This window comes from Triticum urartu, chromosome 7 (assembly GCF_003073215.2).
Source record: "Triticum urartu cultivar G1812 chromosome 7, Tu2.1, whole genome shotgun sequence".
NCBI lineage: Eukaryota > Viridiplantae > Streptophyta > Magnoliopsida > Poales > Poaceae > Triticum > Triticum urartu.
The window spans coordinates 145990849-146062937 of NC_053028.1; the positions used below are offsets into that span (position 1 = coordinate 145990849).

Sequence of the window (72089 nt, forward strand, 5' to 3'; positions counted from 1 at the left end):
AGGATTTTAGGACATACACCCCCACCTCATATTGGTTGCTTCATTCATATGGTTACAACCGTCCATAAGCATTTCTCCTTTAGATTCATCTGTACTAGTTTTCTTAGGGAATTTTTCATCCAATCAAACCTCTTGTGAAGAAGGCTACATGTTTCTAGATTGTAATCAAATTAATGCCCATGTTAATCATGACAGATCGAAGATGGCACGTTGGTGCATTTTACAAATCCTGCAAAGCAAATGGGCATGTAGCAGTGTTCAAAACTGCATGTAGGCACTAACACATTTTCTTCTTTTGCAGTGCATATTAGGCCCGGTGGAAGATGTTGATAACGACAATCACATTGAATGCCTGGATCTGCATCTCCCAAATATTACTTTGAACTCCTACCGAGGGACCCTACAGGAGATTACACTTGCCATGTTCTTTCTTGCCACAGCAAAGGTGATGAGGTTACTGAGGTTGAACACACATTTAATTAGGGAAGATCAATGATATGATTATTAGAGGCGGCTGGTACTGCGGAATGGAAGTGCCTCCAAAAATGTCAAACTTCGTATTGGAAGAGCATATGGCAAAGCAATTGGAAGTTATTGTGTCAAACCCATACATGACTTGTCAGCGGCTGATCCCTTTTCAGAAATGACGCAGCTTGCAATGTTTGAATTTGGGCGTTGTAATCTTTGAACTTGAACCTTGCAATATTTATGGTATTTGTTATATTGAACCATTTCTGTTCTCTTGTCTCAACGCAAACAGTTCATCCGGGTGAACCGCATGTTGTACATCGCACACACCTTGATCTGGCTGACTGTTTCTTTTGTGTTGCCTAATCACAAGCAGTTCATCCGAGTGTACTGTATGCTGTACATCGCACACACCTTGATCTGGCTGACCGTTTCTTTTGTGTTGCCTAATCACAAACAGTTCATCCGAGTGAACCGTATGTTGTACATCGCACACGCCTTCATCAGGCTGCCCGTTTCTTTTGTTCCGCCTCATCGCAAACATTTCATTGGACTGAACCGTATGCCCTGGATCGCACACGCAACTAAAATCTGAACCATGTTTGATGCATCCTCCATAGCAAACGTTTTGCACCTTTTTTTGACGGGTTTTTTACATCCCTGTTTGTGATTAATGCATCACACACAGTTTCGTGAAAGGGTCTCTGATCGTAGTGTCGCATTAGCAGCATCCTGCAGTAGTGTGTTGTACCTTACCTGCTTATCCCAAACTTCTTAGTATAGGTTGGTTAGTGATCCATCAGTGACCCCCACCTTGTCCTTGTTGCCCCTGCTTCATCATCGACGACTCGATCAACGTGATCGATGACCAGAGCCCGACACCTCACATCACATCACACCCCTTTTTTTCTCGACTCTGTAGAGCTACTATCGAGTGCCGAGGGTGATACCTCATAACGCACTCCTGATGATAATTCTGTAGTGTAGCTATTCGGTCGTGGTCATTGAGGGTGATTCCTCCTTGACCACTCTTGATACGACTCTATCATGCAACCCCTCAAGTGTGAACCTCGAGGGTGGTTCCTCTTACGTTCACCTTGATGATTACATCGAGTGGAATCCACTGAGGGTGATTCCTCGGGTTTTCCCCTTGATGTTTGGACACACGGTTACTCGGACTTTACTTGAGACCATTGTTTAAGTCGGGTCGGCCCTGAGGGGTACCCGCGAGTTGATGTGGAAGTCGGGTGGGCCCGTAGAGCACCCGCGAGTTCTCTACGTGGCACGGCCGGGCATTCTGGGCCCTTGTCGTAAGTCCATGAGTCGGGGCGACAGGGTCACATTATCATGAGTCTCTGCTCGTCTCCGCGAGCCCCCAATGCACTAACAGGTTTGGGTATTTGTTCTGAGTTGGCCTTTGGCCTTTACGCACTAACCACCATGTGAGAATAGTTATGGGCCTCGACGTTGCAGTATCAGTTGAAGCTTTGCAAGACGTCTAGTTCAGCATGGCGGCATGGTCAGATCGTGCTGGCCATCCGAGGTGGCGCTGGTATTCACCCTGTGCGCAATGACCCGGAGTGCAACGGGCGATGGGCCCAAGACCCCGGAGCGCTTAGGATGTAGACCGGCGGGGACCTCTCTGCTGAGCCTAGGTAGGGCTACGACATGTTGATCTTCCGAGGCCAGGCATTGACCCCAAAAAGGTGTGTCCGGCCAGAGTAATCAAGCGTGTTGGGTAATGTGGTGCACCCCTGCAGGGAAGTTATCTATTCGAATGTCGTGTCCATGGTAATGGATGTTCAGACTTTTATCCTGATCTATTATAACTAGAAATGATTACTTGAGACATGTGATGGATATGTGGCTCCGAGATTGCTTTCTCGTAGGGAGTCGAGGAAGGATCTCTGGGCGTTAATGCTAAAACATGCTTGTTAATTAAAATGCTATTCTTTACTCTTCTAGGTGCTGCAAGATGCTTGGAGCTACTTGAAGATGCTAGTCTTCGATAGGCTAGGCATTCCCCTCTATTCTGGCATTCTGCAGTTCAGTCCACAGAACAACCCTTCCTTTTGATACCAATGCATACTTAGTATAGATCTGATGCTTGCGATTACTTTGGATGAGTACTCACGGTTGCTTTGCTACCCCCTTTCCCCCTTCTTTCTTCTTTCTGGTTGTTGCAACCAGTTGGTGGATCCCTGGAGCCAGATGCCACCGCCGATGGATTCTACTACATGGAGACCGCCGATGACCAGGAGTAGTTAGGAGGTCCCAGGCAGGAGGCCTTGCCTCTTCGATCGTTGTTGCTTTTGTGTTTGCCTTCTTAAGGCAGTCTTGTTTAACTTATGTCTGTACTCAGATATTGTTGCTTCCGCTGACGCTTGTGTATCGAGCTTGTATTCGAGCCCTCGAGGCCCCTGGCTTGTAATATGAAGCTTGTATTATTTTATTTGTGTCTAGAGTTGTGTTGTGATATCTTCCCGTGAGTCCCTGATCTTGACCGTACACATTTGTGTGTATGATTAGTGTACGATTGAATCGAGGGCGTCACAAACGTTCACATTTTGAACTGAATCGGCCTCACCGAGTTCATACATTCGGTCTGACCGAGTTGGCTCTTTTGTGTGTAACGGTTAGATTTTGTGTGGAGGCTATATATACCCCTCCACCCTCCTCTCCATTAGTGGGAGAGCCATAAGAACGTGCCTACACTTCCACTACTCATTTTCTGAGAGAGAACCACCTACTCATGTGTTGAGACCAAGACATTCCAACCCAACCACTTGAATCTTGTTCTCTAGCCTTCCCAAGTTGCTTTCCACTCAAATCATCCTTCCACCATAGCCAAATCTGTGAGAGAGAGTTGAGTGTCGGGGAGACTATCATTTGAAGCACAAGAGCAAGGAGTTTATCATCAACACACCATCTATTACCTTTTGGAGAGTGGTGTCTCCTAGATTGGTTAGGTGTCACTTGGGAGCCTCCATCAAGATTGTGGAGTTGAACCAAGGAGTTTGTAAGGGCAAGGAGATCGCCTACTTCGTGAAGATCTACCCAAGTGAGGCAAGTCCTTCGCGGGTGATGGCCATGATGGGATAGACAAGGTTGATTCTTCGTGGACTAATACGTCTCCAACGTATCTACTTTTCCTAACGCGTTTCCTCTTGTTTTGGACTCTAATTTGCATGATTTGAATGAAACTAACCCCGGACTGGCGTTGTTTTCAGCAGAACTACCATGGTGTTGTTTTTGTGCAGAGATAAAAGTTCTCGAAATGGAACAAAACTTTGCGGGGAATTTTTATACAATGAACAAGAATTTCTTGAGCCAAGACCTACCGGAGAGGGGCACCTGGGTGGGCACAACCCACCAGGGCGCGCCCCCCTCTCCTGGCACGCCCAGGTGAGTTGTCCCCACCTGGTGGCCCCGCAGACCCTGAAACCGATACTATAAAATCCTATTTTTCTAGAAAAAAATCGGGGAGAAAGAATTATCACGATCCACGAGATGGAGCCATCGTCACCTCCTGTTCTTCATTGGGAGGCCACATCTGGAGTCCGTTTGGTGCTCCGGAGAGGGGGATCTCCGTTCTTCATCATCACCAACCCTTCTCCATCGCCAATTCCATGATGCTCCCCACCTGGAGTGAGTAATTCCTTCGTAGGCTCGCTGCTCGGTGAGGAGTTGGATGAGATTCATCATGTAATCGAGTTAGTTTTGTTAGGGCTTGATCCCTAGTATCCACTATGTTCTAAGATTGATGTTGCTATGACTTTTCCATGCTTAATGCTTGTCACTTTGGGCCCGGGTGCCATGATTTCAGATCTGAACCATTTATGTTATCACCATTATATCCATGTTCTGATCCGATCTTGCAAGTTATAGTCACCTACTACGTGTTATGATCCGGCAACCCCGGAGTGACAATAGTCGGGACCACTCCCGGTGATGATCGTAGTTTGAGAAGTTCATGTATTCACTATATGTTAATGCTTTGTTCCAGTTCTCTATTAAAAGGAGGACTTAATATCCCTTAGCTTCCAATAGGACCCCGCTGCCACGGAGGGTAGTACAAAAGTTTTCATGCAAGTTCTTTCCATAAGCACGTATGACTATTTACGGAATACATGCCTACATTATATTGATGAACTGGAGCTAGTGCCGTATCGCCCTAGGTTATAACTGTCTCATGATGAATATCATCCAACAAGTCACCGATCCAATGCCTACGAATTTATCTTATATTGTTCTTGCTAAGTTACTATTACTATCGTTACTGTTGCACTTGTTACAAAACTATTGCTATCACTGTTACCGTTACCATTGTTACTGCTACTATTATCAAAACTATCATACTACTTTGCTACTGATCACTTTGCTGTAGATAATTAATCTCCAGGTGTGGTCGAAATGACAACTCAGCTGCTAATACCTTCAAATATTCTTTGGCTCCCCGTGTGTCAAATCTATAAATTTGGGTTGAATACTCTACCCTCGAAAACTATTGCAATCCACTATACTTGTGGGTTATCATGGACCCTTCATGGATGGAGCCCTCCGTGGACTCGCGCAACCTTTACCCTTCGTGGGTTGAAGTCTCCATCAACATGGATGTACGATAGCAACACCTATCGGAACCATGCCAAAAATCTTCGTGTCTACATTGTGTTTGCCTTTCCAAACCCCTCTCTTTACCTTCATATGCAATGATTTACATTCCACTGCTATACTCTTAGAATTGCATGTGTAGGTTGATTGCTTGACTTGTGCTAAGTTGTTAAAATCTGCCAAGACTTAAAATTGGGAAAATGATAGATTTTAATTTGGTCAAGTAGTCTAATCACCCACCCTCTGGACCTACTTTCGATCCTACACTTTTGTTCTTGAGGACATGGAAGAAGTCTTGTTATAAGTAATCATGTGAAGTTGGTATTCGTTCGATATTTTGATTATATGTATGTTGTTCTTCGTGTAGTGGTGTCATGTGAATGTCGACTACATGACACTTCACCATACTTGGGCCTAAGGAAAGGCATTGGGGAGTAATAAGTAGATGATGGGCTGCGAGAGTGACAGAAGTTTAAACCCTAGTTTATGTGTTATTCCGTAAGGGGCTAATTTGGATCCATAAGTTTCATCTATGGTAAGATTATCTTTTTTATTTTGTAGTTGCAGATGATTGCGAGAGAATGTAATCATAAGAGGGTTGCTTGTTTAAGTAAGAACAACACCCCTATCACCGGTCTACACACATATCAAATTATTAAAATAAAGAATGTGAATCAACTAAACATAATGAACGTGACTAGACAATAATTCTCATGTTTCCTCGAGAACGCTTTGCTTACTATAAGAAAACATTCAGGCTACCTTGCTGCACCTTCGTTACTCTTGCTACTTGCTACTTGCTACTTGTTACCAACTATCTTACTACAATACTATTTGTCACCGCTACTTTTAGTACTTGCAGAGAATACCTTGTTGAAAACCACTTGTCATTTCTTTTTGCTCCTCGTTGGGTTCGACACTCTTACTTATCGAGAGGACTACAATTGATCACCTATACTTGTGGGTCATCAAAACTCTTTTCTGACACCGTTGCCGGGGAGTGAAGCGTCTTTGGTAAGGAAACATTTTTGTACGCGCTGAAATTTACTGTCGCTTGTCACTATGGAAAATAATTCTTTCAGGGGTCTCTTCGAGATATCTCCACCTCGACCGGAAGCAATAAGAGTTGCCTCTCAACCCAGTGAAAATATTTAGTATGAAATTCCTTCGGGTATGTTAGAGAAACTGCTAGCTAATCATTATGCATGAGATGGAATAACACATCCTGATATACACTTAATCTATATAAATGAAATTTGTGGATTGTTTAAACTTACAAGTTTATCCGAGGATAGAGTTAAGAAGAAAATATTCCCTTTATGTTTGAGGGGAAAAACATTGACATGGTATAGGCTATTGGATGATACCAGAACATAGGACTGGAACCGGTTGAAGCTGGAATTCCATTAGAAGTTTTATCCTATGTATTTGGTTCATCATGTCGGAATAATACATATAATTTTTTCTTAACTCCATCCTTGCAGGTTTACCGAAACATGTTTAATGTTATGGTCAGTTTTATCTTAATTTTCTTTTGTAGTTGCGGATGCTTCGAGAGAGGGTAATTATAAGTAGGTTGTTTGTTCAACTAAGAACAAGACCTTAGCTCCGGTCCACCCACATAACAATTTATCAAAGCAATGAATGCCAGTCAATGAATCATGATGAAAGTAACTAGATAAAATTCTTATGTCTCTTGAAGAACGTCTTAATCACTATAAGAAGTACTTCCAGCTTGTCCTTAGCAATAATAAGGATTGGGCCACCTTGCTGCATCTTATTACTTTTGTTACTTGTCACTTGTGACCGATAATCTTGCTATCAAGTTATCTATCAAAACTATCTTCTACCATTTGCAGAGAATACTTTGCTGCAAACCGCTTATTTATTTCCTCTACATCTCATTGGGTCTGACACTCTTACTTATCAAAAGAATTATAATTGATCCTCTATACTTGTGGGTCATCAACTGCCTATAAATTGTGATGGTGGCGGTCTACTATACATAGGCATGTGAAAGACTACGCACGGTAGCAGTGGCGGAGTTACGGACGGTATGCTGGGCGGGCCAGATTTGGCTAAGCTAAAGGGAAGCCTCCAAACTTTACCTTGTTTGAGCTAATTTTGCCATGACACCTACTGATTTAACCATGTATTGGACGGGCCATAGCACAGTTTTGCCTGTGCATAGCTCTGCCACTGCACGGTAGGCTGCACCGGCATTCAATGCATGGTCAGGGACGTGGCCTCACGACTGATGCGAAAACTGCCTACATGCGAGGCACGTGCCCTTAAAAAATTATGGCGATAGATAATGGAATGATGATTTTGCTATAACAGTCTTTTCGATAAAAAGTGTTATAGTGACCATTATTACGGCAATCGGACGCTCCCCTAGAGTTGCTCTTTCCCACACTTTTAGAGTAAAACTATCCATAGTGGGAGTAACTTCGGCAGTAACATAGAGTCTAACTCAGCAAATTTGCTTATGTGACAATGAGTTAATGAAGATAGAGGTAGTTTGAGTAACTTAGCTAGTTACATGTCCCAATGCAATATGAGTCTATAACCTAATAAATGAAGATAGTAACATAATCTAGAGATATGTGTATGTTATTCTTCACTGTGGCTAGACTAAGAATGTTGAGACATTTCACCGTTTCTTGCAAATTTTCCACTAACTTCTGCTACCAAGCTGCTGTTAATCTTGCGCCGTCCATTCGGCGTTTTGCACGAACATCGGAGATCGGACGGCAAAAGACATCCTCCCTAGTCTCACGGGAAACGCCCGCACAGCTGGCCGCCACTCCACCCGCCGGTCACCAACGCAGCAGCCAAAACCAATCAGGAGACAGAGCCGCTCGCTGGCCTCGCCTCCTCCGCCGCATTCCTCCGCCGGCAGCGACAGCACAATCCGCTTATCCCCGCCGGCAGCGACTCCCCAACCCGTCGGTCGGTGCCGCTCGAGCCCGTAAGGCCGTACCGGCATCCACACCTGCATGGCTCTCCGCGCGGCGTCGCCGCCCTGCGCCGCGGGCCGCTGCCTCCCCTCCTCCCCGCCGCCTCGCGTCGGCGGCAGGCAATTCTTCCGACCCCTCCCCCCCGCCGCGCCTGCGCCGCTCCGGAAGTCAGCAGGTAGCCTACTGGATCCACGTGCTTCTATGCTTTCAGTTACGAGTGCACGATGCTCATACGGTTACAGGTAGTTGCTACCTGCCAATGATTGGGGTTAGTATTCAGGCGGATTTGATGACGTTATTTAGGCAGCTCCAGGATCTAAGCGATTGTAGGCGTTGGGGCACTGCTCACTACCATGTAGTTCTTCAAATCATCGAATGTGTTAGGTGTGGTGGACGCATGCTTTTTCCCTCGTGTGAATAAATTGACTGGCTAGGCATCAACTATAGTTCAAATCATCGAATGCCAGTTAGGTTTGATCGACACATGCTTTCTCCCCCTTGTGAATGGACTCCCCAGGCATAAACGCATGCGATTTGAACAGTTCTTTTGGTCTTACTGAAGGAGTAGCATACTAGTGTGGTACTAACCGTCTGAGGGACAAAACGGATGCAGACTCCGGTATGCCTAGCTGGCCTGAGACATGGATGACTGAACCTTCGATTCCTGTCATATATTTGGAAGTTGGTTGCATGTTGCGCTTAAGAATGGTGGGTGTGGGCATGGTTGAGAAGCATGCGTTGTGCTCTCGATAATTTTTTCTGTATCTGTGCTGTATGCGTGTTGTGTGCAAGTAGCTGGTAGTGTAGGCAGGAAAAAATCTTAAGATATGCGGATGGCAAACAGTTCCTGGTGTGGAAGACTGGAAATTAGGCTGGTTTATTGTATCTTAAAAATTTATACAGTCCAAATGGGTTTGGCATGCATATTCTGTTAACCAGGGTACTGGGGTAGCAAGTCTTTTGTTGTGGTGATGCTCCAGAAACATATATCATTAATTCATTCCTAAGTACTAACATCATGATCCTGTCATTTCTCAAAATAAAGTATCATGGTCCTGTTGGCCTGTATAGTGATCATTCAGGTGCTTTTTGTGGACCGAAATGAGTTTCAAGTGCAATGATTGGGGTGGGTTTCAACATTAAACTATTACTATTATTATTTTTGGATTGAAAGATGATTTGTTTCCTAGCTATGTTTTGTTATTTTATACGTGGTTCTGTCAAAGCCAAAGAATTTGATATCATTCCTGTTTGATTCAATTTTCAACCATAGTTTGTACCAAAGCAATTTCAAACAGTGATGGCACCCCTGGAACGAGCGATTCTCCACATGTGGTGTGTTTTGGGGAATTGCTGATCGACTTCGTCCCAACTGTTAGTGGGGTGTCACTGGCAGATGCACCAGCCTTCAAGAAGGCTCCAGGGGGTGCACCTGCCAACGTTGCAGTTGGAATAGCTCGTCTCGGTGGATCAGCAGCTTTCATTGGAAAGGTAATTTGTAACTTTCTTCCTATTTCTGCATGTTGTAATACAAGAGCGAGAAATTTCAAGGATGTGTAAATACAGTACAGCTGGAAAAAAGGAAAATACACGCAGATAAATTGTTGCCAATTTTTTGTTTTAATTTAAAGTTTTATGTGCACTGCATACACCCTGAAATATTATCAACTAAATTGCACTTTTCGTCCCACAAATTTCACTTCGGTGGGTCTCAGAAAAAGTTTCTCGTGAGGAAGTTCCTAAACTTCTAAAACTGTCAGAAATTCATCTACGTTCACATACTCATATAGTTCCGTGCAGCATTTTAGGCACTGCATGAGTAGAAACTGCATTCCAGTGCCCCGCATAAAGTTCTGTGCAGCATTTTAGGCACTGCATGAGTAGAAACATGTGCATATTCCTCCAGGCTCCTGCTCATTGTTGCAGACAGCTTGGCTGCTTGTATGGTTCTGACATCCTTACACATGTAACACATCTTGGTAGTATGCACCTTGAATCTTGCCTATGAGTACAGCATCACTTCTACCAAGATCGAGGAGAGTGGAACCAGAGCCAAGAAGTGGTTCCATGTTTGCAGATCTCGATACTTGATCTAGCTGATAGGTTTATGCCAGATAACTGCAAGTTTGGTGATCCTTGAGGAAGATTTCCATGTTTTAGAAACCTTTCAGGAAGATATTATAGTTTTTTTGTTTCGGAAAATGAGATCATTTTTATATTTAGAGACCTAAAGTGTGATGTGCTAAATATCATTAATTCCATGTTGTTTTCACCTCAAAGTGCATTCATTTGTGTACTTGGTGTTTTTTCAGCTCATGTATTTAACACTGAACACATTCAGGTTGGTGATGATGAATTTGGATACATGCTATCTGACATGCTGAAGGAGAATAACGTGAACAATCAAGGGTTGCTATTTGATACTCATGCTAGAACAGCTTTGGCATTTGTGACACTTCGAAGTGACGGTGAACGCGAATTCATGTTTTATCGTAATCCAAGTGCAGACATGCTGCTTGAAGAAAAAGAGCTTGACCTTGACCTTATCAGGAAGGTAGGAGAATTACATGGTTCTATAATATTATTGCAATATCTATGCTTCTCTACCACCACAGGTTTGTTTAATCATGTAATATATTTGTGACAAGCTGAACTTAACTTAATCATGGCAATCATGCTAGGCAAAAATCTTCCATCATGGATCAATAAGTCTGATAACCGAGCCATGTAAAACTGCACATATTGCAGCTTCCAAAGCTGCTAAAGATGCTGGGGTACTAATTTCATATGATCCGAATTTGAGGCTCCCACTGTGGACATCAGCTGATGATGCTAGAGATGGTATCCTGAGCATATGGGATACTGCTGATCTTATCAAGGTAACAACTAACAGGCAGCAGCCTGCAAATTATTTGTGTTCACCAAAGGCTTATTGTCTTGATCATGCATCTGCTTTGCAAATAGGTAAGTGCAGAGGAGATTTCCTTCTTGACAAATGGGGAGGATCCATATGATGATTCTGTTGTGAAGAAACTTATCCATCCGAACACGAAGTTGCTTCTTGTCACTGAAGGTCCAGATGGCTGTAGATATTATTCCAAGGTAATGTCTATCTGTGAACTGTATATCTGGTCATTTATTGGAAGTTTGCAGTAACTTCTGTTGGTAAATGGTAAGAGATTGCTGAGATGCAGCCGCACTTCTTTTAGTATCTCCTCGAACCTACTTGGTCATGTCGCAGAAGTCATACAGCATTTAAAATATTTTCCTGAATTATAGAAAAAACGTGGTGCAGAGCATAAGATGGATTTCCCTCTTGTAGTCGAAAGCAGGAGGAAAACCAGAGTTGTGTAGCCGAGTGGTGCTAGGTTGCTAGCCTATTATCCTTGGGAGACCTCTCTTTTCATCAAGTAGTATTAACTATGTATCTGTGTTTTTTTTTGCGGAAAGTAACTATTTATCTGTTATGAGCATATTCAGACCTGTAGGGTGGAGATCATGTCCTTCACTATTTCATGCAGTCACTTACTGGTCTTGTGTACAAAGTCTATATTAACAGTATGAATTATTGTTCCTTTTGTAAAACAACAGGAATTTAGTGGGAAAGTTGGTGGATTGAAGGTAACTGCTGTTGACACCACTGGTGCTGGGGATGCCTTTGTTGCTGGAATATTATCACAGCTAGCTGCGGATTTTTCACTCCTTCAGGTATGACCAGTACTGCCAGAATATGGAGTTTTCTTTTCCAGCCTCTTGAGTAGAGAGTGAGCTCGGTGAGGTATACAGAATTTTTCCTGCATATTGATTGTCGATGGAAGTAGGAAATGATTTCCAAATGATGAAGTGATATATTACTTTTGTTATCTGTAGAGTCCAATTTTTAAGTTTTGAACAACTATAGAGAAAGTTATGCACAGCATGCTGAATATTTTGGGCTCCTTTTGGGGTGCAGCATGAGGTGTGCGACTGGTGCTGCAGTTGTAGTCCAGTAAGGCAGACATGTTAGGAAGATCAAAAGGGAAGAGTTTAAGTAAGTAATGGAAGAAGAATTGAGTTAGGAAATAAATGAGTAATTCGGAAAGAGTCCAGGTCCAGTTTGTGATTTCTTTGAAGTCCTAGCCCAACTCTGTCCAGTTTGGGTCTTAGGCTTAGGATAATCCTCAGAGCACACACGAGGGCGAGCACAGGTTATCGTTTATTCGTTTTATCCTCCTGTGCGTTCACGTTCTGAAACCCACCATCTTCTCTGCTGACCACTTAAATTCCCACCACGCAAGCCTAGTCCATATTACTGAAGGCCGAGGCGCCAAGCAGCTGAAGTGCTGAGCAGGCAACCACAAAACTGATAGCTTAATTAATCTCGATATTATATATCTGTTATTATTAAAGATGTGCAATCCTGAAGCCATGAATGTGCTCCAACTGATTGAATGAGGAATGAATGTTTGTTCATACCTGATGCATCTATCTATATACATCAAACATTCTGTTCAATGTTAGCCGTGATGTTTTTCTTGAAAATTTTGTCCTGAGGATTTTAAACAGGTGTGGGTGGTTTGCTTTATGCCTTTATATATAAAGTGGGGTGGAAGCCTTTTTTGGTAACAACAGGTCCGGTCTAGAGAAACTGTACAGAATAAACAAACTACTCATTAGTGGCATACATGCAAATTAGAAATCTATAATAGAAATAACACAAACTGGAAATCTTGTTGTGTACGTGTTGGCTTCGATCACGGTCCGCGATTCAGAGTCACAACACAAGTGGACGCTTGGGACACAGTTATCACGGCGTGTCGACCCTGTAGGCATTGGCCAGGGACATCTTAAGCGGACGAATGACACTTTCATACTCGGCTTTGTGTGGAATAGAGCAATTTTCAAGCAATTAGCATTTTGTTTTCATTTGCTTTATGTCATATCTATCTTTGTGTTTGGCTAGGTAGCTTTGGTGGGGTTGCTGCAGAAATTTAGTAATGTCTGGAGATACCCTGTAGTTGGATGTACCACCTTGTTGCCGCGGCAAAAGAGCAATAAAATTTCTTCCTGTATCTAAAAAAAATCATCAAAAAATTATTCTTTTCTGTATCAAATTCTCTGGAATGGCGGAATCTTTTGCTACTCATAAAAAGAAACTGAAACTCTGGAATCACAGTGTCACTATGACCTTGGAGTTAATGCTGATTTGCTTTTCTTAGCAGGACAATCGGTAAAACTATACTAATCATTTCTGTAGGAACACATTCCCTTCATTTCAAAATATAAGGCATTAAGTTTTTGCAATTTTATTTCAAAAGCACGACCTGACAGACGTTTTTCCCTGCATTTATATCATTTCTTTCTCTCCAACATTTATGATTAAACATGCGTACTAAATTACTAACTATTCCTTTTTTATGGATGCTATGGTCATTTCTCTTAACTTCTTTTCGTTGGTTGTATGCCCTGTTTAATCCCCGTGCTTGATCAAAAACAGCTTATGGAGTGGATGGACACCTAGTTATTTTGTATACACATTAATCTGTAAGTATTTGGGCCATATGTATGTGTGGGCACTACCAATTGCACACATGCTAATTTGATAAATGAAGCTAGAAAACAAGTAACCATGTCCGGCAAGGGCAGCGCAGAATATGCCCTATTGGTAAGGCCCAAACATCAACCATGAAAGTGTTATGTTGGCGCAAATAAGCCATGCCCTGCGGTGGTGACCGACGTCGGCACGCCAGGTCTGGTCCGTGGCGTGCGTGGGCATTGTCTGGGCATAGTCCTACTAGTGTATGGGCATAGTCCCACTAGTGTCTGGCCAGTGTATGTCCAGGTCGAGCCCGTGGCGGGTGCGTGCGTGTGTGTGTTGGTGGGTCTGTTAGCGAGTGACGCGGCCCTGTGTAATCGTTGCCCAGTCGAGTTCGCGCTAGAGGAAAATTGCCGTTCGTGCGGCAGGCGTTCGTGTGCCGGAAATCTCCCTGTGTCCACCGTGTTCTCCCTCCTTCCTTGGTTCAAGCCAGAGAGCGTGCAACAGAGAGAGGGCGAGGGCGACTAGAGAAGGTGAGCCAGAGCTAGGGCTAGACCCTGACATATTATTATCTAAAGATCGTGGAAATATTCAGTTGGCACGACACATGTATCACAGCCCAAAATATACTCAAGTGAATTTGCATTTCTTGTCATTGCACCATTGCTTTTCAAGCCCACGTATTTTTCTTGTCTGCAATTTCGACATTAGTCTGAAGCAGGGGTTTTAGTGCTAGGCTTACCTAGCTGTTTGTGGCCTAAACAGGATGAAGCTCGGTTGAGAGAAGCCCTGAAGTTCGCGAATGTCTGCGGAGCTCTCACGGTGACAGAGAGAGGAGCTATTCCTGCACTGCCCACCCGACAGCAAGTGGCTGATGCCCTGACCAATGTCGTTGCTTAAGTCTGCCAGGCAGGTAGTTCTCATCTGGTTTGCTGTGTAATCTAACGCAACTAGCGTTGGCCTGTCGGGCATCGTGTTGTTAGAATAGTTCTAAGTTGGCCGTGTGATTTGGTTTACGCTGTTTGTTGCCTTGCTGGTGTACCCCAGGCTACCGGCCAACCAAATAAGATGCAAGATGCGAGTTGCGGTCCAATTTCACTTGTGGAATTTGTGTTTGGAGCCTCAGAGCTAGTAATTGCTGTGTAATATTTGTATATTTTTACCGCGGTTATCTGCTGGTGCTGTGAGGAAGTACATTCGGGCTAACCATGAAAGGAGAAATTGGCTAGAAAAAGTTCTATTGTGTCACTCAGTTTTTTCATTCGGTGAGAAATATGAATGAGGTGCTACTCATGATGATTTTTTTTCTTGATTTGTGGACAAAATCTATATGCTGTCTAATTTTCTGGGAGTACCTGGATTTTTTAGCAGCCTAACCATATTTTAGTAGCACGGTGGTACCTAAGGAGGGCGCAGCACTAAAACTACCTTGATGTGCGCCGGAAGAAAACCCTTGCTAAAAAATTGCCCAAGAATACATGAAACATATAACATGTTGCGAATCATTTACAAGTTGAACTCTTAGTTAGAGAAATAAACTTACAATTTGAGTTTGAATTGATTAATAGTAGCTGAAACGAGGTGGCACCTCACATGCGCTGTTACGGCTACAGATCAAGCTTGCAAGCAGGATAAGGTATATGAATCATCCCCCTAGTTTATACGTACACTACCTTGTCTGTACGCGCGGAAGCATGCATTCGGAAGCGATACATTCCTGAACCTGAGGGCGACATTTCTTCCTAACCATAGCTTCGAGTAGACGTGAATCCGCCGTGCGCCGAGGAATGTTGGCCGAGATCCCGCGATCCTGTCTGCCTAGCCTAGCCTAGCCTGTAGAGCCCGCCAACGCCTATGCCTTCTCCATTGGCTCCACTCGGAGCCCATGCACAATCCAGCGACTAGCAAACAGCGACCTATGCCATCCAAGTCGTGGGCACGAGAGCGACGATGGGAGTGCGCGGTGGACGCATCATGCACCGAAAGGAGCAGCGGGGAAGCTTTCCGACACGAGAATCGGCATCCAGTAAGCAATTCAAACTAATTCAAAAGAGAGAGAGAGAGAGAGAGAGAGAGAGAGAGAGAGAGAGAGAGAGAGAGAGAGAGAGAGAGAGAGAGAGAGAGAGAGAGAGAGAGAGGAAGCTTTCCGACACGAGAATCGCTCGGCATCCAGAAAGGAGGAGAGACCCAAGTCCAAGGCGCAGTAATTTAAAAACGAAAACGGCAGCGGCTGCTCGTGCTCGGACCCAATTCCAATTCCAACAGCACGATCTCCTCCACCTCACCCCGAATCCTGCAAATATACGCACGCACGCAGCCGACCTCCCTCCCTCCCTCCCAACCCCGGCAAGCGGATCGCATCACAGGCCGTTCCACAACACCGGCTCGCTCGCTCGCTCCTCGCTCTACCCGATCACTGAGCCCCGCCAACCATTTCACCCTGGTCCCAAGAACATTAGTCTGTGCTAGTATCATCAACACGCCGGGCAGCTGGCGTGGTGAAATGCGCGGGCTGATGAGTGGCGGCTGGGGTTTGACCGGTCAAAGCGGTCAAAGGGATGGGGTGGAGATCGAATGAGGATTTTCGCAGGGGAGCACGCACATGCCGTCGCCCATGGGGAACCTAAGAATGTCGTTTGATTAAGCGGATCGAGCTAGGAGGATAACGCCGCAAAATAATACTAATAAGCGGGGAGTAAACCTCGCGAGCGCGCGTGCATCCAAGCGGGGCGGGAGTACGTGCACTGTGCAATGTGTATGTGGACGGGCCAATCCGATTCCGATGGATGGGGTCGCCGTGTCGACAAGAGACTGGTAAACAGCAAGCCGATGAAGCTCCTGGTCCCATTTTTTTTTTTCTATTTAGGATTCCTGGTCCAGGATTTGATAGTACCGTGGCGCTATCGAGTTGCACTTTTTTTTTCCAGCACAGCCTGGTCGCTCTTCTCGGCGCGCCCAACCCAACGCGTTGATGGGCTCGTCGCAGCTCCGCTGGCCCATGCACTTCTCAAACCCGGGCCTCCTCCTCGATTTGATCGGCCAAATGCTAGTTTTTTAAATATATTGTGCATTTTCTGCTTTGGGGACGATCCATGCGGGCCTTGCAATTTTGTTTCCAATTGTATTTTACTTTGTCTGTCCCAAACATCTAGGCAGTACGTGTACATTGCACTGTATTTGTATTTTGGCCCGAGAGTGCGAGCATTAAGAAAGATCTTGCCAGCCAAAACTGATGCGTGCAAGAGAAGTATGCAGCTGATCAACTGAGGCAAGTGGCGCTGAAGTCGCACGAAGTCAAAGCCAGCGCGCGCTCGTGGGGTTGCATGCATGACACAGAAGCATTGCATTCCCGGATAAAAATGCTTGGATCGAAGGTATGGGAGTGCAGGAGGTTTTACGGTCAAGCAAAAACCCGAAGACCTCTACCTACGTGTAACACGATCGATCGGGAAACCCTAGTGGGCCAGCTAGTGGACAAGATAAAAAATGCTCCACTGATGCACACATGAATGGCATTCATGGGTTCCTTTTTTCCATGTCACGTGAACTGCCGCGTCCATGAGATGAGATGAGATGAGATGAGATGAGTTGAAAGCAAACTAGCAAAGAGTCACGGCGCCGAAAGCCCATGCCCGGGGAACCCTTCTCCTGAGCACCCGGCCATAACCTGCACCGGGATGGAGCAACGGTGCGACTACACATGAGAGCATGGGCTCGTGCCTGCCCCGATCCATACGCCCCCGTGCATGCATGGTTCCTTCCCGCCACATGCACCCGCCTCACCATCTCAAACTCCACTCTCCGTCAGACCTGCGTCATGCATGCACACACAAAAATACATCATCCATCATATATTAGTAGCCAAAGCCCCCGATGAAATAGCCTCTATGCCTATATATATACTCCTTTCATGTAGATGTAGGGATATGATGTAGCTTTCGGAAAGCAAATTTTGTTTTCCGACGAATTGAAAACAAATTGACTCCGGGAAACAGGCATTGGTTGGGCAATAGTGATCCCTTGCATTAGGCGCCAAATCCCTCCTTTCGTGGATCAGTTGGCGACCGATGCACCAAGAAGACCACTAGGCATTGCATGCATGGACAAAGGAGCATTAGCAGTACTGTTTAAGGAAAAGAGCGTGGCCTAATGATGTGTTGCCACCGTCAAGCTAGGCCATGGGGAGGACATTTGGAATCTTGATCGGTGTTTCTTTTCCCGGACATTCTCCTAAAAAGGCCTAATATAAGCTAGCTAGGCCAGCAAGGTCCAACGACGCACAACCTTTTCTCTCAGCCTATCACCCCGCTTCTCTTTTTCTTGCATTCTCTGCTTTTGTTGATAGTAATAGTATCTCCTAGAGGACCCACAGTGTCTAGTGCATTTTGCAAAGTGATACCCCAACTCACATTTGCAAGCAAACTCCTTCTCACGTATGTATGATTAAATTTGACTGACGTGCACATGCGACAAATACATGTTCTATACTAGCAATCACGCATGTCGAATTCATGCATTGACAAATGTAAATTAAGCCACACATGCACACACACATATTCCTTGTTTGTTGTAATGAAAGAATTGAACCTCGACCCGTGGCAGAGATCGAGCATAATTCAAGAAGGGGCCTTGACTTGAAGGAAAACAAAATTCACAAGGAGGAAGGGGCTAATCTTTAGTTTAACACTTGTTGGGCCTAAAGTACTAAAGCAACTATGCATATAGTACATCTCAGCACACACAAGCATCATTAGCTAGCAAATTTACGATTTCTTAGAAAAATAAAAACAACTAGCAAATTTAGTTTTGCAACAACAAATAGTTCACAAATCTATCCATGAAACGAATATCAAGCAAGATAAATTACGATGTAAACCTTCAAAGTGAACCCACTGAATCTTTTACTGGGCCGTGCAGTTTTGGGGGATTGGTAGCATGCCGGTAAGAGGATGAAAGAACACGTTGCGAGGTAGGGGTACTTTGCGGATTAACGCGTGTGATATGTAATGCGCATCTAGGAGGCGGGGATGGTCATGGAATAAAACATGAAGTTGAAACTTGGGTTGTTAATAAAAAACAATAATGCAATTACTATAGAAATTATTTCCAGATGGTTGAGATAGAAGGTATCCATCTCAACAATCTCACATTTTTTTATTGGTATAGGTTTGTTACTAGCTACCCCGTTTCCAGTTTGTTAGGCCCACATATATCCCTAAATGCCGAATTTTACAAGTGTAATGTAAGTTATATAGTATTACAAACAATATACAATTAGAAACTTCAAATGTTACGTTTTCTAAAGGTATCAATTCTTGTATATACAATTCATATTACACTTGTAAATGATGACCTAGAGTTACGTGCATAACCTATAAACCAAAAACAATAACCCTACACCTACGTACCCGTCTCCGTAAACTTATTTAAACTTCCTAATCTACTTCTCCCCCCCTCCCCCTCCCCCTGAATTTCATGGGTGCCCCCCCGGCCATTTCCCTTCCAATCAAATGACCCCAAACCAGTTTTCATGTAGCTTCACGTAGCATAATTACATAGGTATAGCAAAGCCCAACAGAAAATAATGAAGTACATAGTGAGATATTAATTCAGATTGTGACACTGTATTGTCCACCCCATCGAAGCGAGTTAGCATTGAATGGAGTGGACAATACAGTAAAATACTGTCAAATGTGATGACACAACATAACATTGAGGAGTTCAGTGGCAACGACGCTATTCACTTGCAACCGCACGCTCTGTAATCATGTGCTAAACATCAGAGGACGATGATGATCTTTAGGATCAGGATCGACAAGGCTAATGCTCGCTATGAGCATGTCGTGACCCGGCCGTGGCTTTATTCAACGCCATATTCTCATGCGTCAAGAGACACTGCAGAAAAGGTTTAGCGATGCGATTTATGGGGACAACACGCTCGCAAAAGCCTGCCACATGATGCTTACTTTCGTGGGTATATTCTTGACACTTTTTCGTGCTATCCCTACATGACCCTAGCATGAATTACAGAGATGAACAGTAGTAATAAATAACCTTAAAACCCCATAACAAACATGGCTACAACGGTAGGCACCGGCATGCGACTCCACTAGTACTAGTACCAAACAAGGTTCAAAGTCTTGCGTTTCTCTAAATTCTTATGATAACTGGAAAGAATCTGATGCAACTTATTGGTTACTCCCTCCGTGACGAAATGTAAGAGGTTTTGACATTTCGTCACAGAGATAGTATTTTTTTAGAACAGAGAATATATGTTTTGATTTGCTTCCAACGTTCGTCTAGATGCAGAATGTTTGTACTCGAGTAAAGTGCGAGCCTCCACATGCGATGCCCTTTTTTGACAGAGGAGTGTGCGCACAGTGCACATGCCTCTGTGGCCTAGCTTAAGCTTATAATCAGCAGGTCAGGTCGGGTCGGGTCAGGTCAGGTCAGATCGGCACCACCCGCCGGCCGATCGGCTCCGGTGAAACCACGACAAGTGGCAGCAGAGCAGTACTACAGCCCGTAGGGTTCTTCCCAACGGGTGTATGCATGCAGTAGCTGGCCAGATGTACACACGACTAATAGTACGACGGCGCCGGACCAGCAGCAGTAGAAGTAATCCTCTCCTTCCCTCTACGTGCCGTCGTAGCGCGGGGGCGGCGATGATGGCGGGGAGGCGCACGCCGGCCGGCCGGCACGGGCGCCAGGCGCGCAGGCGCGGCGAGCGAAGAAGAAGAGGGAAAGCGCAAAAAACTCGCCCGCTTTTGACACTTACCAGGCCTTGCTTTCGCCAACTTTTGGCTAATCAAATCACCGTTCCCGACCCTCGTGCTCCCTCCCTCCCCGGCGCCTCGTCGCCTTTTACCGCCCCCGTCGCGGCCCCCGACGACGCGCGGGGAGGGGAGGCAAAAGAGAGCAGTTTCGCTGGGCTGGCTGACGCCTTTGATTATTCATTCCGGGCCGGGCGCCCGCTTTGGAATTGTTTCGCAGCTTTTTGGTTGCCCTGTCGGCGTGGTGGCCGGCCTCCCTCGTGCGCGCGCCCGTGCCCGCGTTGGGCTGGGTTGAGGACGCCGTGCAAGGCTTGTGCTCCTCCTGTGCGGATTACTGCGCGGCGTATTAGCAGGGAATTACATTACATTAGATTTATTACTGCAAGCTGATCGCTGTCTGCTCTACGCTTTATCAACGGTCATCAGCGGAGCGGAGAGGCTCGGGGGAGATAGTTTGCAAATGGGGAAATTTTTGTGTGGTAGATGGGTTGTATTGATCCATGTATCATTAGGATTCCTTGCAGCTTTAGTGCTTTACTTGCTCGTGTTGTTTAATGTCGTGGATGGGATAGTTTAATGGGACGGTGTGAGGTATTAGAGGCTGACACGTACCACGTCAGGAGGCTCCTCCTCCTTCCCGATCCAAAATGTCTCTCAAACCTCAAGGCAACATTGCACTCTCCCTCTGCTTGTGTCGCGCTACAAAATTCTCTGATCAATTATTAAGTTTGTGTCGGAAATTATTGTCAAGGCATTTTAATTTGTTCAGTCACACGGTATAGTGAAGTTTGAAAACACCAAGCACAAAAATATGGCATCAAGAAGCAACCACGTACTCTTCACTAATTAAGAGACCATTTACGGTACATCAAAATTATATGAGCCGTCCATTTCAAGTCATTCAATGGACTAGATCCACTAATACTATTAGGAAAAATCAGTAGTATATTTTGTTTAAAGGGTAAAATTGGAAGGCTTACGAAGTAAATACCAAAACTCTACACCGTTGAGAAATCCGTGTGTTTTCTTGTGGGTTTATCCTGCTCCCACGGGACTGCAGGGACCGGTCCGTCCTAATACTTCCCGGCGGATCCTTGCCGGACGGTATTTTTGCCAAGGAAATCACCATGCACAAAAGTTGATTGATCAGTGTCCTGAGGCACTAGTACGTCGATGATTAGCTGATTGTTTTCCGGTGATCAAGCGGCGGCTGCGGCCGCTGCACGCAAGCGAAGCAGGCACAAGCAGCGAAGGCACCACTGATCAGGACGCTGCAGCGGCGGCTCCGTGGCCTGCTGGTTGATCCGATGCCCGGCCGGCGATGAGAGCGCCACTGATCAGGACGCTGCAGCGGCGGCTCCGCGGCCTGCTGGTTGATCCGATGCGCGGCCGGCGACTTGAATCTCCCACTTAATGGCACGGAGGCTAGCTCCTCTGATCGATTGTTGGGCACGCGCGTTGATGACCGGCGATGGCAACGACTGGGCCTCAGGAGGATGGTCACCGACACCGCGTGGGATTTTTCTAATTAAGAAAAAAAAGACAAAACTACCCCGCTAATCAATGGCTGAGATGATTCAATACTACTCGGTTCCATAGGTAGTATGATGCACCGTAAAAAATCTCCTAATTAAACCCTTGAAAAAACAACGGAGCTTAGGCAAAAAATGAAGTAAGTAGTGACTCTCTCTCTCTCTCAAAATAATGAAACATCTGCCCTTGTGAATGATAAAATGAAACTATTGTATCCAAGGTTATTGGCGCCATAATCTCTAAATGTTGATCAACCTAGAATCCATCTACACTCTGTGTATAGTGGATTCAAGTCCATTGGAAAGTGACCGGTTTATCCGAGGCCCTTCATGTTGCAACCCCTATACGCAGATCAACCTGGAATTCATGGGTCAACATTTTAAGATTGTGACTGGTAATTTCAACAAAGGATATAGGTTGATTACATTAAAATAACCCTCTGATTCATATTAATAATTGTCACTGATTTAACACGGGCCTCTTTTGGTTCATAGGATAGGATTATCATAGGAATAGGAATCTTGTAGGAAATGAGATGACATGTATCTCAAATCCTATGAGTAGGAATAGGAAACAAGATGTCATTTGGTTGACACCAAAGGAATTTTTCCATTGAGTCTAGCCTCTTTTTTATTTTCCTATGAAATGTGGAGGATAGGAACCAATCCTATGTAGGAATAGGAATCCGTTCCTATGAACCAAAGGGCTCTAAAGGAAAAAATCCTATAAGAATCCTATCCTCTAGAATTCCTATGAAATTCCTCTAAACCAAAGGAGGCCTAAACTAGCAACAATTAATATGGTTCGGAGGGGGTAACATATTTTGCTAGCCAAATCACATAAAATATAGATGCATTATTTATTGCAATGAATGTTCAAAACTTGTTGTCGGAATCTTGCAAAAGACTATGAGGTATTGAGGTCCAAACATTATATTTGTGTACGAGGAGTAATGCAAGTATTTTGAAAATATGGTAATTCCGCCGGAATGTAGCAATGTGTCACCATGATGATTCAGCTGGTTTTGATCAAGATCTTGAACTGAAATGGAGATCCTGTGACAGGTTGAATACATTTTTATATGAAAACCAAACATCCGTAGTTTCTACACCTGCTTGTAGTACCTAATAGTTGTCATAAAACCCGAAATGTTTTAACAACATTCTACTTTGAATCATGCAGTGTCATAAGATCTTCATGCAAACACCCAAACCGATATCCTAGCCAGCTTGATTACTATAAAACTAGGATAAAACTATACACTATAAAAAACATTGTCTCAACATCTAAAAAGGCTTTCTGTCAGAAGACAATGATTTCTCATAATGCAATTATATTAGTAATAATGTTTATATTGTTAGAGATACGACACGCAACATGAATGACAAAGAAGGAATCAACACAAAGGAGAGACAAGATTTAACGTGGAAAACCCCTCCAACACGAAGGAGAAAAACTTCGAATGCCCAACCAATGAAACTTCACTATATCAGGAGAGATTACAAATGCGGGAGATTTACAATGATTATCTTATCCCACGCGGAGGCTTACAAAGGATATATATTATGGAGGTGACCTAGGTCGATATTAAACCGCCGTTGGGGGGGGGGGGGGGCTACGGGCCCCGCATCCCCAGGCGTCATCTGCTAGAGGGGTGGTTGCGCCACGTAATCACCTATAGTTTGAAACCTATAACTTCCACCCCTACATCACAAATCCATGCAAAATATGAGAAATCTAGAAGCCATTCATGTGCAAGAATCACTGCGATGGCTGGACGGAAAGTGATGTTGTTGTAGATCGTGAACCTCGTGTCCCCTTCTTAGAAATTGGAGGTTTTTTTTTCTTCTTACTGTCACTCCGAGGACTGAATCTTACGTGTTGTTTGTGCTCTTTGTTTTTTTTGCCCTGTGTGGTTGTGAAGTTCTTGGATAGTAAAGTTGAAGTTTACTTGTAGTTTCAAAAAAACGTTTAGCCGTAATTTCTTTGGGATTTGCTTGTGGCCGGCTATACCACTTGTTGTGCTTTGGAGCCATGCCAAACTTTAGTTGTAGTCTCTTTGTGTTGTTGCTTTGGGATTTGCTTGTGGCCGGCTATACCACTTGTTGTGCTTTGGAGCCATGCCAAACTTTAGTTGTAGTCTCTTTGTGTTGTTGCTGGTGGGTGTCTATATCAATGGTTGTGCACTATAGGAAAAAATCGTTGCCTTGTGTTCAACCATAGATCCAATGCAGTTTATCGGCCACACAACTTATAGACGATGTACGCCGAGCGCAAACACTAAAACCATGTCAAAAGATTCGTTCTCAACGAATAAGCCTCCCGGCGACGGGCCTCCGCCCGCTTTGTCAGAAACTAGCCTTTATACTTTATATGAATTCGGATCACAACATAACATATATCCCCCTTTTTCATCAGGAATTAGTAAAATTATGGCCGGCAATTTTCCTTCACAACATTCTCTTTGTACTGCCTCCTTGATTTTCCGGTGAAACCAAACTAAAATACACCTTTTCATCAACATAAGGATCACATCCACAGGACTGCAGTTTTTTTGTTAGCGTATAATTAGAAAGTCAACTTAAATAGGAACAAGATAATGTGCCAACTAGAGAAAATATGCATGCATAAATTGTACATGGGGAGAGAAGATTAACCAACAATGGCATTGCATTCCTTTCCTACCAAGAGGTGTTATTTGATGACATATAGAAAAAAAGTTATGCTTTAGGATGGCTTCTACGGAGAGGTGAACTTCCCGTGAAAAAAATAGATAGGTGAACTTGGAAGCTTCCAATAAAAAATTGGGTCTTTGGTTTTATATCGAACAATTTTATGTTCAAATGAATTATTACCAATCTCACTTTTTTTATTAAAACATAAGTTTTTAATAATGCAAAATTTTAACTAGATTTCCATATTTCACACTCGCCATTTCCCCTTCACCCTTTCTTATATCTAGGAAGCAATTAAGACTTATTGCAGGCAGTTGATTATTTCCATTTCACAACATTCTCTTTTTATCACCCCTCTAATCCTTGCCCGAAAAGTCACATACAACATACCTCTTATTATCAGCAGAGGGAGTATAATATAGATACAAACAACGATATCTATGTTGGGAGAGAAGGATCAACCAACTTTAACAAAGATTACTAGTTAAACTTCAATAGCAATTGTTCTTTCATGCTAGATCTACACAAAAAAAGCTCTCTTTGAAACCCTAGCTACCACAAAGCCGTCATCCTCGCCGACTGATTCCTTTGGTCTCCATCTATGGCGATTGGTTTTGACATCAGGCGGAGAAGACAATGGATCTCTGTGCTTGTGGGGACTCCTGGTATATGTTTGTGATGTCCTCCTCTGTCATTCGTCTAGGCGACAAGAACGCATCGGAATAAGTATACCCAACCTCACCCACGTCATGGTGGTGCTGGTTATGGCGTCAGCGCGGAGCACATGAGGTTTTTTCTCTCCAAAATCCACCCGCGCGGTTATGGGGGAGAGTCGTCGACCACAATGCTCCCGCCTCAGTTCTTGATGGCATCAATGTCGTCGTCAATAAGATCCCATAACGATGTTTTTCCATCAACATGGGGTTGGGTCTCATAGTCTGTCCTTCTCCTCCTTCTCCAACGCGACAATTCGTGCTTTAGATCATCTTCATTCACATCTCATGTCACCGTCGGACAACTTCCCGGCCATAGGTACAACGACTCCCTCACACCGGCGACGCGGAGCGGATGTGGCTCTAAGCTAAACTCACGGTGCGCCATCGGTTTGTGCACGTCAGAGACATCGACTAATCCCTCTTCGATCCATTTGTACATTTTTTCTGAAGTATGTTCTTGTAAGGCTCAAAAATTGCATCCCCATTTTTCTGAAATTGTACTGCATTACACAATTTTAGTAGTGCAATTTGCAGGGGCATAAAAATTTGAGGTTGCTTTTTGGTATTTCCTCAATCCCCATTTCCGCTACCCCTTCCTCTCTCCTTCCCGGTGTGGGGCTGCGTGACCGTTCACTGTTGAACGCCCACATGATGTGTATAAATAATCCCCCGCACATATGCCCACTCCCCCTCCCCTCATTGGCTCCCCCGCCTGCCTCCCCCCGATCGCCACACTCGCCGACCCCGCCGCGCGGCCACCGCGCCCGCGCCATAAATCAAGCTAGCCAGCGCTGCTTCACTTGAACAACGCCGCACCTCACCTCACCGCCACCGCACACCTCCCCTGCCGCGCCGCCGTGACAGAGTAGGAAGGAAGGCGCAGCGGCGGCGGCCGGCACGGCAAGATGATCACGGGCACGGACTTCTACCACGTCATGACGGCGATGGTGCCGCTGTACGTGGCGATGATGCTCGCGTACGGCTCCGTCAAGTGGTGGCGCATCTTCACGCCGGACCAGTGCTCCGGGATCAACCGCTTCGTGGCGCTCTTCGCCGTGCCGCTGCTCTCCTTCCACTTCATCTCCACCAACAACCCCTACACCATGAACCTCCGCTTCATCGCCGCCGACACGCTGCAGAAGCTCATCGTGCTCGCGCTGCTCACCCTCTGGAGCCACCTCTCCCGCAACGGCTCCCTCGAGTGGACCATCACGCTCTTCTCCCTCTCCACGCTGCCCAACACCCTCGTCATGGGCATCCCGCTCCTCAAGGGCATGTACGGCGACGAGTCCGGCAGCCTGATGGTGCAGATCGTGGTGCTCCAGTGCATCATCTGGTACACGCTCATGCTCTTCATGTTCGAGTACCGCGGCGCCAGGATCCTCATCACCGAGCAGTTCCCCGACACCGCCGGCGCCATCGCCTCCATCGCCGTCGACCCCGACGTCATGTCGCTCGACGGCAGGAGGGACATGATCGAGACGGAGGCGGAGGTGAAGGAGGACGGCAAGATTCACGTCACCGTGCGCCGCTCCAACGCCTCCCGCTCCGACATCTACTCGCGCCGCTCCATGGGGTTCTCCAGCACCACGCCGCGCCCCAGCAACCTCACCAACGCCGAGATCTACTCGCTGCAGTCGTCGCGGAACCCCACGCCCCGGGGCTCCAGCTTCAACCACACCGACTTCTACTCCATGGTGGGCCGCAGCTCCAACTTCGCCGCCGGGGACGCGTTCGGCCCGGTGGTGCGCACCGGGGCCACGCCGCGCCCGTCCAACTACGAGGAGGACAAGGCCGGCAACAACAACAACAACAACAGCAAGTACGGGCAGTATCCGGCGCCCAACCCCGCGATGGCGGCGCCGCAGAAGCCGGCCAAGAAGGCGGCCAACGGGCAGGCCAAGGGAGAGGACGGCAAGGACCTGCACATGTTCGTGTGGAGCTCCAGCGCGTCGCCAGTCTCCGACGTGTTCGGCAACGGCACCGAGGCGTACAACGACGCCGCCGCCAAGGACGTCCGCGTGGCCGCCGCCTCGCCGCGCAAAGGTTCCATTCCATAATCCATTCGACTGTCCTAGCCATTCTCGGCAAGTTAATTAGTGCCCGCGCTGATAATCTGCTCTGTTATTGGTAACCGATCAATCAATCACAGCGGACGGCGTGGAGCGTGACGAGTTCAGCTTCGGGAACAAGGAGAGGGACGCGGAGGCCGGCGACGAGAAGGCCGCGGCGGAGCAGGGCACCGCGGGCCTGGTGGCGGCGCCCACGGTGATGCCGCCGACCAGCGTGATGACCCGCCTCATCCTCATCATGGTGTGGCGCAAGCTCATCCGCAACCCCAACACCTACTCCAGCCTCATCGGCCTCATCTGGTCCCTCGTCTGCTTCCGGTAATCACTCCCTGCTCCCTCCCTAAGTATCCGCCGCCGGCGAGGTTAGCTAGAGCATCCGTCAGTTACCGAGCAGTTAATTGACCCGTTACGCATGCATGCAGGTGGAACTTCGTGATGCCGGCGATCATCATGAAGTCCATCGCCATCCTGTCCGACGCCGGCCTCGGCATGGCCATGTTCAGCCTCGGTGCGCTCCTCTGCTCTGCATTCGCATGCATGCATGCCAACCATGGTTCATTTCATTCATATGCAGTAGAATGGTGCTGACATTTGCATGTGGCGCATGCATGCAGGGCTGTTCATGGCGCTGCAGCCGCGGATCATCGCGTGCGGGAACAAGCGGGCGACGTTCGCCATGGCCGTGCGGTTCCTGACGGGCCCGGCCGTCATGGCCGCCGCCTCCATCGCCGTCGGCCTCCGCGGCACCCTCCTCCACATCGCCATCGTGCAGGTACGACCAGAGACGACGCCCGACCAACCAAACCAACCGAGCCGAGCACACACACTAGTACAACACAGGCTTGCACACTGACAATAACCGCCTTTCGATGAAAAAAGAAAGGGGAACACCGGTCAAGTGGCCGGCCGGGCGGGCACGCCGATAGGACGCCATGAGCGCATGCACTCCGCCCTGCCCCCTGCGCCGGGAAAGCGCGGCAAGCGCCCGCTTTCGCTTTACGCTTTCGCACGCACGACGCACAGCTTGGTTCTTGTTTGTTTACTAAGCTGCTGGTTCGTTCTCTTTTCGCAGGCAGCGCTGCCCCAGGGCATTGTCCCCTTCGTCTTCGCCAAGGAGTACAGCGTGCACCCCGACATCCTCAGCACGGCGTAAGTGCATGCGGCCAGCCCGCGTCCTACCACTAGTTAAAACCATGAAATCTGGCGGCGGGCGTGGGCGGAGATGCTCTCCACGCCTGCGCGCATTTTCGCTCTTGTCTCACCTGCCGCTCTCTTGTGCGTGCATGCAGTGTCATCTTCGGCATGCTCATCGCGCTGCCCATCACGCTCGTCTACTACATCCTGCTGGGGCTGTGAGCTAGCGGGGACACGGCCGGGCCGCAACCATGCATGCCGGCGTGGCGTAGGAGACAGACGGACAGAGGAGGGGACATGGGGGGCTGCAGCGGCTCCACGCGCCTGCCGGGGACATGATGCGTGCTTGTGCATGCCGGAGGCTAATTACTAGGATTCTTAATTAGGTGTAGGGATCAGATGGGGTGAGGGGAGGAATGTTTAGGGCAAGAGTTTCAGCTGTTGGTAAATTATAAAGGACTGCCAAAATCAAAGGAGGATCAATCCGGTTTGGGGTTTTTAGAAGATGTATGTACTCCATGGGTGTGTTGGGAGAGGTTTCTTTCCCTCCTGGAGGGAGGATGGCTTGGCTGGGTTGGGTTGGCCTTGTAAAATGGATGTCAATTTGATGAAATTAATGCTAGAGCTCTTGTTCACCTTATTACTTCTTTCTCCATCAATCTATATATTACTTGTACTTGGCATTTCAGCGTCTTTTAGGAGAAGATGATAATACATCATGAGCAGAACATCCTTCTCAATGTGTTGGCTATTGATGATGTTCCTAGCTCGGACCAATTTGGTACCAAAGGTTCACGCATCAACATCTTGCTAACCGAAATATCAATCGCTCAATAATTAAGTTCATTGTCTCTAAACATAATTTGGACTTACTCAATTGAATCTGGATATTTATTTCTTCTGTGGTAGAGTACCTAAATCTCCAGCCGCTTAAATGTTTAAAGGGGAATATATTATGTTTAAATTCCACATTATTGTAATAAGGAGGTGTAGATGGAACTTCTTGAATGTTTGTCTAATGTGGTCGTTCTGACACCTTAATTAGATTCCTGTTGGATTATATATTATATTATGTAAACTAAATTAGTTGAAAAATATACTCCCTCCATTCCACAATGTAGTGCTTCCTCTATCCACGTGATTCAACTTTGATCGTAAATTTAACTATCAAAACCGATTGCGGCGGGGGCAAAAGTTATATCAGTGAATTCGTATTCGAAAGAAGTTTTTAATTATGTAACTTTTTCTCCCGCCGCAGTCGGTCTCGTTCGTTAAATTTATGGTCAAAGTTCAACCTCGGGAAGCGTGGGCGCACTATATTTTGGAATGGAGGGAGTATCATCCAGCTAGTCACTACCTTATTTTAGGATTGCATTACATTCACCTCATGATTGCTCAGACGCATTTAGATTCATGCACAAGAAATGACCGACATACATATCCATATAATTGTAAAAGAATGTGGCCATAAAACATTGGGTGGAAAAAACAATTATTTTGCCGAAAAATGGTCATACCATCCTCAACCACGGTTTTCTCAAAACATTAACACACATTGTCTAAACTGGCATGCTAAGGGCCTCTCTGATACAGAGCTTCTTTGGATTGAAGGAATTTCATAGGAATCTGAAGGATTCCATTCCATAGGATTTTTACATAGGGAAGCCCTTTGGATCATAGGATTGAGATCACCAAATTCCTATGAAACCCATTGTTGTGCTACTCATTCCATAGGAATCTAAAACCTCATTCTAATTTTCCTTTGAGAAGTTCAATGCACTTAGTACACTCTATCTCTGATGACCCACAATTATAGGGGATCTATCGTAGTCCTTTCGATAAGTAAGAGTGTGGAACTCAACGAGGAGCAGAAGGAATGACAAGCGGTTTTCAGCAAGGTATTCTTTGCAAGCACTGAAATTATCGGTAACAGATAGTTGTGTGATAAGATAATTCGTAACGGGTAACAAGTAACAATTGTAACTAAGATGCAGCAAGGTGGCCCAATCCTTTTTGTAGCAAAGGACAAGCCTGTACGAGCTCTTATATAAAGCAAAGCGCTCCCGAGGACACATGCGAATAATTGTCAAGTTAGTTTTCATCATGCTCATATGATTCGCGTTCGTTACTTTGATAATTAGATATGTGGGTGGACCGGTGCTTGGGTGTTGTCCTTACTTGGACAAGCCTCCCACTTATGATTAACCCCTCTCGCAAGCATCCGCAACTACAAAAGAAGAATTAAGATAAGTATAACCATAGCATGAAACATGTGGATCCAAATCAACCCTTATGAAGCAACACATAAACTGGGGTTTAAACTTCTGTCACTCTAGCAACCCATCATCTACTTATTACTTTACAATGTCTTCACCTAGGCCCAAATCATGGTGAAGTGTCATGTAGTTGACGTTCACATAACACCACTAGAGGAGAGACAACACACATCTCATCAAAATATGGAACAAATACCAAATTCACATGATTGCTTATAACAAGACTTCTCCCATGTCCTCAGGAACAAACATAAATACTCACAAAGCATATTCATGTTCATAATCAGAGGGGTAATAAATATTATTAAGAATTTGAACATATGATCTTCCACTGAATAAACCAACTAGCATCAACTACAGCGAGTAATCAACACTACTAGCAACCCACAGGTACCAATATGAGGTTTTGAGACAAAGATCAGATACAAGAGATGAACTAGGGTTTGAGAGGAGATGGTGCTAGTGGAGATGTTGATGGATATTGACCCCCTCTCGATGAGAGGATCATTGGTGATGACGATGGTTTCGATTTCCCCTTCCAGGAGAGAAGTTTCCCTGGTAGAATAGCTCCGCTAGAGCCCTATATTGCTTTTGTTGGGAAACGTAGAATGAAATTTTGATAACCCACAAGTATAGGGGATCGCAACAGTTTTCGAGGGTAGAGTATTCAACCCAAATTTATTGATTCAACACAAGGGGAGCCAAACAATATTCTCAAGTATTAACAGTTGAGTTGTCAATTCAACCGCACCTGAAAGACTTAATATCTGCAGCAAAGTATTTAGTAGGAAAGTAATATAGAAGTAACGGTAATAGTGGCAAAAGTAATAGTATTGTTTGTAGTGACTGTAATAGTGGCAACGGTAAAGTAACTAAGCAAAGGTCAATATATGAAAAGCTCGTAGGCAATGGATCAGTGATGGATAATTATGTCGGATGTGGTTCCTCATGCAACAGTTATAACATAGGGTGACACAGAACTAGCTCCAGTTCATCAATGCAATGTAGGCATGTATTCCGAATATAGTCATACGTGCTTACGGAAACGAACTTGCATGACATCGTTTGTCCTACCCTCCCGTGGCAGTGGGGCCCTATTGGAAACTAAGGGATATTAAGGCCTCCTTTTATTAGAGTACCGAACCAAAGCATTAACACTTAGTGAATACATGAACTCCTCATACTACGGTCATCACCGGTAAGTATCCCGATTATTGTCACTTCAGGGTTAACGGATCATAACTTAATAGGTGACTATAGACTTGCAGGATAGGATCAAGAACTCACATATATTCATGGAAACATAATAGGTTCAGATCTGAAATCAGGGCACTCGGGCCCTAGTGACAAGCATTAAGCATAGCAAATTCATAGCAACATCAATCTCAGAACATAATGGATACTAGGGATCAAACCCTAACAAAACTAACTCGATTACATGATAAATCTCATCCAACCCATCACCGTCCAGCAAGCCTACGATGGAATTGCTCACGCACGGCGGCGAGCATCATGAAATTGGTGATGGAGGAAGGTTGATGATGATGATTGCTACCTCTTAAGCACTGCGTTGGTTTTCCCTTGAAGAGGAAAGGGTGATGCAGCAAAGCAGCATAAGTATTTCCCTCAGTTTTTGAGAAACAAGGTATCAATCCAGTAGGATACCACGCGCAAATCACCTCCTACCTACACAAACAAATAAGAACCTCGCAACCAACATGATAAAGGGGTTGTCAATCCCTTCACGGCCACTTGCAAGAGTGAGATCTGATAGAGATAATAATAATAAGATAAATATTTTTGGTATTTTTATGATATAGATTGAAAGTAAAGATTGAAAAAAATAGATTGGAAACTTGTATGATGGAAGATAGACCCGGGGGCCATAGGTTTCACTAGTGGCTTCTCTCAAGATAGCATAAGTATTACGGTGGGTGAACAAATTACTGTCGAGCAATTGATAGAAAAGCGAATAATTATGAGAATATCTAGGTATGATCATGTATATAAGCATCACATCTGTGACAAGTAGACCGACTCCTGCCTGCATCTACTACTATTACTCCACACATCGACCACTATCCAGCATGCATCTAGAGTGTTAAGTTCATAAGAACAGAGTAAAGCTTTAAGCAAGATGACATGATGTAGAGGGATAAGCTCATGCAATATGATATAAACCCCATCTTTTTATCCTCGATGGCGACAATACAATACGTGTCGTTTCCCTTTTTGTCACTGGGATCGAGCACCGCAAGATTGAACCCAAAGCTAAGCACTTCTCCCATTGCAAGAAAGATCAATCTAGTAGGCCAAACTAAACTGATAATTCGAAGAGACTTGCAAAGATAACCAATCATACATAAAAGAATTCAGAGAAGATTCAAATATTGTTCATAGATAATCTTGATCATAAACCCACAATTCATCGGATCTCGACAAACACACCGCAAAAGAAGATTACATCGAATAGATCTCCAAGAGAATCGAGGAGAACTTTGTATTGAGATCCAAAGAGAGAGAGGAAGCCATCTAGCTAATAACTATGGACCCGAAGGTCTGAGATAAACTACTCACACATCATCGGAGGGGCCATGGAGTTGATGTAGAGGCCCTCCGTGATCAATGCCCCCTCCGACAGAGCTCCGAAAAGGCCCCAAGATGGGATCTCTTGGGTATAGAAGGCTGCAGCGGTGGAAATAGGGTTTTGTGGTTCTCTCCGATGTTTTCAGGGTACGTAGGTATATATAGGAGGAAGAAGTAGGTCGGTGGAGCCACGAGGGGCCCACGAGGGTGGAGGGCACGCCCAGGGGGTAGGCGTGCCCCCTACCTCGTGGCCTCCTCGTTGATTGCTTGACGTCCACTCCAAGTCCTCTGGATCACGTTTGTTCCAAAAAATCACGCTCCCGAAGGTTTCATTCCGTTTGGACTCCGTTTGATATTCTTTTTCTGCGAAACACTAAAATAGGCAAAAAACAGCAATTTGGGCCGGGCCTCCGGTTAATAGGTTAGTCCCAAAAATAATATAAAAGTGTATAAATAAGCCCATTAAACATCCAAAACAGAATATATAATAGCATGGAACAATCTAAAATTGTAGATACGTTGGAGACATATCAAGCATCCCCAAGCTTAATTCCTGCTCGTCCTCGAGTAGGTAAATGATAAAAACAGAATTTTTGATGTGGAATGCTTCCTAACATATTTCTCAATGTAATTTTCTTTATTGTGGCATGAATGTTCAGATCCGAAAGATTCAAGATAAAAGTTTAATATTGACATAAAAATAATAATACTTCAAGCAGACTAACTAAGCAATCATGTCTTCTCAAAATAACATGGCCAAAGAAGGTTCATCCCTACAAAATCATATAGTTTGGTCATGCTCCATTTTCGTCACACAAGAATGCTCTCATCATGCACAACTCCGATGACAAGCCAAGCAATTGTTTCATACTTTAGTAATGTCAAACTTTTTTCAACTTTCACGCAATACATGAGCGTGAGCCATGGATATCACACTATGGGTGGACTAGAATATGATGGTGGGGGTTATGTGGAGAAGACAAAAAAGGAGAAAGTCTCACATCGACGCGGCTAATCAATGGGCTAGGGAGATTCCCATCAATTGATGTCAATGCAAGGAGTAGGGATTGCCATGCAACGGATGCATTAGAGCTATAAATGTATGAAAGCTCAACAAAAGAAACTAAGTGGGTGTGCATCCAACTTGCTTGCTCACAAAGACCTAGGGCACTTGAGGAGGCCCATTGTTGGAATATACAAGCCAAGTTCTATAATGAAAAATTCCCACTAGTATATGAAAATGACAAAACAAGAGACTCTCTATCATAAAGATCATGGTGCTAGTTTGTAGCACACGTGTGGAAAAAGGATAGTAGCATTGCCCCTTTTTTTGGCCTTCTTTTTTTATTTGGCCTTTCTCTTTTTTTGGGACAATGCTCTATTAATGATGATCATCACACTTCTATTTATTTACAACTCAATGATTACAACTCGATACTAGAATAAGATATGACTCTATATGAATGCCTCCGGCGGTGTACCGGGATGTGCAATGACTCATGAGTGACATGTATGAAAGAATTATGAACGGTGGCTTTGCCACAAATACGATGTCAACTACATGATCATGCAAGGCAATATGACAATGATGATGCGTGTCATAATAAATGGAACGGTGGAAAGTTGCATGGCAATATATCTCGGAATGGCTATGGAAATGCCATAATAGGTAGGTATGGTGGCTGTTTTGAGGAAGATATAGGGAGGTTTATGTGTGATAGAGCGTATTGTATCACGGGATTTGGATGCACCGGCGAAGTTTGCACCAACTCTCAAGGTGAGAAAGGGCAATGCACGGTACCGAAGAGGCTAGCAATGATGGAAGGGTGAGAGTGCGTATAATCCATGGACTCAACATTAGTCATAAAGAACTCACATACTTATTGCAAAAATCTACAATTAATCAAAAACCAAGTATTACGCGCATGCTCCTAGGGGGATAGATTGGTAGGAAAAGACCATCGCTCGTCCCCGACCGCCACTCATAAGGAAGACAATCAAATAACACCTCATGTTTCAAATTTGTTACACAACGTTTACCATACATGCATGCTACGGGACTTGCAAACTTCGACACAAGTATTTCTCAAATTCACAACTACTCAACTAGCATAACCTTAATATCACTATCTCCATATCTCAAAACAATCATCAAGTATCAAACTTCTCTTAGTATTCAATGCACTTGTATGAAAGTTTTTTATTATTCCTATAAGTGAAGCATGAGAGATCAATTATTTCAATAAAATGAAACCACCACCATGCTCTAAAAGATATAAGTGAAGCACTAGAGCAAAAACTATATGGCTCAAAAAGATATAAGTGAAGCATATAGAGTATTCTAACAAATTCCAATTCATGTGTGTCTCTCTCAAAAGGTGTGTACAACAAGGATGATTGTGGTAAACTAAAAAGAAAATACTCAAATCATACAAGACGCTCCAAGCAAAACACATATTATGTGGCGAATAAAAATATAGCTCCAAGTAAAGTTACCGATGAACGAAGACAAAAGAGGGGATGCCTTCCGGGGCATCTGTCGGTGTCAAAACCGACGGATCTCGGGTAGGGGGTCCCAAGCTGTGCATCATGTATCAATGGGTAACAGGAAACAGGGGACATGATGTTTACCCAGGTTCGGGCCCTCTTGATGGAGATAAAAACCCTATGTCCTGCTCTTGTTTATATTGATGGAGTATCAAGTACAGAGTTGATCTACCTCGAGATCATATGTTGTGGTGTAAAACCTGAGGGTATGATGAATAATGTCATAATCATCTATTGACTAGCCTGGCCTCGGCTTATATAACATACCAGAGGCCTAGGATAACAAGAGTCCTAGTCGAATACGTCGGTGGAGAGGAGTCCTTGTCTTGATCACCAAGTCTTGTGGAATCTTCATCGTATATGTCTTCGGCTGTCCAAACTGGCCCATGAGTAAATGACCATGGGGGTCCTCGGCCCAATCCAACTGATCGGGAGACGATGTGGTGAGTACCCCCTAGTCCAGGACACCGTCAGTAGCCCCCTGAACCAGTCTTCAAGTTGGGGACGCTCCTTGGTTCTTCCGAACTATTCTTCGCCTTCGGTCGTCGGTCTTGAAAATTGGTTCAACAAATCTTCACATCTTCTATCTTGAGGATTGCCGAGCTAAATCTGAAGATCCCACACGTCGGGTATCCGAGGAGCCCTTTAAGTCTTCGGCCTTTATCAATGCCTTGTTATTTTTATGCCACAACTTGGGTTTGAAGTTGTTCCAGGGCGGCAATGTCCTCTTGCGTCCGAGCTCCAACGCCGTACTATATTCGAGGTATCGTCTGCAGACGAGCACCAACGTCGGACCGCTTCCGAGCTCCAACGCCGGAATGTATCCGAGATCCAACGTCGGACTATGTCCAAGCTCCAATGCCGGACTATGTCCAAGCTCCAACGCCGGACTATATCCGAGGTGTCATAGATCACCTTGGTTCAAAAAAGTAGAAAGAGTTTAGCCAAGCTTAATGCCGGAAATGCTCTCTATGGGGCCAGCCACTCGCGCCCGAGCTTTATGCCAGACTGCTTCCGAGGTGGTGCACCACCCCAACTATGGGCCTATTTTTTGTCAATATTTTTGATTGGTGCAATTTATTCTCTACCGAGATATATAGCCAGTAGCCCTCAAGGCGTGTATCGGTCTAAAACCCGAGATGCACCTGAAGGATGACATAAGACCGCTGATCCCGGTAGCCGCTGAGACTCAGGTTGATTTGCAAAATCAGTCTGAGGATCAACTCCTAGCTCGGCAGAATACTCCGGGACACAAAAAGCGGTGTGCAGAGTCCTCGAGACTCAAGTTGGATGCGGCTGACCAACCTAAGGATCATAATCTCCTCAAAAACTATATTGCACTTAAATTTACTGCACTGGATTGCCAATGCAGTAGCCCCCGAGACACTGGTCGGGTGGCAACACCAGATCAGGGGATCGATGTGCCCCTTTAATATTAGTAAATGATAAGCCCGAAGCCCAGTAGCCCCCGAGTCTTAATGCGGGCACGGGTGGACGAATTAAGGATCGATATCCAGAGTAAAATCACAAATTATGTGTAATGATTCTATGTATCCAAGTACTTTACATCATTAATGCTCGGATCCCCATTGTACAAAACTTTGTTGGCCGACCATCGGCTTCCACCTCCTCGGTTAGTAGCCGAGGAGTGTTTGTCCTACTTTATAAAGCCTTTATGAGGGCAAAGATTTATGACAAACAAGGCAATCTGGCCATACAATTTTATAAACAAAGGTATGCAGAGAGATATGTTATATTACTGTTTAACATAAGAAATGTCTTCCAAAGAAAATAGTTCCGCTATCGGTTCCTTTCTTTGGGTTGTCATGCTAAGCATGGTCATGAAACCTCAGCTCTAATGTAAGAGCAAAATATTGAGGATTTAGTTTGGGAGGCCAGCTACTAGCCCCCGGTAGTGTTCCATGACAGTCGAGGTCAAGCCGTAAACACTTCGGCCAATGTTATGAATGGCCCGTAATTTAACACGGGGTGACCTATATCGATCTTATAGTTTAACACAGTCATCAGGTCACTGACCAGTTTGCGCTTATTGTGACAGTCAGTTTTCGACTTTCTCCACTGAGGCGGTTAACCATGCTAGCTGGAAGCACAATCGTAGTGGTTCTCCCTTTGCGCACCTAGCCGAACAAAGCGGAACGTAGGAGGCAAGCACAGGAGCTGGCAAACCCAACTATTGACCGAAGACACAATTCGAAAAAGATACATATATAGCAATATCCGAGAATGTTTTTGCCGAATCTCTAAAGGTGTCCGGCGTTGCACTGCGAGACTTATGCTGGAAACACACAAATAGTTTAAAAGTGCCATAAGCCTGGAAAACCAAAAAAATGTCAGTAAAAACTTGATGTCCGAATAAGATCAAGTGTTCGGTGCCAATCCGAAAATTGGAAAAAATTGTGCTTCTGTCGTGCTTTAACATGACACACCCGGTCTCAAGACTTCACGCGGGTCAGCCTGCGGCTTCAAGCTCATTATCCCAAAGGCGGAGTAATTCTCCGAGGTCAGTTTATCAAATTAAACTCGAGCGGCTTTTAGAGAGAAGACAGGCCATCCGGCTATTGACCATATACTCGAGTCAAAAAAGGAGCAGTAGAAAAAGACTTTGCAACGACCAATAAGAAAACACATTTACTATAAAACAACTCATATAAATTTTAAAAGCCCCCAAGTGACTTGGGTAAAATAATTTTATGTATAATGATTGTATGTACCGAAGTACTTATATCATATCTGTGTTCACCCGAACTTTAAACGCGTCTTAACCGACCATCGGCTTCTCCCTCTTCGGCCAAGGGCCGAAAAGTGTCATGTACTCCACCTGTCGAGAGTATCGATGGTGTTTCCGATGGCCAGGCAATCAGGCCATAAGGTTGTAACAAACAAAGCGCGCTCAGGGAACTTATGCTATATTACTAACGAAGTGTAAGAAGCATCTTCGTAGAAAATAGTACCTCCACCGATACCTTTGTTCGGTTGCTCATTGTTACTATGCGACTTGTGCAATAGATTTTTTGTATTCATGAGTTCCGTTGTGTGCCGACCATAATTGAAAACAATAAGAGCGCTAGCTTTCGGCTTCACCCAGTCTGAGGTACTAACTCGGATGACCCGGTAGTAACAATCGCAGAGGTGCTCCTTTTACTCCCTAGCCGAACAATCAGAAACGTAGGGGTAAGCACAGGAGCCAGGCAACCCAGCTTGCGAAACACTTAAGTCAACATGGTGCATATTGTGGTGTAATACACGGACAAGGAACAAAGCCATACAAGTATAATCATATGCAAGAGGAAGGCTTCATAAAGGAAGCCCCTAAATAAACGGGGTATTTGAATTTGCTTGCAACAAACAAGGTTTTGACAAACAAAGTTTTTCGCAAATGACTATTTGTCAAAAAAGCATAATGCTTGGTCGAACCGAACGAAATCTAAAACTAAAAGTTTTTAAGCATGGAAGCGACTTAGCTGGTTAATGTGCTCGGTGTCGATGCACGACTCGAGCTTACGGCGGGACAAGGTCCCAACCCCCAAGCTGGTCCTGAGGTGGCGGAGCGAAGAGCTCGGCACTCCGGAGTGGCGACATAGCACGTCCAATGCAGGCCGACAGTGTGACGCTGAAGTCCCCGGCGTGGCTTAATGAAGTAATGACGAAGCCCTCGGTCCAGCCGAGGTGACGTGGTACGTCGGTACGCCGAGGTGACAGCGCTGCCCGACCCGAATCCTTTACCCATGCACAGAAAATAGTGCAAGACGGAGATAATAGGAATAAAAAAACTGTTGTATAATTAATAATTTATGCAAAGTGAGTAATAAAAGAAATATGGCCCGTGTGCCGAACACTCAATGAGGTAGAGCTCTCTCAGCGATGCCGAAGTCCCCGAGGCAACCGAACATGTCGGTATGGCGATTCGACCAACAAGATGATCACGCGAGCCGATTGGGACAATGACGTCGGCTTGCCAAAGTGACCGCGTGACGCAGTCGAAGTCGATCACCTGCACACATAAAATAGTGTGGTCCAAAAAGGATAATTTCTTTTTGCAAAAATAATTTATTGAAAGAGATGTGGCCTGGCGCCGAAGTCAATGTCGATGCAGGGCATCGGCGTGACGCGGTGAAGGCGTGGCAAAGCCTGACTTCACAGGCCGGTTCGAGTTCCGGATGCGGCATTCGCCGAACTGTATACGGAAACTGACCGAACCATCACGCGACTATTGTTAATGCGGCCACCATTTGATAGACCTGTGTACATATGATGAAACAAACCAGAGTAACAATTCCTTGGAAAAAATAAGCCCAAGCAAGAAAATATACTAGGATTAATAGCACCTGGTTTATCTGTTGTAGCAATCTGAAGAAAGGTTACTCTCAAAATTGGGACTCGATCCGCACACTCATTGCCTGATGGGCGATAAAGCGACGGCATGGCGATGCTGGCAATGGTGGGCTTGCCGAGGCAAAGCCCCTGGTCCAGCTAATCGTGACGAAGCTGGTCGGCTGGTGATGCCGAAGTCACCGGAATATATTGATGAAGAAATAGCAAAGTCCCCGGTCTAGCCGAGATGACAGAGCAGGTCAGTAAGGAGACGTTGCAGCTGCCATGTCAGCCGAGGTGTTGAAGCAGTTCGGCGTGATGGACATCGACTTGAAAAAAGCAACAGTGCGTCCATCCCGATGCTGGTCATAACTTGTGACGCGGTCAATGCCGGATTGATGAAGTGACCGAGCGGCGATGTCGGCGCGCCTGACCCGTGCAATCCGTGGGGCGATGGTGTTGGTGATGATTTATCCTTCGCGATGCTGAACTCTTGTTCGGCTTGCCGAGCTGATGATCCGATAAGGTTAGGCTCGGCTCGATGAAGCGACGATCTATCTAGCGCCGGTCGGGAGACGTGGAGCAATGTTACCGGACTGGTGTGACACCAGCGCGATGATGAAGAGTGCCTCAAAAAAGGCTTAAAATTTTATGGGCACATGTTAAAAACAACGCACAATACCATAGAAGAAAATTTCTTTAAAAATGTTGTCCTATATCACGTTCATAAAGAAACATGAATTCTGGTCGGATCCGTATTCGTGCAGAAAACAGATCCGAAAAGTGATACACTATTTGAAAGGTCCCGGAGTTTGGACGGTCGGATTGAGCTGAAATTTTGAGGGGTGGTAGATATAGGAATTCCGCAGCCGATCAACGGTTGGATCTTTCAAAGGATGTCCGAGCTAGGTGCTGGAGACCACGCCCTCAACTCATCCAGATTCCCGTCCAGATTTGACAGGGCTCCGGTATATCGTAGAATACCGGAGATGCCTCCATCGGAACTCGACGAAATTTTCCATGGTTATTGTATACTCAATTCCGCACAATTCCACCAAAAGAATCATCAAAACGATGCTCGAGGAGGTGGTGTCAGCAGATACAAGTTCTCTGTTCGGAAAAACAGCATGGTCGCCCGAAGGCAATGTTGACGTTGAGCCCCTGAGCTCCATGGATGATTCCTCTATGATCTTGATAGAGATCGGAGTTGATGTTGATGAAGGCCGTCGTCCGAACATGACGATCAGAGATGGAGCGCGGTCGTCGGTCGAGCCAAGGTGACCAGTCGAGATGGCGACGAAGATGCCGGCATCGCACTTGATTTGCGGGCCATTGATCCTTTGCCGATCGCACAGCGGAACTCTCAATGAAAGCACCATTGTCGGTGTCAAAACCGATGGATCTCGGGTAGGGGGTCCCAAGCTGTGTATCATGGATCGATGGGTAACAGGAAACAGGGGACACGATGTTTACCCATGTTCGGACCCTCTTGATGGAGGTAAAAACCCCACGTCCTGCTCTTGTTTATATTGATGGAGTATCAAGTACAGAGTTGATCTACCTCGAGATCATATGTTGTGGTGTAAAACCTGAGGGTATGATGAATAATGTCATAATCATCTATTGACTAGCCTGGCCTCGGCTTATATAACATACCAGAGGTCTGGGATAACAAGAGTCCTAGTCGAATACGTCGGTGGAGAGGAGTCCTTGTCTTGATCACCAAGTCTTGTGGAATCTTCCTCGTATATGTCTTTGGCTGTCCGAACTGGCCCATGAGTAAACGGCCATGGGGGTCCTCGGCCCAATCCAACTGATCGGGAGACGATGTGGTGAGTACCCCTAGTCCAGGACACCGTCAGCATCCCCAAGCTTAGATTTTTTGGTGTCCTTGGATTTTATCTTGGGGTGCCTTGGGCATCACCAAGCTTAGGCTCTTGCCACTCCTTGTTCCACAATCCATCAAATCTTTATCCAAAACTTGAAAACTTCACAACATAAAATTTAACAAGGAAATCTCGTGAGCTCCGTTAGCGAAAGAAGGCAAAACACCACTTCAAGGCACTGTAATGAACTCATTATTTATTTATATTGGTGTTAAGCTTACTGTATTCCAACTTCTCTATGGTTTATAAACTTCATTACTAGCCATAGATTCATCAAAATAAGCAAACAACACACGAAAAACAGAATCTGTCAAAAACAGAACAGTCTGTAGTAATCTGTAACTAACGCAAACTTCTGGAACCCCAAAAATTCTAAAATAAATTGGTGGGCGTGAGGAATTTATCTATTAATCATCTGAAAAAAGAATTAACTAAATTGCACTCTCCAATGAAAAATGGCAGCAATTCTCGTAAGCACTAAAGTTTTTGTTTTTTTACAGCAAGATCAAAAAGACTTTCCCCAAGTCTTCCCAACGGTTCTACTTGGCACAAACACTAATTAAACACAAAAAACACAACCAAAACAGAGGCTAGATAAATTATTTATTACTAAACAGGAACAAAAAGCAAGGAATAAAAATAAAATTGGGTTGCCTCCCAACAAGCGCTATCGTTTAGCACCCTTAGCTAGGCATAAAAGCGAAGATAGATCTAGGTATCTCCATCTTTGGTAGGCAATTCTTCAATAAGGCGCCTATAACTCCTAGGAGTTTCTTTCTTTTTATTGATTATCAAACTCCTAGGTACGAAATCGAGTAAATCATTTGTGGCAAAAGGTTCCATAAGGATAGTGAGAAAGTTGGGGTGAACACTTATGGATTTGAGGTCCGCATTTCCCTTACTTGAAATTTCACCCTTATTTTTAGGAACATACATCAATTTGGCAATCTTAGCATTAGAAGGAGTATTTTTCACGGAAGAAAAGACAGACCCTAGGTTGGTAATAATATCCTCAATTTTATCAATTCTAGTGGAATCTTGATCTATTTTTTTCATTAACCATAGGTTCCTTTTCTTTAAAAAATTTAAGAGCAACTCCTACTTTAGATCCGTATTGGGTAATTTGGTTATGGATCTTTCTATCCAAATTTTCAATCAACTCTACGGTGGCAACTTTATTTTCAATAATTTCAAGCCGTTGCATCACATGTTCCAAAGTTAAAATAGTTCCATTAACCAAAAGAGGTGGTGGGCCAAACAAATCTATCATAGCATTATAAGAATCAAAAGTATGGCTACCCAAGAAATTTCCTCCGGTAATGGTATCAAGAATATATCTATTCCAAGGAGTGATGCCTACATAAAAATTGTGAAGAAGAACGGAAGTAGATTGCTTCGTAATAGATCTATTTTGCGCATTGCAAATTCTGAACCAAGCATCTTATAGATTTTTTCCCTCCTGTCGGTGTCAAAACCGGCGGATCTTGGGTAGGGGGTCCCGAACTGTGCATCTAAGGCGGATGGTAACAGGAGGCAGGGGACACAATGTTTTACCCAGGTTCGGGCCCTCTTGATGGAGGTAAAACCCTACGTCATGCTTGATTAATATTGATGATATGGGTAGTACAAGAGTAGATCTACCACGAGATCAGAGAGGTTAAACCCTAGAAGCTAGCCTATGGTATGATTGTATGTTGTCCTACGGACTAAAACCCTCCGGTTTATATAGACACCAGAGAGGTTAGGGTTACACAAGGTCGGTTACAAAGGAGGAGATACACATATCCGTATTGCCTAGCTTGCCTTCCACGCCAACTAGAGTCCCATCCGGACACGAGACGAAGTCTTCAATCCTGTATCTTCATAGTCTAACAGTCCGGCCAATGGAGATAGTCCGGCTGTCCAGAGACCCCCTAATCCAGGACTCCCACAGTAGCCCCTGAACCAGGCTTTCAATGACGATGAGTCCGGCGCGCAGTATTGTCTTCGGCATTGCAAGGCGGGTTCCTCCTCCGAATATACCACGGAAGAATTTGAATATAAGGATAGTGTCCCACCCTGCAAAATAAGTTCCACATACCACCGTAGAGAGAATAATATTTCCACAAATCCAATTTGCTGACTTGTTTTGGCAACACGACATTATGTCACGGCCCAGTGATTATTCGAACCGTTTCCTTTAACTAGCCCCGCACATAACGCGAGGTAGTTTTTTGACACGTCTTGTCAAAGAAGAGATCGTGTCCCCTTATCACGGGATTCTCATCAATACGGGCGTGGGTAACCCAACCGCGCCATCGATTACGGCGCTTGGGGGATAAGCGAGTTTTACCAGGCTAGTGGGGACGCTTAGTTTCGTCCGCCCATATAAAGGGATAAGGATTCACCTTTTCATCCACACCTTCTTCCTCCTTTTCTCATCCATTTTCGCGCACTCGAGCTCCAACACCCAAGTCCACACCCCTTCCCTCAACCTTCTCCAAACATGTCCGGAGCGGGAGGCAAATGGATGGCTTCCTCCGTTACGGAGGGACATATCAAGAAGCTGCGCGGAGCTGGATACTTAGTCGCGAATATCGCGCATCGGCTGCCCGCTGCGGGGCAGATCGTCCATACCCGGGAACCTCACGAGAGGGTCGTTTTCCTCCACCACTTCCTTCGCGGACTGGGGTTTCCCCTCCATCCATTCGTCTGTGGTCTCATGTTCTACTACGGGCTGGACTTTCATGATCTGGCCCCGAACTTCGTCCTCAACATTTCGGCGTTCATCATCGTGTGTGAGGCTTTCCTCTGCATCCGGCCCCACTTCGGCCTGTGGTTAAAGACCTTCAATATCAAGCCGAAGGTGGTGGGAGGCCAACAAGCAGAATGTGGCGGAGCCATGGTGGGCAAGATGCCCAACGTTATCTGGCTTGAAGGCTCCTTTGTGGAGACCATAAAGGGGTGGCAATCGGCGTGGTTCTACATCACCGAGCCGCGCGACGCCAAATGGGCGGCGGCCCCTGAGTTTCGATCCGGATTCCCTACACGGCTCACTTCCTGGAAAAAGAAGGGCTTGTCGTGGGGTTCATCTGTGGAGCTGGATGGACTCCAGAAATGTATCCGGAGTATGGCAAGCAAGAAGCCCAAGCTTGTCAACATAGTCCAGGTTATGCTCATCTGCCGGACCCTCCCGTGTCAACAACGAGATTTTAACTTATGGGAGTTCGACCCGGCCCAGCACCAGACTCTGAGCGAGCTCTTCGATACGACACACAAGGACGTCTAGAAGGTGCTGTTCAAGGGCGCCGAGGTCCCTCCTTCTCTCGTCGAGGACCGCAGGCTAAGCGCAAAGCACCTAGCGTGTTCGCTGAGTTCAATATGTCCCGTAGGATATTTATTTCCCCTAGCTTAATCATGTGCAGGGTCTAATCTCCATGCCTTTGACAGGACTGGGTGGAGACGTCGGGGCAGATTAACTGTCCGGCCCCTTTGCCCGAAGACACTGCGGGCGCTCTCCTAATGGAGATGCTGACTCCGGCTCCTTACAAGGTGCCGGAGAAGACCAAGAAGGCCAAGGGAACCCGAAAGAGTTCCCGACGCCAGGCGTCGTCGGACTCACCGTCCGATGACTCTGTGGCGCACTCCTCCCCCGAAGACAAGGAAGAAGAAGAAGATGCCCCCCCTCCAGTTGGGGGAGATAAGAAAAGGAAGGCCACCCCAACTTGGGGGACCGAAGGGTCCAAGAAGGGAAGGACTCTCCTTCCGGATAGTTCCACCGCCGCCGACGAAGGCGAAGACGAGTGGTTGCCCCGGGCCAAGCCCCTGGGGAGATCGTAAGTATTCGGATACCAGAGTAACTCATAGCATTCCTTTGTCGTACTGCTTTCCCTAACGCCGAACATGATTATGTAGGCTGCCACGAGCCAGTATCGATGTATCATCGGACGACTCCCTGGGCTCCTCGGATATGGATAGCGATCCAGTCCCGACCGCCACCTTCCCTTATCTTGCGGACGACGCCGAGGTGCTGTCTCACGAGGCACTGGGTCGAGGGGAGACAGTCCCGGAGGCACCTCAAGGCGGTCTTCCGTACTCTGGAAGCCGAGGGGACAAGGCCCCTGAGAGCTCCAAGTTCGGCCCTCAGCCGAACTCCACGCCGGAACTTCCAGTGGTTCTGAACTCGGTCAGGCGGCCTCCTTCTAAGAGGGGCGAGACGCCTGTACCGGTGACCTCTGTCCATCCAGAGGCGCCGGACAATCTGCTGGAAGCGCTTCGCAGCACTTCCATCGACGAGGAGCACCGCACTATCATGAGTGCGGTGATCCAGAAGGTTCAGTCCGCCAAGAGCGGATTGACTGAAGCCTGTGCCAGCCTTCTAACAGGCTTTGAGGTAAGTGTTTTAAAATATAGGAAAAATATTACCGCATAGACAGTAGCCCCTGATGCTCTGTTCGGTGTTCACAAAGAAAAGCCGAAGAGAGGATCAAATAATATCGCAGGAGTCTAATATAAGTATGTCAATATGCATATGCAGGCTTCGCTGCTGGCGTCCGCCGCACTGACTACGGAGGTCGCCGTACTAAAGCAGGACCTTAAAGGGTCCCAGGACGAGCTCGGCCTTGCCAAGAGGCAGCTCGAGGAGAACAAAGGTAAGTAGTACCTAGTCTGTGGATATGTATAAAAAGTGTGCGATTGCAAAATGACAGGATCATCGTGAATTTGCTAGGGGCCATGACCGAAGTGGCGACCCTAAAGCAAGCGCTGTCCAAGGCCGAAGATAAAGCAGCCAAGGAGCGCATCGAGCGAGAAAAGCAAGAGGCTCGGGTGGGCGAGGTGCAGCAAGAGCTCCAGGCTCTTGTGACGAAGCATGAGGTGTTGGATCTTGACTCGAAGACGCGAGAGTCTGAGCTTGCCGCGGCCCTCGAGAGCGCAAAAAGTGCCAAGGCCGAAGCCCAAAAGGCCCTCCAGGAGATCGACGCAATGAAGAAGATAGCGGCGGGTAAGGCATTCTATATGCATAGCAAGCATGTAAGAGTAAATTACCGATTACTTACCCGAATTCAGAGCTCTCCAGGAGCATTCACAGATTTGCCCCGCAGCGTGTCGGATGCCGCACAGTTTTACCAGGCCAAGGAGGGAAGCTCAATGGAGAAGCTATTCTGGTCTCAGTATACTAGGACTGAACACCCGATGCCTCTGAGCGACCAGCTAAAGCAGCTGGTCGAGCTGCACAAGGCGGCCGAACAGGCCGTGAAGGGCCTTATAGTCCGGCTGTGGCCTGGCGACACCCTTCCGAACAGCTACTTCGGCCTGGTGAGGCGGCTTGTGGATGCCTGCCCATGGCTGGAGGTCGTCAAGCGGTCCGTCTGCATCGAAGGTGCACGTCGGGCTTTCGCCCGTGTGAAGGTGCAGTGGGCCAAGCTAGACGCTGTGAAGCTGATCAAGGAAGGGCCGCCGCAGGGCAAGGAGCATCGCACCCCCGAAATTTATTATGAGGGTGTCCTGAAGGGTGCTCGTCTTGTAGCGGACGAATGTTCAAAGGATGTAATATTTGAGTAAACTTGCTCGTGTGATCCTGTATGATGAAAACTTGTTTCATATGCACTATGCAACACTTGTGTGAATTTAAAATATTACCTTCTGTTTGGCTGTTTATCCAATCGTGCACAACAACTACCGGCCGCCACATACTCCGCTTCGGTGGACGAGAGAGACACACAACTTTGCTTTTTTGGAAGACCAACTTACCAAAGAGCAACCAAGGAATTTGCACCCTCCGGAAGTGGACTTCCTATCCACTTTGTCTCCCGCCCAATGGGAATCCGAATACCCTACAAGCTTGAAGTTTGCTCCTCTTGGGTACCATAAGCCAAAGTTTGAGGTATGAGCCAAATATCGAAAGATTCGTTTGACCACCACATAGTGACTTTCCTTAGGTGCGGATTGAAATCATGCACAAATTCCCACACTCAACATGATATCCGGTCTAGATGCACAAAGGTAAAGCAAGGAGCCTATCATGGAGCGATATACCTTTTGATCCACCGCTTTACCATTGGGATCTATGTCAAGTTGGCACTTGGTGGGCATTGGAGTGGAAGCCGGCTTGACATCACTTAGCTTGAATCTCTTGAGCTTGTCTTGAGTATATTTGGCTTGGTTGATGAAGGTTCCTTCTCTTCTTTGCTTCACTACGAACCCTAGAAAGAACTTCAACTCTCCCATGGAAGACATCTCGAACTTTGAGGTCATGAGAGCGGCAAATTCCTCATTGAAAGATTTGTTAGGGGAACCAAAGATAATATCATCAACATATAATTGGCACACAAATAACTCCCCTTTGACCTTCTTAGTAAAAAGAGTGGGGTCGATTAGCCCAACTTCAAAACCACGGTCTTGTAACAACTCGGTAAGGTGGTCATACCATGCACATGGGGCTTGTTTAAGGCCATAGAGTGCCTTATCGAGTTGATACACATGATCGGGAAAGTAGGGATCCTCGAACCCGGGGGGTTGCTTGACATAAACCAATTCATTAATGGGACCATTAAGAAAAGCACTCTTCACATCCATTTGTTGTAACTTAAAGTTATGATGAGAAGCATAAGCAATCAACATGCGAATAGATTCAAGACGAGCAACGAGAGCAAAGGTTTCACCGTAGTCGATACCCTCGACTTGGGAGTAGCCTTGTGCTACCAAACGAGCCTTGTTGCGAATGATAATCCCATGGGCATCTTGCTTGTTCTTAAATATCCACTTGGTTCCAATGACATTGTGGTTCCCCATCGGTCTTGGCACCAATCTCCACACTTTGTTGCGCTCGAAGTTGTTGAGTTCTTCATGCATGGCATTGAGCCAATCCGGATCTTCTAGCGCCTCATAGACCTTGTGGGGTTCGACACAAGAGACAAACACGTGATGCTCACAATAGTTTGCTAATTGTCTACGAGTGCTTACCCCCTTTCTTAAGCTTCCAAGCACATTCGTTGTGAGATGATCCTTGGTGGAGAGCTTGGAAGCAACCTTGGCGGCACGACGCTCCAATTCCTCCTCGGGGGTGAGACAAGGAGTGGTCACTTGATCATCTCGAGCGTCGTCTTGAGCTTGTTCTTGTTCTTGAACTTGCTCGGAGGAGAGAACTTGACCTTGGGCATCACTTGATATGTCAACACCGTCTTGAGCATGATCTTGCCCTTGGTCATGTTCTTGAGGATGAGGGCCTTCATGTTGTTCTTCGGAAGCGTGTGGGCCTTGGGTTGGTGATGGCTCCACTTGAGTGGAGCTTTGTCCTTCTCCTTAGGACACAAGGGGTTCCTCAATGGGTAGGATAAAGCCAACACCCATTCTTCTTATGGCTTGAGGAGGAATTTCATCACCTACATCACAAGTGCCACTTTGCTCCACTTGGGAGCCGTTATTCTCATCAAACTCCACGTTACATGTCTCCTCAATAAGTCTCGTGGATTTATTGAGGACACGGTAAGCATGAGAGTTTGTAGCATAACCAACAAATATGCCCTCATAAGCTCCAGCCTCAAATTTAGACAACCGAACACCTTTCCTGAGAATGAAACACTTACACCCGAACACCCGAAAGTACTTGAGGTTGGGCTTGTTAGCGGTGAGTATCTCATATGGAGTCTTGTTCAAGCCCTTGCGGAGGTAGAGCCGATTGGATGCATGACACGCGGTGTTGATGGCTTCGGCCCAAAAGTTGTACGGAGACTTGAACTCCGCCATCATGGTCCTTGCCGCATCCATCAACGTCCGGTTCTTCCTCTCTGCAACACCGTTTGGTTGAGGGGTGTAAGGTGCGGAATATTAATGCTTGATCCCCTCATCACTAAGAAACTCATCCAAGGTGTAGTTCTTGAACTCGGTGCCGTTGTCACTTCTTATTGTCAAGATCTTTGCATTGTGTTGACGTTGTGCTTCATTTGCAAAGTCAATGATGGTTTGTTGGGTCTCGCTCTTCCTCTTGAAGAAATACACCCAAGTGTATCTTGAGTAGTCATCCACAATCACCAAGCAATACTTCCTACCCCCAAGACTATCGAAGGATGGAGGCCCAAAGAGATCCATGTGAATGAGCTCCAAAGGCCTCTTTGAGTAAATCATAGTCGTGGGAGGGTGAGCCTTCTCATGTAGCTTTCCTTCGATACAAGCACTGCAAGCACGATCTTTAGCAAAACTAACATTCGTTAGTCCACGGACATGGTCCCCCTTGAGGAGACTTTGCAAAGATCTCATATTGACATGAGCTAGATGGCGATGCCAAAGCCATCCCACATCAACTTTAGCCATTAGGCACGTCGCGGTCTTAGTGGGTCGCTCCGAAAAGTTAATCACATATAGACCGTTCTCGACATGCCCAACAAAGGCTACTTTAAGAGTCTTGCTCCACAAGAGGGCCACGGTATCGATATCAAAGAAAGCGGCAAAGCCCATGATTGCAAGTTGACGAACGGAAAGTAAATTGTATGCAAGGGACTCGACAAGCATGACCTTCTCGATCGTGAGATCATGAGAGATGACCACCTTGCCAAGTCCCAATACCTTAGAGGATGAGGCGTCACCCCACTCGACATTGGTGGGCATAGATGGAATCTTGTGCACGTCCACCACCAAGTCCTTGCTTCTGGTCATATGATTTGTAGCTCCGCTATCGAGTAACCATGATCCCCCACCGGAAGCAAACACCTACAAGAGATTAATGCTTGGTTTTAGGTACCCATTTTGTAATGGGTCCTTTGATGTTAGTAACAAGGGTCTTTGGAACCCAAATAGACCATTCAATGTATTCATGAGGAGAACCAACGAATTTGGCATAGACATGCCCATCACTAGCATGGCATAACACATAAGAAGGATTGAAGTTGCCGGCTTTGATGCAAGGAGTGACATTGCCCTTTTTGACAACGCCACCCTTCGCATTGTTCTTCTTCTTCTCCTCGGAGGCACTCTCTCCCTCCTTCACAAAGGTTTGCATGAGAGGAGGAGGTCGTTTGATCTTGTCATTCTTCTTCTTGTTCTTGGAGTCGGGCACGTACACAACCCCTTCCTTGGCCACAACTCCCTTTTGGTTTATCAAGAGGTCATTGAGGTTCTTCTTGCCTTGTATGCAAGTCGCAAGACCTCTCTCAAGTTGCCCCTTTAGTTTAGCGTTCTCCTCAACGAGATGCACATGCTCACAACACGTGTTAGTAGCATTTGCATTATCAATTAACATCATACGAGGAAAAGTGGTTTTTTCCTTGGTTAGCTTTACTTGAAGTTGATCATGAGACTCTTTGAGGCTAGCATGAGCACCCTTCAAGACCTTGTGAGCCTTGTCAAGTAGATCAAACTCCTCTTTGAGTCTAGCAAGATCAACCTCAAGTTCGGCCTTCTCGGAGTTTAGCACATGAGAAATAATGAGAACATGATCATAATATTTCTTTAAATTAGCATGATCAACGTTGTGTGAATCCTCAAGATCCAAACGAAGACCATGCGCTTCCTCAAGAGCATTGGAAAGATCCGAAATCTCATCGGCATAGTCACGACCATGCCCTTCCATCTTAGTAATGGTGTCTTCGTGAGCCTCAATCATGTCATTGGCTTCACCACGTTGTTCCAAGAGAGCAACAAAGTGCTTCTTGGATTTTCCCTTAAGTTTTCCCATAAAGGCCTCAAACTCATTTGCCTCCACATTAGCTCCTTCAAGTTCATTAATGCTATCCGTCGGAGAAGGATGATTAATGATGGTAGTTTTGATGTTGGGGGTTACCTTGTTGGTGGCTTTATCCATGAGGCACTTGGCGGTGATGCTCTCATTAGGTGAGTCGAAGAGAGACACTCGTGGAGTCGTCGCAATGGCAACGGAGGCCATGGCAACCGACTCATCACCTTCATCATCGTCATCGTCCTCATTGTACTCTTCTTGTACCACCAATGCCTTGGGAGGAGTCTTCTTGGTGAAGTTGCTCTTGTTGGGGAACGACTTGGCCTTGTCCTTTCGGATGAGATTGCCACCATTGTCTTCCCTCTTCTCATACGGGCACTCCGCAACAAAATGACTCATGTTGCCACAATTGTAGCAAGTCCTTACACGTTGCTTGCTCTTCGTGCCACTTGAGTTGTTTTTGCTAAAGTTTGGCCTCGAGTTTTTCTTGCTCCAAAATTGCCTTCAAGTGAGTGCCATGTGTTCATGATACGCATACTTTGTATCTTCGGGGTTGCTCTCCTCTTCTTCTTCCTCTTCTTCTTCTTCAACGGTGAGCTTGGCCTTCAATGCAAGGTTGGGCTTCTTTGCCCTTTGAGAATGAAGCACCGCATTGTCGGCGGTCTTGTCCAAAATGTTCATGGCCACAAACTCATGCAACACTTCGCTTGAGGTCAAAGTGTGGAAGTCCGGTCTTTGACGAATGACGGAGGACATGGCCTTGTGGTAGGGCATCATTGCCTTGAGGAATTTGCGCTTGATCCAATTGTCATCCGTGTCCTTGCTCCCGTGATCTCGTAGTGAGACCGCGAGTTTGGTTACTCTCCGATAAAGCTCACGAGGTTCTTCATCGAACTCATCGGCCTCATCTTGCACCACTTCATAGTTGGAGCGTTGAATGCTTGCGCTTCCCCGGTAGAGAGACACAACACAATGCCATGCGTCTTTGGCCAAGGCAAAGGGCCGAAGATGAGGTAGGTCTTCGGGTGGGATTGCATCTTGAATAATGAAGAGAGCATTCTCATTGAATTGATTATCCGCGGCTTCTCGAGGAGTGAAGTTGCTTGGATCATGCGGATAGAAACCTTCTTCAATGATTCTCCAAAGGTTAGTGTTCACATGATTTAAATGATGTTTAAAGCGGTAAAGCCAAGAATCAAAGTCCTCATTTTTCACAATCTTAGGGGGAGGACCGGCATGATTCAAATGAGTGGAAGGAACCGGTCCACCATAAACAACTGGTGGTTCCACATGAGCAAAGATACCGGTGCCATTTTTACCACTAGAAGGAGCCTTTTCACTACTAGCTTCCCCCTTATCGGAGATAGCATCCGTCACCTTGTCGGTGGGATCACCCACTTTCAACGGTGCGGTGGATATTTTAAGTCCCTCAAGGAATGTAGTAAACATGCTTTCAACCTCGGTCGTCATGGAGGTTTTCAATGTCTCCAAGGCCACATTAAACTCCTCACGAGAGACCGAGGTTCCCCCATCGCCCGTAGACGAGGTCGGATTCACACCGGAGTGTTCCTCCACACCGTCTATGGTATCAACCATACTCTTCGGACGATAAAGTCCTTAATAAAGAGACGAGGCTCTGATACCAATTGAAAGGATCGATATGGTTGACTAAAGGGAGGGTGAATAGGCAACTAACAATTTTAGCTTTTCTTTAACAATTTAAACTTTGCATCAAAGTAGGTTGTCTAGGTATGCAACTAGGTGAGAAACCTATATGATGCAACAAGGATAGGAACACAAGCAAGCAAGTGATATGATACAAATAAGCTTGCACAAGTAAAGGCACGAGATAACCAAGAGTGGAGACGGTGGAGACGAGGATGTGTTGCCGAAGTTCCTTCCCTTTGATAGGAAGTACGTCTCCGTTGGAGCGGTGTGGAGGCACAATGCTCCCCAAGAAGCCACTAGGGCCACCGTATTCTCCTCACGCCCTCACACAATGTGAGATGCCATGATTCCACTATTGGTGCCCTTGGAGGCGGCGACCGAACCTTTACAAACAAGGTTGGGGCAAACTTCACAACTCAATTGGAGGCTCCCAACGACACCACGAAGCTTCACCACAATGGACTATGGCTTCGCGGTGACCTCAACCGTCTAGGATGCTCAAACACCCAAGAGTAACAAGATCCTCAAGGGATTAGTGGGGGGAATCAAATTTCTCTTGGTGGAAGTGTGGATCGAGGCTTTCTCAACCACTCCCGAACAAATCAACAAGTTTGATTGGCTAGGGAGTGAGATCAGGCGAAAATGGAGGTTAGAGCAATAATGGAGCTTAGAGCAATAATGGAGCTTAGGGTTGGAAGAGATGAGTCAACGGGGAAGAAGGGGACCCCTTATATAGTGTAGGACAAAGATCCAACCGTTACCCACCTACCAGCCCGTGGCCAGCGGTACTACCGCACCAGGCCAGCGGTACTATCGCATGGTCATGTGGTACTACCGTACAGGCTTGCGGTACTGCCGCAACCCCAGCAACAGCAAGGTCAGATCTGACGCGCAGGAGCTGAGGGCGGTACTTCCGCGAGCGCAGTACTACCGCACCTCCATGCGGTACTACCGCAAGGCAGAAATCCCCTAGCCACGGGGGAGGAAACATCCGTGCCTACTTCCACAAAGAGACGGAAGAAGCAAAAACCCGACACAGTAGTACTGCCGAGGGGCGGTACTACTTCCTGACAACATAGCGCGGTACTACCGCGGAGCGAAAGCGGTACTACCACAGTAGGTGCGGATGTAAAAAATTACATCCGCCCCTACTACCGCGAAGGAGCGGTACTAGCCTGGTGGGCAGCGGTAGTGCAGCTCCAGGGGAGCGGTACTACCGTGGGCACCTGCGGTACTACCGCGCCACCGCACGGTACTACCGCTGGTGCCTACGGTACTACCGCTCTCCTGGGAGCAGTACTACCGCGACCCAACTCAGCAGCCAGAACCAGGGAGGCGAGAAAGAGGAGGAAGCTCCAAGGGAAAAGGAGGGGACAAGAAGGAGACATGTACGTGATGATTCCACCCAAACCTTTCCGACGTGGACCCGCTCTTAATAGTACGGCTTTCCTACGACTCAAATCCACCAAAAAGAAACGTAGAAAAGACGCCGTCTTCAACAGTCTTTGAGGGGCACCCAACCGTCTTGTGCCTAGCGATGAAATGTTTGGGATACTCAAGGCACACGATTAGTCCGCAAACGCGTTGTCATCAATCACCAAAACACCTTAGGGATAAATATGCCCTTACAACGGTGTCCAAGGAGACTAATGAATATTGCTAGACCTATGGGAAGCATCCATAATGCAAGCAGACAATTATATGCAGAGCAATAGTTTTAAGAGGATTCTCGAAAGATCAGATAGTGTTTCAAAGTATCATATGAAACATATGAACAACTTGGGATGGATGATACTCGATAAGTGCGAGTAATTATTTGCAGGGATACTCATGCGGTAAAGAACTGCAAGGCAGTAGGCACAAGGTATTCTCGTACCAATAGGGAGAATTTTGGGGTATCTTGTAATAACAAGATCAACCGAGAATAAAAGTAAGAACGACAAGTGTATGTATTTATCCATAGGGACATTTCGATGGTAGGGAATTGAAAAAGCAACGGGCACAAAGTCTCAGGAGAACATCATAGAGTATCCTCGGAATTTTCTAGTGCATCATTCGATCATCGGTAATAAGATGCCCTCTGGGTGGAAGTGATCATGAGATCCTAATGTTAGATTTAGCAAAATTCATTTAACTCGGATAGAAGAGAGTTCAGAGTCGTGGAGTAAAGATCGAGGAGTAAAAGATCGTAATACCACCCAAATGGCAACGTGAGCCCGTAAGACACACAGCCATGTTAGTAAAAGTTTTGTAGTGACTAGACTCAACTTCAGCCAAGGAGTTTGGAAGGGGGATTCCTACAGGCAGTTGGCTCTAATACCAACTTGTGACGCCCTCGATTTGACCGTACGCTAATCATACACGCAAATGTGTACGATCAAGATCAAGGACTCATAGGAAGATATCACAACACAACTCTAGACACAAATTAAAATAATACAAGCTTTATATTACAAGCCAGGGGGCCTCGAGGGCTCGAATACATAAGCTCGAAAACACAAGAGTCAGCGGAAGCAATAATATCTGACTACAGACATAAGTTTAAACAAGATTGCCTTAAGAAGGCTAGCACAAAAGTAGTGACGTTCGAAAAGGAAAGGCCTCCTGCCTGGGACCTCCTAACTACTCCTCAAAGCCGAACACCATGTAGAATCATCCTTAGGATCCTTTGGCTCCTGGACTCCAGCATCTGGTTGCGATAACCAGGTAGAAAGGGGGAAAAGGGGGAGCAAAGCAACTGTGAGTACTCATCCAAAGTACTCGCAAGCAAGGATCTACACTACATATGCATTGGTATCAATGAAATGGGTAGTATATATGGACTGAACTGCAAAATGCCAGAATAAGAGGGAGATAGCTAGTCCTATCGAAGACTACGCTTCTGGCAGCCTCCATCTTGAAGCAGTAGAAGAGAGTAGATGGTAAGTTAACCAAGTATCATCGCATAGCATAAATCCTACCCAGCGATCCTCTCCTTGTCGCCCTGTGAGAGAGCGATCACCGGGTTGCATCTGGCACTTGGAAGGGTGTGTTTTATTAAGTATCCGGTTCTAGTTGTCATAAGGTCAAGGTACAACTCCGGGTCGTCCTTTTACCGAGGGACACGGCTATTCGAATAGATAAACTTCCCTGCAGGGGTGCACCACATTTCCCAACACGCTCGATCCCCTTTGGCCGGACCCACTTTCTGAGTCATGCCCGGCCTCGGAAGATCAACACGTCGCAGCCCCACCTAGGCACAACAGAGAGGTCAGCACGCCGGTCTAAATCCTATGCACGTAGGGGTCTGGGCCCATCGCCCATTGCACACCTGTATGTTGCGAACGCGTCCGGTAGGCAGACCTAGCCTCCGTAATACAAGAGCGGGCGTTCCCGTCCAATCCAGCGCGCGCCGCTCAGTCACTGACGTCAAGAAGGCTTCGGCTGATACCATGACGTCAAGTGCCCATAACTGTTCCCGCGTAGTTGGTTAGTGCGTATAGGCCAGTGGCCAGACTTAGATCAAATACCAAGATCTCGTTAAGCATGTTAATTGATGTAACCGCGGACGCCGACCAGGGCCAGGCCCACCTCTCTCCTAGGCGGTCTCAACCTGCCCTGTCGCTCTGCCACAAAGTAACCATCATGGGGCTGTCGAGAACCCAGGCCCATCACTACCTGGATGGAACCACCTGCCCCTTCAACCCCCATCTCCAAACAGTAACATAAGTATGTAACAATATATAGTATATCTACCCGTGATCAGCTCCCGAAGTGATCACGACCCAGTAGTATAGCATGGCAGACAGACAAGAATGTAGGAACTCCGATGGAATACTAGCATCCTATACTAAGCATTTAGGATTGCAGGTAAAGGTAACAACAGTAGTAGCAAAGACAGGCTATGCATCAGGATAGGATTAACGGAAAGCACTAACATGCTACTGAAGGAAATATGCCCTAGAGGCAATAATAAAGTTATTATTTATTTCCTTATTTCATGATAAATGTTTATTATTCATGCTAGAATTGTATTAACCGGAAACATAATACATGTGTGAATACATAGACAAACAGAGTGTCACTAGTATGCCTCTACTTGACTAGCTCGGTGATCAAAGATGGTTATGTTTCCTAACCATAGACATGAGTTGTCATTTGGTTAATGGGGTCACATCATTAGGAGAATGATGTGATTGACTTGACCCATTCCGTTAGCTTAGCACTTGATCGTTTAGTTTGTTGCTATTGCTTTCTTCATGACTTATACATGTTCCTATGACTATGAGATTATGCAACTCCCGTTTACCGGAGGAACACTTTGTGTGCCACCAAACGTCACAACATAACTGGGTGATTATAAAGGTGCTCTACAGGTGTCTCCAAAGGTACTTGTTGGGTTGGCGTATTTCGAGATTAGGATTTGTCACTCCGATTGTCGGAGAGGTATCTCTGGGCCCACTCGGTAATGCACATCACTATAAGCCTTGCAAACATTGCAACTAATGAGTTAGTTGCGGGATGATGTATTACGGAATGAGTAAAGAGACTTTCTGGTAACGAGATTGAACTAGGTATTGAGATACCGACGATCGAATCTCGGGCAAGTAACATACCGATGACAAAGGGAACAATGTATGTTGTTATGCGGTCTGACCGATAAAGATCTTCGTAGAATATGTAGGAGCCAATATGGGCATCCAGGTCCCGCTATTGGTTATTGACTAGAGAGGAGTCTCGGTCATGTCTACATAGTTCTCGAACCCATAGGGTCCGCACGCTTAACGTTCGTTGACGATATAGTACTATATGAGTTATGTATGTTGATGACCGAATGTTGTTCGGAGTCCGGGATGAGATCACGGACATGACGAGGAACTCCGGAATGGTCCAGAGACAAAGTTTGATATATGGGATAGTAGTGTTTGATCTCCGGAAGGGTTCCGGAATTCACCAGAAGGGGTTCCGGATGTTTCCCGAAATGTTTGGGCACGAAAACACTTTATCTGGGCCAAAGGGGAAAGCCCACGAGGCTTTTGGAAAGTGCAAAAGGAAGTTTTGCGGAGACCAGAGGCTAGACGCCAGGAACCCTGGCGTCTAGGGGGTAGACGCCGGGAACCCTGGCGTCTAGCCCTGGAGTCCGAGAAGGACTCTTGCCTTTCGGGTGAAACCGACTTTGAGGAGGCTTTTACTCCAAGTTTCGACCCCAGGGCTCAACATATAAATAGAGGGGTAGGGCTAGCACCAAAGATACATCAAGAAACACCAAGCCATGTGCCGGCAACCCCGTCCCCTCTAGTTTATCCTCCGTCATAGTTTTCGTAGTGCTTAGGAGAAGCCCTGCGGAGATTGTTCTTCACCAACACCGTCACCACTCCGTCGTGCTGCTGGAACTCATCTACTACTTCGCCCCTCTTGCTGGATCGAGAAGGCAAGGATGTCACCGAGCCGAACGTGTGCAGAACTCGGAGGTGCCGTGCTTTCGGTACTTGGATCGGTCGGACGTGAAGACGTACGACTACATCAACCGCGTTGATATAACGCTTCCGCGAACGGTCTACGCGGGTACATAGACAACACTCTCCCCTCTCGTTGCTATGCATCACCATGATCTTGTGTGTGCGTAAGAATTTTTTTTTGAAATTACTACGTTCCCCAACAGTGGCATCCGAGCCTAGGTTTTATGTGTTGATGTCGTGCACGAGTAGAACACAAGTGAGTTGTGGGCGATATAAGTCATACTGCTTACCAGCATGTCATACTTTGGTTCGGTGGTATTGTTGGATGAAGCAGCCCGGACCGACATTACGCGTACGCTTACGCGAGACTGGTTCTACCGACGTGCTTTGCACACAGGTGGCTGGCAGGTGTCAGTTTCTCCAACTTTAGTTGAACCAAGTGTGGCTACGCCCGGTCCTTGCGAAGGTTAAAACAGCACCAACTTGACAAACTATCGTTGTGGTTTTGATGCGTAGGTAAGAACGGTTCTTGCTTAAGCCCGTAGCAGCCACGTAAAACTTGCAACAACAAAGTAGAGGACGTCTAACTTGTTTTTGCAGGGCATGTTGTGATGTGATATGGTCAAGACATGATGCTAAATTTTATTGTATGAGATGATCATGTTTTGTAACCGAGTTATCGGCAACTGGCAGGAGCCATATGGTTGTCGCTTTATTGTATGCAATGCAATTGCGCTGTAATGCTTTACTTTATCACTAAGCGGTAGCGATAGTCGTGGAAGCATAAGATTGGCGAGACAACAATGATGCTACGATGGAGATCAATGTATCGCGCCGGTGACGATGGTGATCATGACGGTGCTTCGGAGATGGAGATCACAAGAACAAGATGATGATGGCCATATCATATCACTTATATTGATTGCATGTGATGTTTATCTTCTATGCATCTTATCTTGCTTTGATTGACGGTAGCATTATAAGATGATCTCTCACTAAATTTCAAGATAAAAGTGTTCTCCCTGAGTATGCACCGTTGCCAAAGTTCGTCGTGCCCAGACACCACGTGATGATCGGGTGTGATAAGCTCTACGTCCATCTACAATGGTGCAAGCCAGTTTTTGCACACGCAGAATACTCAGGTTAAACTTGACGAGCCTAGCATATGCAGATATGGCCTCGGAACACTGACACCGAAAGGTCGAGCGTGAATCATATAGTAGATATGATCAACATAGTGATGTTCACCATTAAAAACTACTCCATTTCACGTGATGATCGGTTATTGTTTAGTTGATTTGGATCACGTGATCACTTAGAAGATTAGAGGGATGTCTTTCTAAGTGGGAGTTCTTAAGTAATATGATTAATTGAACTTTAATTTATCATGAACTTAGTCCTGATAGTATTTGCATATATATATATTGTAGATCTATAGCTCGCGTTATTGCTTCCCTATGTTTTATATGTGTTCCTAGAGAAAACTAATTTGAAAGATGATAGTAGCAATGATGCGGATTGGATCCGTGATCTGAGGTTTATCCTCATTGCTGCACAGAAGAAATATGTCTTTGATGCACCGCTAGGTGACAAACCTATTGCAGGAGCAGATGCAGATGTTAACATTTGGCTAGCTCAATATGATGACTACTTGATAGTTTAGTGCACCATGCTTAAACGGCTTAGAATCGGGACTTCAAAGACGTTTTGAACGTCATGGACCATATGAGATGTTCCAGGAGTTGAAGTTAATATTTCAAGCAAATACCCGAGTTGAGAGATATGAAGTCTCCAACAAGTTCTATAGCTAAAAGATGGAGGAGAATAGCTCAAGCAGTGAGCATGTGCTCAGATTGTCTGGGTACTACAATCACTTGAATCAAGTGGGAGTTAATCTTCCAGATAAAATAGTGATTGACAGAATTCTCTAGTCACCATCACCAAGTTAGTAGAACTTCGTGATGAACTATGATATGCAAGGGATAATGGAAACGATTCCCAAGCTCTTCGTAATGCTGAAATCGACGAAGGTAGAAATCAAGAAAAATATCAAGTGTTGATGGTAGACAAGACCACTAGTTTCAAGAAAAGGGCAAAGGGAAGAAGGGGAACTTCAAGAAGAATGGCAAGCAAGTTGCTGCTCAAGTGAAGAAGCCCAAGTCTGGTCCTAAGCCTGAGACTAAGTGCTTCTACTGCAAAGGGACTGGTCACTGGAAGCGGAATTGCCCCAAGTATTTGGCGGATAAGAAAGGATGGCAAAGTGAACAAAGGTATATTTGATATATGGATTATTGATGTGTATTTTACTAGTGTTCGTAGCAACCCCCCCAGTATTTGATATTGGTTCAGTTGCTAAGAGTAGTAACTCGAAACGGAAGTTGCAGAATGAACAGAGACTAGTTAAGGGTGAAGTGACGATGTGTGTTGGAAGTGGTTCCAAGATTGATATGATCATCATCGCACACTCCCTATACTTTCGGGATTAGTGTTGAACCTAAATAAGTGTTATTTGGTGTTTGCATTGAGCATGAATATGATTTGATCATGTTTATTGCAATACGGTTATTCATTTAAGTAAGAGAATAAATTATTGTTCTGTTTACATATATGGTTACACACCCAATGAAAATGGTTCGTTGGATCTCGATCGTAGTGATACACATATTCATAATATTGAAACCAAAAGATGCAAAGTTAATAATGATAGTGCAACTTATTTGTGGCACTGCCGTTTAGGTCATATTGGTGTAAAGCGCATGAAGAAACTCCATGCTGATGGACTTTTTGAATCACTTGATTATGAATCAGTTGATGCTTGCGAACCATGCCTCATGGGCAAGATGACTAAGACTCCGTTCTCCGGAACAATGCAGCAAGCAACAGATTTGTTGGAAATCATGCATACTGATGTATGTGGTCCGATGAATATTGAAGCTCGCGGCAGGTATCATTATTTTCTGATCTTCACAGATGATTTGAGTAGATATGAGTATATCTACTTGATGAAACACAAGTCAGAAACATTTGAAAACTTCAAAGAATTTCAGAGTTAAGTGGAGAATCATCGTAACAAAATAAAAGTTTCTATGATATGATCGCAGAAGTAAAACATTTGAGTTACGGGTTTGGCCTTCAGTTAAAAACAATGTGAAATAGTTTCACTACTCACACCACCTGGAACACCGCAGTGTAATGGTGTGTCCGAACGTCATGACCGTACTTTATTAGATATGGTGCGATCTATGATGTCTCTTACTGATTTACCGTTATCGTTTTGGGGTTATGCTTTAGAGACGGCCGCATTCACGTTAAATAGGGCACCATCTAAATCCGTTGAGACGATACCGTATGAACTATGGTTTGGCAAGAAACCTAAGCTGTCGTTTCTTAAAGTTTGAGGTTGCAATGCTTATGTGAAAAAGTTTCAACCTAATAAGCTCTAACCCAAATCGGAGAAGTGCGTCTTCATAGGATACCCAAAAGAAAATGTTGGGTACACCTTCTATCACAGATCCGAAGGCAAGACATTCGTTGCCAAGAATGGATCCTTTCTAGAGAAGGAGTTTTCTCTCGAAAGAAGTGAGTGGGAGGAAAGTAGAACTTGATGAGGTAACTGTACCTGCTCCCTTATTGGAAAGTAGTTCATCAGAGAAACCGGTTTCTGTGACACCTACACCAATTAGTGAGGAAGTTAATGATGATGATCATGGAACTTCAGATCAAGTTATTACTGAACCTCGTAGATCAACCAGAGCAAGATCCGCACCAGAGTGGTACGGTAATCCTGTTCTGGAAGTCATGCTACTAGATCATGATGAACCTACGAAGTATGAAGAAGCGATGGTGAGCCCAGATTCCGCAAAATGGCTAGAAGCCATGAAATTTGAGATGGGATCCATGTATGAGAACAAAGTGTGGACTTTGGTTGACTTGCCCGTTGATCGGCAAGCAATTGAGAATAAATGGATCTTCAAGAAGAAGACCGACGCTGACGGCAATGTTACTGTCTACAAAGCTCGACTTGTTGCAAAAGGTTTTCGACAAGTTCAAGGGATTGACTAGGATGGGACCTTCTCACCCGTAGCGATGCTTAAGTCTGTCCAAATCATGTTAGCAATTTCCGCATTTCATGTTTATGAAATCTGGCAAATGGATAAACAAAACTGCATTCCTTAATGGATTTATTAAAGAAGAGTTGTATATGATGCAACTAGAAGGTTTTGTCAATCCTAAAGGTACTAACAAAATATGCAAGCTCAAGCGATCCATCTATGGACTGGTGCAAGCATCTCGGAGTTGGAATATACGCTTTGATAAGTTGATCAAAGCATATAGTTTTATACAGACTTGCGGTGAAGCCTGTATTTACAAGAAAGTGAGTGGGAGCACTACAGCATTTCTGATAAGTATATGTGAAAGACATATTGTTGATCGGTAATGTAGAATTATTCTGCAAAGCATAAAGGAATGTTTGAAAGGAGTTTTTCAAAGAAAGACCTCAGTGAAGCTGCTTACATATTGAGCATCAAGATCTATAGAGATAGATCAAGACGCTTGATAAGTTTTTAAATGAGTACATACCTTGACAAGATTTTGAAGTAGTTCAAAATGGAACAGTCAAAGAAGGAGTTCTTTCCTGTGTTACAAAGGTGTGAAGTTGAGTAAGACTCAAAACCCGACCACGGCAGAAGATAGAGAGAGAATGAAAGTCATTCCTTGTGCCTCAGCCATAGGTTCTATAAAGTATGCCATGTTGTGTACCAGACCTATTGTATACCCTGCCCTGAGTTTGGCAAGGGAGTACAATAGTGATCTAGGAGTAGATCACTGGACATTGGTCAAAATTATCCTTAGTGGAATAAGGATATGTTTCTCGATTATGGAGGTGACAAAAGGTTCGTCGTAAAGGGTTACGTCGATGCAAGTTTTGGCACTGATCTAGATGACTCTAAGTCTCAATCTGGATACATATTGAAAGTGGGAGCAATTAGCTAGAGTAGCTCCGTGCAGAGCATTGTTGACATAGAAATTTGCAAGATACATACGGATCTGAATGTTGTAGACCCGTTGACTAAACTTCTCTCACAAGCAAAACATGATCACACCTTAGTACTCTTTGGGTGTTAATCACATAGCGATGAGAACTTGATTATTGACTCTAGTAAACCCTTTGGGTGTTAGTCACATGACAATGTGAACTGTGGGTGTTAATCACATGGTGATGTGAACTATTGATGTTAAATCACATGGCGATGTGATCTAGATTATTGACTCTAGTGCAAGTGGGAGACTGAAGGAAATATGCCCTAGAGGCAATAATAAAGTTATTATTTATTTCCTTATTTCATGATAAATGTTTATTATTCATGCTAGAATTGTATTAACCGGAAACATAATACATGTGTGAATACATAGACAAACAGAGTGTCACTAGTATGCCTCTACTTGACTAGCTCGTTGATCAAAGATGGTTATGTTTCCTAACCATAGACATGAGTTGTCATTTGATTAACGGGGTCACATCATTAGGAGATTGATGTGATTGACTTGACCCATTCTGTTAGCTTAGCACTTGATGGTTTAGTTTGTTGCTATTGCTTTCTTCATGACTTATACATGTTCCTATGACCATGAGATTATGCAGCTCCCATTTACCGGAGGAACACTTTGTGTGCCACCAAACGTCACAACGTAACTGGGTGATTATAAAGGTGCTCTATAGGTGTCTCCAAAGGTACTTGTTGGGTTGGCGTATTTCAAGATTAGGATTTGTCACTCCGATTGTCGGAGAGGTATCTCTGGGCCCACTCGGTAATGCACATCACTATAAGCCTTGCAAGCATTGCAACTAATGAGTTAGTTGCGGGATGATGTATTACGAAACGAGTAAAGAGACTTGCCGGTAACGAGATTGAACTAGGTATTGAGATACCGACGATCGAATCTCGGGCAAGTAACATACCGATGACAAAGGGAACAACGTATGTTGTTATGCGGTCTGACCGATAAAGATCTTCGTAGAATATGTAGGAGCCAATATGGGCATCCAGGTCCCGCTATTGGTTATTGACCAGAGAGGTGTCTCAGTCATGTCTACATAGTTCTCGAACCCGTAGGGTCCGCACGCTTAACGTTCGTTGACGATATAGTACTATATGAGTTATGTATGTTGATGACCGAATGTTGTTCGGAGACCGGGATGAGATCACGGACATGACGAGGAACTCCGGAATGGTCCAGAGACAAAGTTTGATATATGGGATAGTAGTGTTTGATCTCCGGAAGGGGTTCCGGATGTTTCCCGAAATGTTTGGGCACGAGAACACTTTATCTGGGCCAAAGGGGAAAGCCCACGAGGCTTTTGGAAAGTGCAAAAGGAAGTTTTGCGGAGACCAGAGGCTAGACGCCAGGAACCCTGGCGTCTAGGGGGTAGACGCCGGGAACCCTGGCGTCTAGCCCTGGAGTCCGAGAAGGACTCTTGCCTTTCGGGTGAAACCGACTTTGAGGAGGCTTTTACTCCAAGTTTCGACCCCAGGGCTCAACATATAAATAGAGGGGTAGGGTTAGCACCAAAGATACATCAAGAAACACCAAGCCGTGTGCCGGCAACCCCGTCCCCTCTAGTTTATCCTCCGTCATAGTTTTTGTAGTGCTTAGGCGAAGTCCTGCAGAGATTGTTCTTCACCAACACCGTCACCACGCCGTCGTGCTGCCGGAACTCATCTACTACTTCGCCCCTCTTGCTGGATCGAGAAGGCGAGGACGTCACCGAGCTGAACGTGTGCAGAACTCGAAGGTGCCGTGCTTTTGGTACTTGGATCGGTCGGACGTGAAGACGTACGACTACATCAACCGCGTTGATATAACGCTTCCGCAAACGGTCTACGAGGGTACGTAGACAACACTCTCCCCTCTCGTTGCTATGCATCACCATGATCTTGTGTGTGCGTAGGATTTTTTTTTTGAAATTACTACGTTCCCCAACAGCTACACTACTCTAATGCAAGCTGTAGAGAGAAGAATAGGTGATATCTGGTGATCAAGGGGGGGGTTTGCCTGGTTGCTCTGACAAGGAGGGGTCGTCAACAACGTAGTCGATCGGGGCACCAGCAGCGGACTCAGTCTCGTAGTCTACCGGAGAGAAGAGGGGAAAGAAACAATGAATACAATGCAAATAGATGCATATCAATGCATGACAAGACAAGTAACGGCGCCAGGTGTGCCCTAACACGGTAGGAGGTGATACCGGCGAAGGGGGGGAAACATCCGGGAAAGTATCCCCGGTGTTTCGCGTTTTCGGACAGATGAACCAGAGGGGAAAAGTTGCGTGTTCCCTATGCAAGGGAAGGTGGCGGACGAACGGGCTACTTATCCGGATTCATCTCGTCGTTCTGAGCAACGTTCATGTATAAAAAAAATCATCCGAGCTACGGTTTATTTATTATGATTTTTCCAAGTTTTTAGCAATATTCTGAATATTATTAATTCGAAATTAAATAGGTAAATTCTAGGAACACCTAGCTCTGCGTACATAGAAGTGTACCAGAGGCTGACAGGTGGGCCAGGGGGTCCTAGTTGACCAGTCAACGTTTGACTAGTAAACAGGGGTTGCCCCCCCCCCCCGTCATTGACTGTTACATTAACTAACTAGTTAATTTAGTCTAACTAGGTTATTAGTCTAATAAATTTTAATTAGTTTAATTAAACCTAATTAATTTAATTAATTATTATTATTATATTTTTTAAAATCTTTGTTTATTTCATTTTCTTTTAACAGGGGGCCGAGCCCCACCTGTCATAGGCCCGAGTGGCCAATCGGGACGGGTGGCTTAACAGGCGCGGGCGCCCGTGGAGCCCGAACCCGCTGTTGGGGAACATAGTAATTTCAAAATTTTCCTACGCACACGCAAGATCATGGTGATGCATAGCAATGAGAGGGGAGAGTGTTGTCCACGTACCCTCATAGACCATTAAGCGGAAGCGTTATGGCAACGCGGTTGATGTAGTCGTACGTCTTCACGATCGACCGATCCTCGGTACCGAACGTACGACACCTCCGCGTTCAGCACACGTTCAACTCGGTGACGTCCCACGAACTCACGGTCCAGTAGAGCTCGAGGGAGAGTTTCCTCAGCACGACGGCGTGGTGACGATGTTGATGAAGCTACCCACATAGGGCTTCGCCTAAGCACCGCTACGATATGACCGAGGTGGATTATGGTGGAGGGGGCACCGCACACGGCTGGGAGAGATGAATGATCAACTTGTGTGTTCTAGGGTGCCTCCTGCCCCTGTATATAAAGGAGCAAGGGGGTAAGGCCGGCCGGCCCTGTAGGGCGCGCCAGGAGGAGGAGTCCTCCTCCTAGTAGGAGTAGGACTCCCCTCTTTCCTACTCCTACTAGGAGGGGGGAAGGAAGGGGAGAAGGAGAAGGAAAGGCCCCCCCTTCCTAGTCCAATTCGGACCAGAGGGGGAGGGGCGTGCGGCCTGCCATGGCCGGCCCCTCTCTCTCTCTACTAGGGCCCAACAAGGCCCATTAACCCCCGGGGGGTTCCGGTAACCCCTCCGGCACTCCGGTAAAATCCCGATTTCACCCGGAACTCTTCCGATGTCCAGATGTAGGCTTCTAATATATCAATCTTTATGTCTCGACCATTTTGAGACTCCCCGTCATGTCAGTGATCATATCCGGGGCTCCGAACTACCTTCGGTACATCAAAAAATATAAACTCATAATATCGATCGTCACAGAACTTTAAGCGTGCGGACCCTACGAGTTCGAGAACTATGTAGACATGACCGAGACATGTCTCTGGTCAATAACCAATAGCAGAACCTGGATGCTCATATTGGTTCCTACATATTCTACGAAGATCTTTATCGATCAAACCGCATAACAACATATGTTGTTCCCTTTGTCATCGGTATGTTACTTGCCCGAGATTCGATCGTCGGTATCTCAATACCTAGTTCAATCTCGTTACCGACAAGTCTCTTTACTCATTCTGTAATGCATCATCCCGCAACTAACTCATTAGTCACATTGCTTGCAAGGCTTATAATGATGTGCATTACCGAGAGGGCCCAGAGATACCTCTCCGACAATCGGAGTGACAAATCCTATTCTCGATCTATGCCAACTCAACGATCACCATCAGAGACACCTTTAGAGCACCTTTATAATCACCCAGTTACGATGTGACGTTTGGTAGCACACAAAGTGTTCTTCTGGTAATCGGGAGTTGCATAATCTCATAGTCATAGGAACATGTATAAGTCATGAAGAAAGCAATAGCAGTAAACTAAACAATCAAGTGCTAAGCTAACGGAATGGGTCATGTCAATCACATCATTCTACTAATGATGTGATCCCGTTGATCAAATGACAACTCGTGTCTATGGCTAGGAAACTCAACCATCTTTGATCAACGAGCTAGTCAAATAGAGGCATACTAGTGACACTATGTTTGTCTATGTATTCACACATGTATTATGTTTCCGGTTAATACAATTCTAGCATGAATAATAAACATTTATCATGATATGAGGAAATAAATAATAAATTTATTATTGCCTCTAGGGCATATTTCCTTCAGTCTACCACTTGCACTAGAGTCAATAATCTATATTACACAGTAATGATTCTAACACCCATGGAGTCTTGGTGCTGATCATGTTTTGCTCGTGGAAGAGGCTTAGTCAACGGGTCTGCAACATTCAAATCCGTATGTATCTTTCAAATCTCTATATCTCACACTTGGACTTGATCCCAGATGGAATTGAAGCGTCTCTTCATGTGGTTGGTTCTTTTGTGAAATCTGGATTCCTTTGCCAAGGCAATTGCACCACTAGTGTAACAAAAGATTTTCATTGGACCCGATGCACTAGGTATGACACCTAGATCAGATATGAACTCCTTCGTCCAGACTCCTTCATTTCATGCTTCCGAAGCAGCTATGTATTCCGCTTCACACGTAGATCCCGCCATGACGCTTTGTTTAGAACTGTTCCAACTTACAGCTCCACCGTTCAATATAAACACGTATCCGTTTTGCGATTTAGAATCGTCCGGATCAGTGTCAAAGCTTGCATCGACCTAACCATTTACGACGAGCTCTTTGTCACCTCCATAAACGAGAAACATATCCTTAGTACTTTTCAGGTATTTCCGGATGTTCTTGACCGTTGTCCAATGATCCACTCCTGGATTACTTTGGTAACTCCCTGCTAATTTAATAGCAAGGCACACATCAGGTCTGGTACACAGCATTGCATACATGATAGAGCTTATGGTTGAAGCATAGGGAACACTTTTCATTTTCTCTCTATCTTCTACAGCGGTCGGGCATTGAGTCTTACTCAACTTCACACCTTGTAACACAGGCACGAACCCTTTCTTTGCTTGATCCATTTTGAACTTCTTCAAAACTTTATCAAGTTATGTGCTTTCTGACAGTCCAATTAAGCGTCTTGATCTATCTCTATAGATCTTGATGCCCAATATATAAGCAGCTTCTCCGAGGTCTTTCATTGAAAAACTTTTATTTAAGTATCCTTTTATGCTATCCAGAAATTCTACATCATTTCCAATCAACAATATGTCATCCACATATAATATTAGAAATGCTACATAGCTCCCACTCACTTTCTTGTAAATACAGGCTTCTCCAAAAGTCTGTATAAAACCATATGCTTTGATCACACTATCAAAACGTTTGTTCCAACTCTGAGAGGTTTCCACCAATCCATAAATGGATCGCTGGAGCTTGCACACTTAGTTAGCACCCTTTGGATTGACAAAACCTTCTGGTTGCATCATATACAACTCTTCTTCCAGAAATCTATTCAGGAATGCAGTTTTGACATCCATTTGCCAAATTTCATAATCATAAAATGCGGCAATTGCTAACATGATACGGACAGACTTAAGCATCGCTGTGGGTGAGAAAGTCTCATCATAGTCAACTCCTTGAACTTGTCGAAAACCTTTCGCAACAAGTCGAGCTTTGTAGACACTAACATTACCGTCAGCGTTAGTCTTCTTCTTGAAGATTCATTTATTCTCGATGGCTTGCCGATCATCGGGCAAGTCAACCAAAGTCCACACTTTGTTCTCATACATGGATCCAAGCTCAAATTTCATGGCCTCAAGCCATTTTGCGGAATCTGGGCTCACCATTGCTTCTTCATAGTTCGTAGGTTCGTCATGGTAAAGTAACATGACTTCCAGAACAGGATTACCGTACCACTCTGGTGCGGATCTTACTCTGTTGACCTACGAGGTTCGGTAGTAACTTGATCTGAAGTTTCATGATCTTCATCATTTGCTTCCTCACTAATTGGTGTAGGTGTCACAGGAACCGGTTTCTGTGATGAACTACTTTCCAATAAGGGAGCAGGTACAGTTACCTCATCAAGTTCTACTTTCCTCCCACTCACTTCTTTCAAGAGAAACTCCTTATCTAGAAAGGATCCATTTTTAGCAACAAATGTCTTTCCTTCGGATCTGTGATAGAAGGTGTGCCCAATAGTTTCCTTTGGGTATCCTATGAAGACACATTTCTCCGATTTGGGTTCGAGCTTATCAGGTTGAAGCTTTTTCACATAAGCATCGCAGCCCCAAACTTTAAGAAATGACAACTTCGGTTTCTTGCCAAACCACAGTTCATAAGGCGTCGTCTCAATGGATTTTGATGGTGCCCTATTTAACGTGAATGCAGCCGTCTCTAAAGCATAACCCCAAAATGATAGCGGTAAATCTGTAAGAGACATCATAGATCGCACCATATCTAGTAAAGTACGATTATGACGTTCGGACACACCATTACGGTGTGGTGTTTCGGGTGGTGTGAGTTGCAAAACTATTCCGCATTGTTTCAAATGTAGACCAAACTCGTAACTCAAATATTCTCCTCCACGATCAGATCGTAGAAACTTTATTTTCTTGTTACGATGATTTTCCATTTCACTCTGAAATTCTTTGAACTTTTCAAATGTTTCAGACTTATGTTTCATTAAGTAGATATACCCATATCTGCTCAAATCATCTGTGAAGGTGAGAAAATAATGGTACCCGCCACGAGCCTCAATATTCATTGGACCACATACATCAGTATGTATGATTTCCAACAAATTTGTTGCTCACTCCATAGTTCCAGAGAACGACGTTTTAGTCATCTTGCCCATGAGGCATGGTTCGCAAGTACCAAGTGATTCATAATCAAGTGATTCCAAAAGTCCATCAGAATGGAGTTTCTTCATGCGCTTTATACCAATATGACCTAAACGGCAGTGCCACAAATAAGTTGCACTATCATTATCAACTCTGCATCTTTTGGCTTCAACATTATGAATATATGTATTACTACTATCGAGATTTAACACAAATAGACCACTCTTCAAGGGTGCATGACCATAAAAGATATTATTCATATAAATAAAACAACCATTATTCTCATATTTAAATGAATAACCGTCTCGCATCAAACAAAATCTAGATATAATGTTCATGCTTAACGCTGGCACCAAATAACAATTATTCAGGTCTAAAATTAATCCCGAAGGTAGATGTAGAGGTAGCGTGCCGACGGCGATCACATCGACATTGGAACCATTTCCCACGCGCATCGTCACCTCGTCCTTAACCAATCTTCGCTCAATCCGTAGTCCCTATTTCGAGTTGCAAATATTAGCAACAGAACCAGTATCAAATACTCAGGTGCTACTGCGAGCTCTAGTAAGGTATACATCAATAACATGTATATCACATATACCTTTGTTCACCTTGCCATCCTTCTTATCCGCCAAATACTTGGGGCAGTTCTGCTTCCAGTGACCAGTCTGTTTGCAGTAGAAGCACTCAGTCTCAGGCTTAGGTCCAAACTTGGGTTTCTTCTCCTAAGCAGCAACTTGTTTGCCGTTCTTTTTGAAGTTCCCCTTCTTCTTCCCTTTACCCTTTTTCTTGAAACTGGTGGTCTTGTTGACCATCAACACTTGATGCTCCTTCTTGATTTCTACCTCCGCATCCTTTAGCATTGCGAAGAGCTCGGGATTGTCTTATCCATCCCTTGCATATTATAGTTCATCATGAAGCTCTTATAGCTTGGTGGCAGTGATTGAAGAACTGTGTCAATGACACTATCAACGGGAAGATTAACTCCCAGTTGAGTCAAATGATTATTGTCCCCAGACATTCTGAGTATATGTTCACTTACAGAACTATTCTCCTCCATCTTGCAGCTGTAGAACTTAT

General features: G+C 45.4%; 2 protein-coding genes across 2 annotated transcripts; both read left to right on the forward strand.

Annotated features, from left to right (window-relative positions):
- The first annotated feature begins 7862 nt into the window (after positions 1 to 7862).
- Positions 7863 to 14788, forward strand: LOC125519985 (probable fructokinase-6, chloroplastic). The gene is made up of 7 exons (XM_048684764.1): positions 7863 to 8214; positions 9313 to 9530; positions 10381 to 10593; positions 10721 to 10918; positions 11004 to 11141; positions 11631 to 11747; positions 14320 to 14788. Exons 1-7 carry the CDS (start codon positions 8079 to 8081, stop codon positions 14452 to 14454), a joined length of 1155 nt encoding a protein of 384 aa, XP_048540721.1. The 5' UTR covers positions 7863 to 8078; the 3' UTR covers positions 14455 to 14788.
- Positions 14789 to 25938: 11150 nt separating this feature from the next.
- Positions 25939 to 29097, forward strand: LOC125521853 (probable auxin efflux carrier component 1c). Its single transcript, XM_048686913.1, has 6 exons — positions 25939 to 27297; positions 27404 to 27641; positions 27746 to 27831; positions 27938 to 28095; positions 28396 to 28472; positions 28613 to 29097. The coding sequence occupies exons 1-6, from the start codon at positions 26157 to 26159 to the stop codon at positions 28677 to 28679; spliced, it is 1767 nt and encodes a 588-aa protein (XP_048542870.1). The 5' UTR covers positions 25939 to 26156; the 3' UTR covers positions 28680 to 29097.
- The last annotated feature ends 42992 nt before the right edge of the window (positions 29098 to 72089 follow it).

Excerpts from the sequence above, each read along its gene's own strand:
- LOC125519985 (XM_048684764.1), top strand. The coding sequence starts at position 8,079 with ATGGCTCTCCGCGCGGCGTCGCCGCCCTGCGCCGCGGGCCGCTGCCTC. Across the intron at positions 10,594-10,720 it reads ACCTTGACCTTATCAGGAAG|GCAAAAATCTTCCATCATGG; the intron begins GTAGGAGAATTA and ends CAATCATGCTAG. Across the intron at positions 11,748-14,319 it reads CGGATTTTTCACTCCTTCAG|GATGAAGCTCGGTTGAGAGA; the intron begins GTATGACCAGTA and ends TGGCCTAAACAG.
- LOC125521853 (XM_048686913.1), top strand. The coding sequence starts at position 26,157 with ATGATCACGGGCACGGACTTCTACCACGTCATGACGGCGATGGTGCCG. Across the intron at positions 27,298-27,403 it reads CGCCGCCTCGCCGCGCAAAG|CGGACGGCGTGGAGCGTGAC; the intron begins GTTCCATTCCAT and ends AATCAATCACAG. Across the intron at positions 28,473-28,612 it reads CCCGACATCCTCAGCACGGC|TGTCATCTTCGGCATGCTCA; the intron begins GTAAGTGCATGC and ends GCGTGCATGCAG.